Genomic DNA, 59,546 nt, shown 5'->3' on the forward strand with positions numbered 1-59,546 from the left:
GGATGTTAGACACCTTACACTCCCCCACCTTCCACTTGAGAATGCCCCACAGATGCTCAATAGGGTTTAGGTCTGGGGACATGCTTGACCAGTCCATCACCTTTACCCTCAACTTCTTTAGCAAGGCAGTGGTCACCTTGGAGGTGTGTTTGGGGTCGTTATGTTGGCATACTGCCCTGCAGCCCAGTCTCCGAAGGGAGGGGATCATGCTCTGCTTCAATATGCCACAGTACATGTTGGAATTCATGGTTCCCTCAATGAACTGTAGCTCCCCAATGCCGGCAGCACTCATGCAAGCCCAGACCATGACACTCCCACCACCATGCTTGACTGTAGGCAAGACACATTTGTTTTTGTACTCCTCACCTGGTTGCCACCACACACACTTGACTCCATCTGAACCAAATAAATTTATCTTGGTCTCATCGGACCACAGGACATGGTTCCAGCAATTCTAAGTCCTTAGTCTGCTTGTCTTCAGCAAACTGTTTGCAGGCTTTCTTGTGCATGATCTTTAGAAGAGGCTTCCTTCTGGGACGACAGCCATGCAGACCAATGTGATGAACTGTGCGGCGCATGGTCTGAGTACTGACAGGCTGACCCCCATCCTTTCAACTTCTGCAGCAATGCTGGCAGCACTCATACGTCTATTTCCCAAACACAACCTCTGGATATGGCGCTGAGCACGTGCACTCCACCTCTTTGGTCGACCATGGCAAGGCCTGTTCTTAGAGGAATCTGTCCTCTGAAACCGCTGCATGGTCTTGCCCGCTATGCTGCAGCTCAGTTTCAGGGTACTGCTAATCTTCTTACAGCCTAGGTCATCTTTATGTAGAGCAACATTTCTTCTTTTTTTAGATCCTCAGAGAGTTCTTTGCCATGAGGTGCCATGTTGAACGTCTAGTGACCAGTATGAGAGAGTGTAAGAGAGATAACACCAAATTTAACACACCTGCTCCCCATTCACACCTGAGACCTAGTAACACTAATGAGTCACATGACACCGGGGAAGGGAAATGGCTAATTGGGCCTAATTTAGACATTTCCACTTAGGGGTGTACTCACTTTTGCTACCAAGGTTTAGACATTAATGGCTGTGTGTTGAGTTATTTTTAAGGGAACAGCAAATTTACACTGTTAAACAGGCTGTACACTCACTACTTTACATTGTAGCGGTGTCACTTCTTCATTGTTGTTACATGAAAACATATAAAATATTTACAAAAATGTGAGGGGTGTACTCACTTTTGTGAGATACTGTATTTATATATTTATATATATCTCAATAACAGATGGAATAAGTATCGTGTGATAATACCTTTTTTATTGGACTAACAGAATTTTGGAATGACAAGCTTTCGGGAGCTCTTCTCCCTTCTCCCGAAAGCTTGTCATTCCAAAATTCTGTTAGTCCAATAAAAAAGGTATTATCACAAGATACTTATTCCATCTGTTATTTGATATTGACACCACTGGACTAATACGGCTACAACCTCTACTCTGATATATATATATATATATATATATATATATGTATATATATATATCCCTGGCTGTCGCTTCAGAGTTCCCCATAGGGAAAGCCAGCTGGAAGATAAACGGATAGGGTATTTTAGTCTCCGAAACATACCATCAGTCAGGATGCAAGAAACTAGACATTATCGTGACTGGGCATGGTTTATATAGCCATTTTACCAGGGGAAGGGGAGTAGACATAGAACAGGAAACAGGTGAACATAATTAACACAAACCACAATTGCAAGGGATTACGCAGACAACAGGCACCAGTCTAATCTCCTCACACAGACATCAACAACGAATACACAACAGAGGTGAAGGAAATAGAGAATAGGGAAGTAACACTTAAAAGTAGACTAGACAGTGAGTCATTCTTAATATACACAGAAATGGAAACAAGGGTGAAAAAATACAAATATTACAATTTAACCCCTGAAAGTCAATGTACAACTGCAGTCCCAAACATCTTCCTAAACTGGGGGTCCAGCATCCTTTACTATATATATATATATATATATATATATATATATATATATATATATATAGAAAGAGAGAGACAGTGACTGCATTGCATCTGTCTCTACCTGGATGTCTGCACGTTCCTTAACCTCTCCAAAACTGAACTCCTCATCTTCCCTCCGTCCAATGCTAAGATTCCCCCATCAATTTCCCTCATTGTTAATGGTGCCATGCCATCATCTCCCCATCTACTCACCCATGTTGTCTTGGTGTCACCCTTGACTCTGACCTTTCGTTCACCCCCACATTCAGTCTGTCTATAAAAACTCCATCTTAAAAACATTGCCCGCATCCATCCCTTCCTAACACAGCATGCCACTAAGGCTAGGTTTCCACTTGTTTTTTTTTTGCTAAAAACGCCCATAAAAACGCCAATTCAGCCACACGGCGTTTTTTTAGTGAAAAAAAACGCTGAAGCCAGATGTTAGCTGTTCTTCAATAGGAAATCGCAGAATGACATATCCAGTTGGCGTTTTTCTGTTTGGCGTTTTTTCAGTCCTCTTTGGCGTTTTTCTGCTTTTTTGGGCTCTGTGGCAGTTTTTCAAAATCGCATGTTGACACTCTGGCGTTTTTTGCAAGGAAATCTTGGTGTTTTTCTCCAATAGAAGTCAATGGGAGAGAAAAAACGCTATGAAATAGCCATGTGGGTTTTTTGCCTTGGTGTTTTTTATGGCGTTTTTTTCCACAGTTACAATGCAGAGGATGGACCCAGTATCTGTGTGTCCTACGAGAAATAGGCTGGAAACAAACAGTTTCACACAAAACAAAGTTCATATTGAATTTTACACCATTTGGAACAAACATGCCATTACAAACAAACATACCCAACTGGATCCTGCGTGCCAAAAGCAGCAGCAAACAATTTGCACCATCATTTGGGGCCAATCTTCCTAGAGGAGCAGACATTCGGAATAAAGCATGCCTTACAAACCACAGAAAAGAGACAAAAGGGTCTGCCGGGGCGTTTAAGTAGAACTCTGCCAATAAATGACATCAGGAGGGGGCAGATACTTGCCATTTATCCTAATCCCTTTTAGCTGGGTGAAACTTCTAACTTGTAAAGGCTGGAAAAACTGCCTAAGGTCAAAAAAGCAATTTCCACAGAAAGGCTAAAACGCCAGAAAAAATTCCAGAAAAAACGCCAAAACACAGGTAAATGCAGTGGCAGTTTTCTTGGCGTTTTTGCTGGCGTTTTTCATCGAGAAAATAATGCAGGACAAAAACCCAAGTGGAAACCTAGCCTAAGGCTCTTGTCCATGCCCTCATCTCCCGTCTTGATTACTGTAACCCTGTCTTAGCTTGTCTCCCTCTTAACCGTCTCACCTCTCTAGAACCCACCATGAATGCTGCTGCCAGACTCATCTTCCTCTCCCATCGCTTTACTAACGTCTCTCCCCTCTGTCGGTCTCTTCACTGGCTTCCTGTGTGCTTCAGGATTCATTTAAAATTCCTCACTCTTACTTTCAAAGCCCTTCAAAGCAGTTCCCCTCCCTACATCTCCTCACTCATCTCTAAACACACTCCTAACCGGTCTCTCCGCTCATCCAATGATCTCCTTCTATCCTCTCCTCTGATTTCTAGCTCTCATGCACGCTTACAAGATTTCCCCAGGGCTGCCCCTATCCTCTGGATTGCCCTCCTCCGGGCCTATCCGTCTCTCCCCCTGCCTTCGGTCCTTCAAAAAATCCCTCAAGACCCACTTCTTTAAGGACGCTTATAATATCTCACTTTAACACGCCCCATATTCCCTTAGCTCACCTCTCCTAGTCCCTCCTAATACAATACACTAGTGTTGCTGGTCCATCCCTTACAATGGCAATTTTACCTTTTACCTATTGTGTAACACACCCTAAATCCCTCTAGATTGTAAAATGGTTTGAGCAGGGCCCTCCTCACCTGTTGTCTCTGTAAGTCAATTTGTTACGTTACATACTACTTGTTATGTCCTGTCTACCCATTGTACAGCGCTACGGAATTTGATGGCGCTATATAAAACAATAAATAATAATAATGATTTGTGTTTCGTTCTTAAAACAAGCTCTAAGGCTTTATAACCGATTAGTATGACTGTAAACATAAACTTACTGAAAAAGTCTAACTACACGTCATGTACACAGTGAGCGTCACCAGGGGAACCCTATCCCGACGACTGTATATGTCAGAGACTGAGAGAAGCGCCCTATGCACTACACACAAATACAGGCCGCAACAACACTTGAGTTCTCACGGTCTGGTTACCGGGGCAACAAGGATTTCAGCAGTCTCAAGTGCCAGAGGAAGTGACGAAAGGGATTGGCTGTTGTTGGGACACGTGACCAATCGGCCCGCCGCTCAGACAGTGTTTTGACAGTGGAGAGGCAGCGAGGAGGGCGTCGGGGTTATTAGGGTGAAGGGTTCCGTCCTCCGGGACGAGATGAGACCGTGAGGCAGCCGCGCAGCGCTCATTGTGTACTGGGGGAGGAAGGACGGGTGAATGTGTTTATTTCGCTGACACGTTAATGAGTGCAGCCTGCTCGGTGTAATACCTCCCGTGTCCTGGCAGGAGAGAGGGACTCTGGATGATTCGTGAGGCAGTGTTGGCGTGTGAAGCAGGGAGAGGAGGAGGGCAGGAGGGGGCCATGGGAGCTCGATGACTCCACGTCTACGGGAGGGGAGATGGTCCTTGGGCTCAGTTGGAATTGGATCGAGTTGGGGGCGAGCGAATGGCAAAAGCTGGACTACTTCTAACAGCTGCTGGGGGTATGAGAAGCTGGGTGGCAGTTCTGTAAGATCTGGGCCAAAGGGATGGCGGTGGCTTTAGGTTCATACAGCCAGGGGTAGTGTGCGGGGACAAGATGGTCACTAGTTGTTTCAGCTGCTGTCAGAGAAGATCCTAGCTTGTTACCATGGAGGGCCAGTCAGGGCCCCAGTGACCCCTTTCTTATTGATCTTCACTAGTGCGACTACTGCCCATCGCTTATTGATTAACCGAGATGACAATGTGTCAGCTGTGACCGAGGAGTGGGAGGGCTGGGGAATCAGCTGTGTGCATGTCAGGATCCGCCTTGTAGGCACTGGCCAAACTTGGCTCCCTGGTGACCTTATTGGGGAGCAGTCTGTGTGGGTGGCTCACCCCCTGATCGTAGCCTCTGGGCTCCTCTTGTTCCTTGTGTGTTTGTGCCCGTGTGTGTGATTATGGTGAGAGCTGGGCTGCTTCTCTTCCCCAGCCAGTTTAAAAATAGACTTTGTGTCAGAAGAGGACAGATTGGCAACTTGTGTAGGGATTGTTCATTTCCCAAAACAGCCAGGTGTCTGGACGTGCTGTAGACCGGCCTTTACCACCGATGTGCGAGGAGACCACTTGTTTTTTTCCCTTCCTCGCGAGGGGGGTTTACTAGCATAGTCATTTCACAAGGACTGAGGAGAAGACATCCTGAGTGCACCAGATCTGCTCATGAGATCCTCCTGTGTACCAGACGGCAGGATGAAACCAGACAGAGGTAAACAACATCCTTGTTTCTACTGTTAACACATAATGTGCCAGTCCATACGGAATTTAACACTTCATGCCCCTTTTCAGAGCCCAGGGTCTGCCCTCCAGGTCTTTTTTGTCCCCACGGGAGAGTTATTGCCCCCCCCCATAATGTCTGGTTTGTAGTTGGTATTTAAACAGTTCACGTGGAACAACCTCTGGGTTGTTACAACACATATTCAGTTAGACTAATCTTGCTGGCATCTGTACGAAGCTGTCAGCCCCACACATAAAAATAAATAACAGTAGAAGTGTTCAGAAGGCATCATCTGCTTATTTATTGCCTGGTTTATATGATATCCACCCTACCAACATCTCTCTGCTAAGGGATTTTTCCTTCCTAGCTGGGATTCAGAGCAGTATATGCCTGCTTTCATCCACATCATGACTTCTCCATTCTTCTTTGTTTGGACTGGTATAAGTTAGCCTTTTAAATTACTGAGATAAGAGGTGAGCAAAGCTACAAAATGCACAGCCTTCCATCCTCTTCACAGGAAGTCTAGCAATTTCTATATAATGTGTTTTTGTTTTAATGAGCAAGGGAAAAATGTAGGGCTGTTTAATGATGTAAAGAGATTAACTCAATTCACTTGAGCAGGCTTATAAAATCCTCTGGAGCGGGGGCAGATGGCTGTACATTATCATAAATAGGAAGCGGGTGCATTGCAATGTGAATTGCTTGCTTGTTCATGGTATACATTGTACTTAATTGAATAGTAAAGTTGGATCATAACGACAACACCTTATTCATATTATTTATTATTATTATTTGTTATATTTCTTTTAACCTTCCCAATGTGAGATACATTGTATTATCTTCCGGTGAGAAGGCCTTTTTTGTTTAAGCTTTGCTTGTTACAGTCTCTTTGTAGTGTCCATTGTTTGCCTAGTAACCATAGCTTAAATAGTTAAACATATTATTTGCCCTTGGTGGACCCAAGCAGGCTAATAAAAGTACAATTCATTGTTTATTATGTGCTAAATAATTAAGATTTTGTCCAAGAACATAACGCCATCATACTTATTCATCTACATTAATGTGTCAAGCTATTAGTAATGTGACATTCACTATGTGGCAATAAAGTCCTGAAGTCATTGTTACGCTGCTTTCTACCACAAAAGCCTTTTAATGGTCTGCTACCCCAGTGTCAGCAAAATATTGCATTTTTTCAGGTTGCATGAACCAAGAGATCAGTGAATTTATTTGTGGTCTCGGTTCACACACGGTTAAGCAGCTATTTAAATGGTTAGCTGTGTGTACAGGGCAGTCCTGTTCCTGCTGTCTGACTGTGTTGCATCAGGTTGTGCGTAACACTTAAACACTCCTTCCTGTGGTTTAAGGTTACCTCCTGAAGCAGCTAAGAGTTAACTTATGTGAATAGCTGAGCTGGCAGGTTGTGTAGTGTTCTGAGGAGCAGCTGATCTACACAAAAGCAAGCTTGTCTTGAGTGGCAATGCAGAATCTAGATCACTTTACTGGACTTAAACACTGTGTATCAACAGACGGCTCATAATCCATACATAACCAAGTTGCTTGTATTTACACTGAAAAGGGTAAAGTGTCAATCGATTAATAATCTGGTTGTGCTTTGTCATAAAATTGACCACAATAATGGCCTGGTTAACCCATTATATGTTAGCTGATTCTTCAGCTGGTGTTACAAGATCCTAATGTGCTAATTTTGTCTAAATCAAAAAATTTAAAAACAAACAATGAGAGGACTTTTTTCCCCATATGGTGGACTCCCCATAGTCCAAGTTACAGGATGATTTATTTAGAACTAAACAGATTACCGTATTTGCTCGATTATAAGACGACCCTGATTATAAGACGACCCCCCAAAATCTGAATATTAACTTAGGAAAAAAAGAAAAAGCCTGAATATAAGACGACCCTAAAGGAAAAAAGTTTTACCAGTAAATGTTAATTCATGTAAACTATTTTTTTTAATAAAAGCTATGATTGAGAAAAATATTTTTTTTGTTTTTATTTCCTTGTATTTTCCAACCTGCCCCCAGTTACGCACATCTGCCCCCAGGCTTGCCACACCAATATGGCACTGTGGCCCATGATATGCCTTTTAACCCTCTATATGCCACTGTGCCCCATGGTATGCCTTTTGACCCCCTATGTGCCACTCTGCCTCCAGAAATGCCTTATACCCCTATATCCCATTCTGGCATTTAGGGGGTTAAAATGCATATTATGGGGCAGAGTGGCATATAGGGAGGTATAAGGCATTCCAGGAGGCAGAGTGACATTAAGGGAGTTAAAAGGCATTATATAGAGCACTCTGCCTCCAGAAATGCCTTATACCCCTATATGCCACTCTGGCATTTAGGGGGTTAAAAGGCATATTATGGGGCAGAGTGGCATATAGGGAGGTATAAGGCATTTCAGGAGGCAGAGTGCACAATTAAATGCCCCCTTAACGCCACTCTGCCTCCTGAAATGCCTTATACCTCCCTATATGCCACTCTGCCCCATAATATGCCTTTTAACCCCCTAAGTGCCAGAGTGGCATATAGGGGTGTAAGGCATTCCAGAAATGCCCTACACACACACACACACACACACACACTTACTTACTTACTTACCGGTTCTTCCAATTTCCTGCTGTATTGCCGGGGCAGCGGGTTGACGTCTCATTCCGCGGCAGCCAGGAGGAGGTGGAGTTGGCAGCGGGGGTTTGTATGCGTCCGTCGCAAATACCTTCCCCGGCTGTCAGCGATCAGGAACTCTGGAACTCTGATCTCTGACAGTCGGGGAAGGTATTTGCGACGGACGCATACAAACCCCCGCTGCCAACTTCACCTCCGGAAGCACCGGTAAGTGCGTGCGTGCGTGCGGGGGGGGGGCGACGATAGGAGGATCCAGGTCCCCTGCAGCGGTGCGGGGGATCTGGATCTTAGTCTCCTAATCAGACCTCTATTTGAGGTCTGATTAGAAGACGACCCGATTATAAGACGAGGGGTATTTTTCAGAGCATTTGCTCTGAAAAAAACCTCGTCTTATAATCGAGCAAATACGGTACTTTTATTTTGAGACTCTGTTTAGTTTGTTTTTGAAAAGACTGACATTGTTATAGGTGCAGGGTGTGCAACCGAAAAACAGCTTTCTACAAATAATTGGAATGCTTCTGATTTTTAAAATCATATCAGACATTGACACGCATAGACCGCTTATAGAACGTGCATCAGCAGTACTATTTTGAGCTCCTGTGTATTTCCATAAAATGCTTATGATCAGTGCAGTTAATATTAAATGGTGCATTGTGTCAGTCTTCTCTATCAAAGTGGCTACTATTTATCCAGTTGAAAGGTGTCCTGGAATTTATTGGTGTGTTAAAAACTAAAAAAAAAAACATACAGGTGACTGGAATAGTAGACCAACATCCCATTATCTGTGTTTCCTTGGCCGGCCACGTTGGTTACACTCTCCAAAATCTGGTCTTGGTTCTGGTTTAACAGTATATGGCTACACGATGTATACTTTGCTTTGGACGCAGCCTTTTTGCGGTAAGTCGATGGATCAGCTTAGTGTTTAGTCTGGACGTTTTTAGAAAAGTTTTATAAATAGTGAGGCTATAAATAATCACTGTAATATGACCAGAACATGTTAACGTCTTGACCTAATAATTATGGTCTATTACAAGCACTGGTTGGAGATTATTTTGTTTTATTCCTGGGTCCTATAATTATAGATATTTAACTCTACAGTCAATGCCGAAAAATTGAAGTGTCACTTGTTTTCAGACACTGTTCGTTTTGAGGTTTTTAGTTGCGGTTTTCATGTCTTTTTTTTTTTTAAAGGGCAGCCATTTTGTATTTCTAGTGAAAATCCAGCTTTTTAAGGTAACTTTAGCGATCATTGAGATTGTATATCTGTCTGCTTGGATAAAAAAGCAATGTAAAAATAAAGAGAACTGCTTTTTATAGCTAGTAATAATAATGTTGAATTTATCAGAGCTGTGGTCCCCAAAAACAGAAATTAGGACCTACTAGGGTGCCTAAAACTGGAGGAGAGCTGGATGTAACGCAGGCCATTCTAGGAGTTGGGGTTTCTTTTTTAATTCCCAATCTAAATTCAATTAAACTAAAATTGGATTTTAGCACCCTCATCTTTCCCATGCGTATACCATTGTGTTACTTTTCTGAGCTCCTTCTTGCTGTACGCTGTTATATCTTGTGTTATGTCCCTTGTTTTTGTAATTCCTGGAACTCGTGCATCTCAACTCGCCTTAGTATTTACTGAATATACACCTATGAAAAACCCAAGAGTTGGCAATCTTTGTTCGTACAAATTAGCAGCAGGGTTTGGCAACTTCAAAAATAACTAAAATACTGCAAATTTTGTAAAAAGAATTCTACCTCTGTATTTTACACAAATGGATTTTTAATTAGGAGTATGTGTCAATCTTTCAATTCAAGTAGTTTGTCCACAATGGCTGTAGGGTAAAATGACTCACAGACGCAAAGAGTGAGGAGGGCCCTGATCAAACAAGCTTACACTCTAGAATATAGTGAGCTAAAAATAATTTTAAAGAAGATTGCCTTATAGTGACACACCAATATTATTTTATGGCCCACATTGTAACTCTTTCCCTATATTTTAGCCTAACCACATGTAACTCGGGTTCCTTTTTTAAACATTTTGTCTGTCTAGACTGCAGCCTAGCATTTTCTGTTTCTTTTGTGATCTCCACGCTAACTGCTCCTTATAGGCTGCTCTGTGTATACAAAGGCATATATCCTGAGCCAGCCCCCTTTCAGATTCCCAGCACACAGATCCTTTTTGTTGTTGTATGGTTTTCTGGAAAATGCTTCCCCTTTCACCCCTTATTGAGTGCTAGAAAACATTGCTCCTACAATTGAACTGCAGTTCCCCTATATGCTTTTGTTCCCGGTATCTATGTAATAGTCTGTGCTGGGATCCTTTCTCAATCTCTTCATCACCCTTTTTTATTTAAAATGTTACTACAGACTGTGCAGCCTTGGGATCCTGGCTGTTGCTGGACCACAGCTTCCATAATACTTGGCCATCCTCAAGTATTTGTAGCACTGCTGCTTACATAAAAGGAATAGAGTGTCATTAAAGAGCAAGATTAAATAACATAACCAACAAGATATTAGTTCTTGAGGAAGGCCAAAGGTGGATGGCTGTACTGTTAAATACATATGCCCTCTTTGAATTCTATGGTTTTAGCTATTAAGACATAACAAAAATCATCTATTCCTTAGCAGGTCTAAACAGGTAAATACAAGTATCCTAATTCCTATGAAAGTAAGGATGTACTTAGTTTTACACATATGGCTTCTCCATTTTTGCTTTATTTTTGTTGCATAAATCGTGGTGTAATATGTCATGGGTTTTTCATCTCATTGTTTTTACTTAATTTAGGCCTGCTAAGGAACAGATATGTCTCGATATGTAAAACATATAATTTCGAAGAAAATTTACTTTTTTTTTTTCTTTTTCATGCCAAAGTCAAATTGCAGTATTCTACATCTTTGTATTATAGTAGATACATTATAGTATTTGTCAAGAATATATATTCTATTTATATTGCTCGCTGCATAAATGCTTTGTTATGCTATGTCTGCGGACCATGTAGTAGAGTGAGGCTACTCCCATGTTTAGACAATTTTCATCTTTGTTTATTTGCATCACATTGAATTTTTAACATAGATCTGCTAAAAATAGCACAGTCCTTCTGTTTCAATTGTGGAGGCTTTAAGTACAAAGTGCGTACATAACTAGTTGCAGTACTCAAAGGAGTACAAATCCAGAATTTACCTGGCCTCTATTTACATTGAAATCTTTAGCCTTGGTTGCGTAACAGGTATAGGTAGGATTTTGTGCATGGATTTGCAACTCATTTCCAATTATACCAGGAGGTCATCTGGTACTACATGACGTCAATGGCAATTATGTACAGCAGCAGATAGGTCATAGGTATTGACTAATTCCGTTTTGAATTCTGTGGAAATCTGTGCCTGACCCTTTTTTTTGCATTGGTCTCCAAGACCGTAGCTTTGCCTAATTAGTAGTTCTTACGTTTATTTTTTACATTGTTCAGCCCAAAAACCCAAGCTCTTGGAACATGTGCATACATTTTGGGGATCTACAACACCCACAGATGTCTGTCAGCCGTAAGAAGCTCACAGCAGCGTATTTTGGAATTTTACAAATATTCTACGGCGTTCTGTTTGGAATTGTGTGTAAACAACTACAGCACTGCCTTAAAATAACTGCTAAAAATACATTATATGAATCCGAAGAGTGAAATTCTGGAGGGCCTTTTAGGATCCAACATATTTTGGTTAGCACAGAAGGGGTGCTTAATAGAAATCAAAAAATATGGTGCCAGAAATAGCATCCTGGAAGATTGGATTTTCGTGACACTCTTTGTCTATCCAGGTCAGTATGTTGTGACACTGCATTGACAAAAGGATAAAACATAATCACATCATGTCTGTAATAAGTAGGTCCCCCAGATCTGGAAGCAGCCTTAGATGGCTCCTGCTCTTTAAGCAATATTACCAGCGTGCATGCAGCAGATTCAAAATCATATCACACCATTAGAATTGTTAACAAATGTATTGATTGCTTATATTCGTTTCCTCAGCCCCCTTTGTGAGATCACCAGTGCTCAACATTCACACAATAATCACTGTGTAAGTGTGGCTCTAAGTCTTGAAATATATGGGGCTCTGTGGATACTGACACACAAAATAAGGAGGAAATAAAATCCTATTGTAACTGTTACAAAGGTGAGCAAATAGAGCAGGGAACTGGCTGGTCCCATACTAAGAACAGAATAGCCGTCGCTGTGCATGTATAGCCGGCAGTACGCAGAAACATGACGGTCTGGGGATATCGCAAAATGTAACAAATATTTGTTACAGCCTCAAATATTTACAGTACAACATTTCCTTTGGCAGAGTATGGAATTGCGGATTTTTAAGTGAAAGGTGAGAAATAATAATACATTTCACAAGAAATCTTTGATCCAGAGTCCAGACTCCCCGAGAACATACAATTGTTTTCTTTTCAAAAATAGCGATTGTTGCAAATGTTTTCAAGACTTGTTCTTTAGTAAATGCCTTTAGAAAATGTGGAAAACCCTCAATGAACCACTGACCATCTGTGGCAGGTTATTTTAGTCCTGTATAGCAGGATAAAATTCTAATTTTACTCCACGTACCTTTTAAGCACAGTGTAGCTGTTTGTCATAGGACTTTTGGCACTCAGACCTGACCAGTATAATTAACTTTCTTAGAATGGTGATGCCTGGAACGTGTTGGAGCTGAATCCTTGTTATTGTCAGTTCTTGGGGGTTCTAGGATTCAGTACTTTATCTTTTTAAGAAATCAAATCTCTATATTTATATCATTAACTGTCTCTTTTAACATTTTAAATCATAATGAAAAGGATTAAGGATCCTAAGAAAAGCACAGCTGGATTGAACATTACATTTTAATTCATTTTCTCAAAGAGCACTGATTAAGTAAACGTCTCTCTAGCCAGTTACCGCTTGTACAAACAAAGTTACATAGGATATTCTCTGCCTTGATATCCTGAAACGGACCAAAATACAGCTGAGCTTAGGGGGAGGAGAAATAAAAACAAGCTTGGCTGCCAAAGGAGCAGGAAACCGTACAAGACCCTTTTCTAGGTGGGGAGGGTTTAAGGACATGTCTCATCCAATCAGATCACCAGTGCTGTTGCTATGTGCATTTTCACTCTGCCTCCTTTGTGAAATCTTAATGTTTTAGAGCAAGACTCGCTGAATAAGCTCTCCAGGCAGCATCTGGATCCTTCAGATAGTGTTTTTGCGTAGCCAATCATAACAGCAGGCTTGTTCTTCTGCACTAGTGTTTACTATGGAAACATGGGCCTGCGTAACAAAGGTGTGTTCTTCTAAACTTTCTTGGGTCTTCTGTGAAAGCTGATCTACTTCTTTTAGATGAGTATGTTTGCACTCTTTTCATCGTAAGGGGCTTCATCAGTGTGTGTATCGAGAAACAGCCTTGATGTCCTTTGCATTATTATAAACATCAGTTTGATTAATAAAAGCGGCTACTAATAAGTAGTGGCGTATAACTCGCAGTATGGTCAGCAGTCATCCCAAAAGAAAAGTCTTGTGAGTCTGGCCAGCAAAACACAATGGGAGTTTTAGGGCTGGAAAGTTTGCTACCCTGTCTGTGTCATTATAATCCTTACAGTGTAATTTGCATTAAGACAAGTCTGGACATATCTAAGAGACAGGTAATTGGTGCAGATTTAACCAAAACTTTTTAATTTTTTTTAATCTATATAGATAAATCTATTGCTGGCTCCAGTATTCATGCTGGATGGGAATTTAAAAACTTGCTTAACATAAAAGGTCATTAATGACGTGGTTTGGGGTTGAGTAGGAGAACATTGTCTAGTGGGAGTCTTTTTATGTACTGCCAAAATTCTACCTTTACAAGGTTCTATAATCTGTTTGTGGAAGCAAATTCATACATAAAACATTACGATGTGCACAAACTCAACTGAAATGAATACATAAAACATCTTCTTAATGTGTGTGCTCTAATATATATATATATATATATATATATATGTGTGTGTGTGTGTAGGTAGTTACACTAACATAATGTATTAAGATATTTATTTTGACTTATTGAATGTAACATTGTAAGTTATTGTGCACGTGATGAACACTTCCTGATGTGACTCAATAACTCACACCAATGAATGCGTATGATGAGGCAGATATATATGGGGTTATATGAGATTCACTTTGTACAATGCTCCCTCATCCCCCTCTCAACTTCTGAGATACGTGACTTTACTATTTGTAGATTCTAGAATCACCAGTTAGTTAACATGCCAGAATGTTTTATTTCCTGTGCCGGAGGAAAGAGGTCAGTTGTTTAATTACTATTATGAACAACTTGACTTTAGGGTGACGCGTAATTAATTAAACCATTTATCTTGCTACACATCTCATTGCCTCTTTAATAGACCCCTTTCCTTACTTTGTTTAATATCAAATTTTATATTGGGACTCTCTTGTTTAACTGCCTCTATATAGCAGTAGCCATATATACCGTATTGCTTGGAAAGCTATCTTTTTTCAGGATTCTGCTGCAGTGATTGTTGCTTCTCAGGAGTCTGGGTACCATTTGTCCCAAAAGTTATTGCAGTCGCTTAATGAAAAATTATTTTCTTAAAAGGCACAAATATATTAAGATGTTTTTTATATTCTACGACAAGCCTTTTTTGGGGTCAGCACCTGTAAAAACTAAATGAGATTTCTAAATGTGTCCCTCTTCCTAAAGCACTTGTGATTCACTATAAGTAGCTGTCCATTTTTTTTACTGTTTCCATTAATATGAAATGGATGGTTTTATGTAGTGTGTGAATGGGGGGGCATACCATATTACCATACTTTATCTCCATTTTTCATTTCCTCTTGGCATGTCGGATGATTATATATGACTTATGTATGTGCCTGTCATTAAAGTGAAATGCACCCCCCCCATTGTCACCAGCTTCAGTCTCATTGGACCTTTGACTTATGTCCCACCCAATGTGACTGACAAATCCCATAGTGACAAGCCTTTAACAAGTATAGAGCTATGTTCCCAGCAGACAAGTGATATGGCTGTCCTTGTCTCCCGAGAGCTTTAACAATATTCTTCTGCTGACAGTGGGTTTATCACTTGAGTGGCTACACAGCGCTAGATGTGAGGTACAAAGTTTGCCAGAGGCACTATCTAACACTGATGTGGAGCAGGCGCTGATAATGATATGATAAATGTAAAGCTGAATGCAAAGTGCGAGTATAAACAAGAGAAAACTGTAACATTTAATATGACTCAGCATCTGGCGTTGGTGTAGCGTATAAGCCACGACTGGGGAAGCTCCACAGTAACAGTAATGTGAAGGGGAGCTCTGGTGATATGACAGCTCCAAGATGGCCTGACAGCATCCAACACATATGTATAGAAGCAACTCAGACTTTAAGCGCTCCGAACATATTAGAAAAGTCAGAGCAACTTGCTTTAGCTCCTAGATAACCAAGATGAAAGCCTTGTTTCTTCTGGGATATATCGCCTGGGAACCTTAAGAGGCGATGAAAAATAAAAATGTTTTTCTTCTCAATTAACCAAAATTAGCACCACACACATTACCATATAACAAGGAGAGTCTGGGATCTCCAGTAGCAAGAGAGAGGTTGGTTGGCTGAAGGTAAGATTGCAGTAATGTTTTTCTTGCATTTCAGGTGATGGTCATGACTGCACCTTCTTCGTGTTATATATAGATATAGATATATCTATCTATCTATCTATCTATCTATCTATCTATCTATCTATCTATCTATCTCTTCTCCCGGTGGCTGAAATATTGACGTAGCCATGATGTACATTTAACCTCAATACATAAGCGTTTTGTGGCTTGCCTCTTCCTAATTCTTAAAATTATCTGTATACATTTTGTATGTCGGGAGAAGTTTCTACCCGGTTAGACTTGTTAGGTGAGATTCTGATAGATGTCTTCAGATATTCTAAAACAAAATTTACATTTGACTTCAATTTCAGTGATTTAAATAAAATATTTAATAAAGTGTTTTCCTTTTTCATCCTTTAGTACTGGAGCAAATTATTATTTTTTTTTTTTATTTATTTTTTTTTTAACACTTGAATGGAATCTGTAGAAAGTGTTTATATAACATGTATGTCAGTAGAGCAGAAGAAAGCAGCTAAGGGAAGGTCAACATGATTCAGCAAACTAGTTACAACTGGAAAGTAAATACGCTTCTGTGCTTGGTACTTACCCGGATTAGAGATACTGTTGGTGAAATGAAATAAATAGTTTTAATGGATTCATTTTGGACACAGTTTGTCCCCTGTGCTCGGGTTTTTGAGCGCAGTTAATACTATTTTAATTAAAAATATAGTAAAACATGATATTTTTTTCCTTTAGATTATTTTAAAAAACACCCACGCGACAAATCACCTGCTTAAATCTATCTTGTAATCATAATACCTAGGGTATTTATGTGTGTAATTCCTTAATACGTTTGTATTTTATATAACACATGTAGCTTATAGAAGTTCTGATAAAATCCAAAGCTGGTTGCTGGCTATTGGTGTTTTTCATCCAGTCCCTGGATTTCTTGAATTTCAGAACATGTACAGATAATGATATATTGATTGCAGACCTCAGCATGCTATAAAATCAAGCGATAATCTATTCATGATCTATTCATAGGTGCTGGAGAAGAACAAGATTCATACATTTCATACTGTTGTAGTTGCTACTATCACTGAAGACCCTTATCCAATTATTTCCTATGTACGCACAAGCAAGCCTTTTAATGTGGTACCCATCGCCAAAGATCAAAGAATTTCACCCATACATTGCGCTAGCCTGTTCCCTAGCAGATGTATGGATGTTCACAGCATGAGAACTCGCATCTTTTTGGAATTATAACTAGTAGAAATGGGGATAGCACATTGTATGTAATGTGTGTACGTACACATGCTCTATAAATAAAATGTAATGCAATCTGGTAGTTGGAAAGTCAATCGTTGTGATAGTTATCCAATCCATAAGAGACAGAGCTGTAACCCATGTCATCTGTGCTTTACACACTAATTTAGTCTTCTTAAAACGATGTAAACTACCTCCTCCAAGTAACTTGATATAAAAGCTTGTCATTGATTAAAAAAAAAAAAAAAAAAAAAAAACCCTTCCTTGCTAAATTTATGGGCTGTTTAATTGCAGAATGTAATGATGTTTGGTAGTAAAGTACCCCTGTCTCTATCATAAATATGCTGATCAGAACACAACCCTGCACATCAGAGTAACAAAAAATCGTTAGCACATAAAGCGGAAGAAAATGCAGCCTGGGCACTTCGTCCATATTATGTGACCCAATGATTCCCTTTAATGTTTGATGGAGAGAAGCAGGGTCCTAATGTTGTGCAATCTTTGTGAATCTAAATACAAAAATGCCTGATCTGCTCCATTTTGTTTTGTTTGTTGTTAATTATCTGATTCATTTGCTCTCTGGATATCCACACTTTGCTTGTGTAAGTGACCTTATTTTACCCATTTGATTTGGTCACTTCTTCACATGGTCAAAGCGGTTTGGTTTTGGCAGCTTTAGGAGTTAAAATGAGAGGTTAATTCAGGACAGGAAAGTATTTGGCAGATCGGTTTTGTTTTGTTTTTCCTCCACATGGCACTTATTGTAAGCCTGCTGAGCTAACGTAGGTCCTTAGTATTAAACCAGGTATTCCAAACAAAATACTATTGTAAAATAGCTATATGCAGCATTAAATGAATGCATATAGGACTGAATTCATTAACAGTATAGCACAATCCCTAGTTATTAACTCTTATTACCTGTTATAAAAGGAAGTTGCTCCGATCAGAAGCCAAAGGTCTCCGTGGATCTGCAATGACATGTGGTGGGGACTCAGGTCCTTGACCTAGAAGGGTAAAATTGGCACTAGATAATTTACCACAATGTTTTTTTTTTAAAATGTGACATGAACCACAGTTTAGTAAACTGACCCATAAATGTTGAAGTGCTGTCTCTATTGTCTCTATTTCTAACTGTGTGCCAGGTGGTGGATAGCAGTAGTCATCCAGCATATATTTAATTTTTGGTGAAATTATTTTAGCCTTATTTTCAGATGTGATTCGGGCCAAGCAATAGCTCGAAACTTTTATGTTTATTGAGCTTTTTCAAGGGAGATGTTTAGAGCAGGCGTACTGGGTTTTTTCTCTTTTCTTTCCATAGTGTACTGTTTTCCCTTCAAGATTTTTTTTTCTGCCAAGAGTGTTTCATTCTGTAAGTACCTTGGGGAATAAAATGATTGGATGAATGGATTAATTACTTCACTACCGATGCATCCCTAGTATCTACAATTATCGGACTTCAAGACCTTACTGCTGTCTAATCTTCACTGGAGAATTAGCGCAGCCTTTGAGGTTAATACCTCTTTGCCCTCTTTTTAACTAATTTCCGTTCCGAGTTGAACCAGTATCCGTGTCAGTCTCTTGTTTTTATTGACGGGGAAGAGCTGGCTTTTAATAGAGTCGGTGCTACAGTCACCAGTTCTTACATCCTCTTTATGGCGGATTGATTCAGCTGAGTGTTTCTTTAGGTCTCTCTATTATATGCAGGCTTCATTTGCCCGTTGCTCATCACATGTCGCTTGCTTTTCAAGTGCGCCAAGTAATTTAAAGTTGTGCATTTTGGGGGAGTTTTATACATTAAGCAAATCTCCTTCTGACAAAAACAATGGTACTGTCCAGTCGAACTGTTATAGATTTGTTAGCTTTTTCTCCGCACAACTTCATTTGGTTAGCCTGGCTAATTTGAGTTAAATTAACAATAGGTGTACAGCTTGTATAATTCTTGTAGCCATGACAAAGGAGTATACTGTCATAACCAGGTATTTATAGAGATAATGGACTTTATTATAAGTTTATTGTTGACCGTGTTAATTATTAGCTGAATAAAATTAAAATGCAAGCTTTCCAGGTAATTGGGTGTCTCCATTGAGGTGTGTTATACACATTGTAGTCATAATTTGGCATTATATGGAAATGTATATTCCATATTCATTAACAGTTGTTGGTATTTAGGGTACTGTTACGCCATGAGAACAATATCACTGTGTTTGCTTCTTGCTGTTCTTTTCCCAGGGCCCCTGTTCAGGTTTGCCCACAAATTGTGCACCATGATGTCACATAATTCACCATGACCTCTAGGTGTTTTGCCCATGGCGATGAGGACTTTTCTTCTTGTAGCATCATATCATGTGGCTCTCTAGGAAACCTTGGACGTTTTAATGTAATTACTTTTTTCTATTGGAGGTATTTGCTCTGCAGTTCAGCTTCGGGGGAATGAAAAACTGTTCATGGAGAAATCCTGCATCTGTGTGTGAATAGTGTGTGTGCCTGGAAGTGTTGTTACTTTGTACTTCTGTTATGATCTTCATTGTCATGTATGAGTCATAACACTTAGCTGCAGGACAGAGAGTGTTTATCACGTGCTAAGTCCGGACACTCATAAACCATTTTGTATAAAAAGAAGCTTGTGGTGCTTGTTACTGAAATCTAATTGAGTATACAAATTCTGATTGTTACATATTTATTTCCAACTATAGGTGCAGAAACTCTTCTCCTTCTCAACTAATCCCATATGTATTCCTTTATGTTTTGTACCAGATATGTATTCATTACAACCGTAGGGCAATAATAAATGGATGTAAAAATATGATGGTAAATGCCCTTTAAGATCACCAGTCTCCTGCCTCTGTTGTTGACTGGCCATTCCCTGGGTTGTCTTTGTAACAGACTTACAGTAAAAGTTTTTACTACTGCCTTAGGACAGGCTGCTTTTACCTGGAGATGCCACTTACAGGCAATGGCTTTCCCTCCACTCTGACCCCAATTTACATTCCTACAAACACTGCTGGAAATTACCAGAAGCCCCTGTTTGCATGTTACTCTACCCCCCCATACTGATTTTCATTGTGTCCCTATGGAATTACTTGAGGGTTACAATTAAGAAGACTGGTCTCTAAGGGGTTGGCACACAGATGTACATCTACTAAAAATCTCCTCTTCGTTTACCATGTCGGTATGTGTTGATTCAATCCTCCCCTTGTGAATATATACAGAAGGCTTAAAGATCTACATTTACTGGCAGTATGAAGAAAGTGAGGTCTGTTTCCCTAATGAATACCAGAGTGTGTATCTTGACTCTTGACCTTGTCACTTAACATGTGAAAAGGTCACAAAACTCTTTAACATTTGTCAAGTGAGCCTAGAATACGACTTTATGCTATTAAAAAAGAAATATTTATCCAAATTGTAACCTATTATCTATTTGGAAAATAAGTATAAACATATACTGTATATTTAATGTATGTACTTTCTGCATATGCTACACTGCTTAATACAAAAAGCAAAACATCTTTCCCGTGGGACATATGATTACGCACATATTTCTTTGGAGGGTCTGTTCTTCCTAAGAAGAGGAGCACTAAATTTAATGATGTAGTATATTTTTTATGGTCCCGTTACCATAAGGGGAATACTTTCCCAGGAATGTTCATTGCTTAACGGTATACATTTTATAAATTTGCTAATGTATCGTGACGGCTCCCAATTAGCCTCTGAAGAAATAAACAAGGGCCTTTAAAAATTAATGTTTGAATTTTTACAGCAGGAATATTGGGCAGACTACGTGGACTGGATGGTTCCTATATGCCATCAAAGTATTTAAAATTAGAAACTTAATTTTATGGCTGCTGTTATTATTGTCTACTGCAAGGCCTCATCCTTCAAACTGTCTTGAATTCAATGGCCAAGGACAATATCCATCCAAGGGCAAAAATATATTTTTTATTTCTTCCATCAAATTCATCCAGGGTTAATGTATAAAATGTGATTATGTTGTGGGCTTTGAAAAAGGGGTCTTATCTCCATAGTAACCAATGGAAATGTTCAATTAGCATGTGCATTCCACCAGTTTTTATGAGGATAACACTACTTTGGATTAGAATACATAAGCAATTCGACTGTTTACCCACTATGTGATTGTGTTCCCTTATCTTCTAATGAAACATCTTCACCATAATTCATTGAACATTTTGGAGCTACTTGCTTTTGAGAATAGAATCTTCCACAGAAGTGCTGTCATCAAAGGCATGAAAGCATTGCACAGCTGCAGCAAAAGTACCTCTGTGTAATGTGCGAGGAGCCGCGCCAGCTGCCGCTGCTTCTGCTGCTCACTGTCTATTACGTCTTTGTGCTGGTTCAGACCAGATCTCGTACTGTAACAAAGACCTCTCTGTTATGAATTCTTGCTGCATCAACACTGAGACCATTTTTCCTCACACACTTATGCTAACACAAAGGAAACATTTCTTTTGTTTCCAAAAGCAAGACTGTCAAATGTATTTGTAACGGGGCTATATTTATAAATGACCATTTATTTCCCTCCCGTCCCATTTTCCTTTAGGGTTTCTGCATCCTGGTAAATATCTTAGTAATGTGTGTTCTGATGGTTGATTTGTAATCCGTTTTTCCCACCTTTTGAACAATACATCGCCTGTGTATTTCCCGTAACAACATGAACTGGCAGAGTCTAAACAGCCTTTTACAAATGACCAAAAACAAAGGCAGATGTGTTATGATCCTCCTTATGGTGTCTAAAATCACACTCAAACTAGCAGCATTCTTGTAGTTTTTATTTCACGGTGCTCATTTACTGTTTGTGTGTGGTAATTGCATACTCAGAAGGGTGCAATACCATTTATTGTACAGTTGGTAGAGAAAATGAAACATACTCAACCTATTTTTCTGTCTGGAAAATTAAGATCAGTTCTGGTGTCAAGCTTAAAAAGTGGTGCAATAACCATAGTAGAGCGGAAGATGATGGCGCTGTATAAAATAATAATAAATAATCTGTTTGATGACTGCATCACCCACCACCCCCTTATGTGTCTCATATTCATGTGTTTTTTGTAGATTCCATGGATGAGTTCTTTGAATACGAAGCAGAGGATTTTCTAGTGTATCTTGCTTTACTGATTACCGAGGGTCGGACGCCAGAACAATCTGTGAAAGGAAGAACAGAAGGCCTCCATTGTCCACCAGCACAGTCTAGTCATCCTGGGCCTAATAAGCATGAATGCAGTGATAAACTGGCACAGGTAAGTCCGTGTTGCCTTTTCGGGTGCTAATTTATTATTTTTAACCCTCTAACAGCCTAATAGTACCTTCTCGCTTGTCATTTTGCTACTTACCAGTGGTGTGGAGGCTTTCTAATGACAACATAGTGTATCTCACAGCAGTAGAAAAGTTTACTGGCTCTGTGCTGATAGACTTAATGTAATATTGCGTGATGTAAGTGACTTTGAATGCCTGAACAGAAATTCCCTTCCTCCTGTGTCAAGGCTGACACGTGGAAATGTTATCAACTATCCGGTAAAGCTAGTTCTGTCAAAATCTGAAAAATAGCATTATAACCCTATCCAGTCAAAGGGTATGCATTACCTTGATCTTGGTAAGTTGCCACCCAGTATTTGGATAAGAAAGCTTTTCTGTGTCTGGGGATTGTCCCACAGAAATAAGTCTTACAGATGGCTTTGATGACATACCATGTTAGCATTTGACAAGTCCACATACAGTTTTCTACCATAGAGCACGGTAATCTACCATGGATATTCTGAGCTTATCCATTGAGTAAGCTATGTATCATTGTGCAACGTCTACTTTCCCCTTGGACTTCAACCTGAACAGATGTACCAGATGGTTTGTCCAGTTACGTGGAGTAGTAAAAATACTTTATTCTCACTTCCTTACCATAATTTTGTAGATAAACCCATTTTGTTACTCATATTGTGTTATGTTCTTGACACTATATAGCCAAAGGGCACCTCTTGTTCGGTTGTAATCATCATATGCATGTCCTCCACCGTATGACACCACACATGTATGCCGCTAGCACTGCCATGCTGTGCTTGGCACAATGGAACACACTTACAGCTCTGGGCGCACGCACCTAAAGCTATTATCTTACCCTTATCTTTCAATCCATCAGGAGTACTGCTCCCTGGCTTATCTTTCTTATACATCACTCTACTAACACCTCTCCTCTCTACCAGTCTCTTCACAGGCACACTTCAGGGTCCAATTTAAACTCCTTAATCTCGCCTACAAGGCTCTTCATAGCAATTCCCCTATCTTCATCTCCTCTCTTCTTAAAATACACACCTACCCGGTACTTTTCTGATGATCTTCATCTGTCCTCTGTTCTTAACATCTACTTGTCATGCTCATATATAAGACTTCTCAGACTGTCCCCTTGTCTCCTTTACTTCAAAATAATCTGATTTAAGACTCGCTTCAGGCAGGACAGGTTAACTTCTCTTCTCCTACCTACCTCTACTTCACTTTTCTTAGCCATGCCGTCTGGTGTCTCCTACAATATCCTCTTACTCCTTAGTCGGTGTGTACATGTGTCTAGTAATATTATTGTTTACACTGAGACACAGTTGTGCGGTGATCAACCTCAAGCATTTGGACTTTTACCTCATGTGCAATATACCGGCACCTCATTCCAGATTGTAAAATGTCCTTTAAGTACAAATTATGTAATGTGCTGCTTGTTACATTCTGTTTACCTATTGTACAGTGCTGTGGAATATGATAGCGCTATATAAATGGATAATAACGCGTTAGGCCCTTTTTTTGTTCTTCATTCCATGGCACAAACTAGATAATTCAATCACAGAGCAATACATTCAGTTGACCAGTATACAAAGTACTTAAAACGTTTAAAATAACTTTCGCAACTTGTCACTCAAGGTCTTCTTTTTTTAACTTGTGAACTTTAAACACACAGTATGTTTTTTACTTTTTTGTGTTGTAATTCATTTCAAGAACTGTCAATGCATATATAGGATTTTTTTTCCTTTCAGTGCCGCCAAGCTAGAAAAACTAGATCTGATGTCGCCCTTCTATGGAGAAATAATATTCCAATTATGATTGAGGTGATGCTGCTTCCAGACTGTTGCTATAGTGATGAAGGATCCAGCACGGAGGCAAGCGATTTAAACGATCCTGCAATGAAACAAGACGCCCTCTTGCTGGAAAGGTGGATTCTGGAGCCTGTTCCCAGACAGTAGGTTAAAGTCTCCTTAAGGGTTTACTTAGATAGCACACACATCACATTAGCATGTAGATTTAAACACTGGATCACATGGCTTTAATGTAACATGCTGCAGCCTCTTATTGGGTACTTTGTTGTCTATAAATCTGTGTTGGTTCTCTACAGACATGGAAGAAAATGTATGTATTACTTCATTCTGCACAGTACATTTTGATTACATTTAGCTGTTCTTATCATAGAGTTAATAGTTAACCATGCCCTGGTAGTGTTTTCTTACTGAAGCAATTTTTTTAAATGAATTTGTTACTTTTCCCAAATCCTACATTTTACCATTTCATGCATTGGATAAACCTGTCTATTGACGTTTACCATAAGCAAACGTATTAAAACCCAGCGTCCCTATAAAGTTCTTAATTGGTTCAGGCAGCCATTGGAGTTGCAAGTGAGAAAAAGGGAAAGCAATTCAGGTCAGGAATTTGTAATATATATTAGCTGTGCCTGTTTCTACCCCATATATCGACTTTCCAGAGGTAAACCAAATACTAAACTGTCCTAGTGATTACAACATAAAACACCCGGGGCAATGAAACTCGGTGAGTAGTGTAAGAACATGGTGGGCTTTACTGGGTGAATTACACCTAGTGGTATGGTTTGAGTGGTATGGTTTTGGTCAAGTCTCTAATTTAGGGTACTTGTGAAAAGACATGTACTCTGATATCTTTTCTTAAGTGATCTCAAAGACCAGTTTCAGCTGTTATGGACCCTGACAAGCCTGGGGATCACTTAGAAACATTAGACACTGCCTTTACTGTCCCCTGTAAAGCAGAATGGGACAAGGTGTAAGTGTTAGAATGTCGTTGACTTGGGGTGTATGTAAAAATAGGTCTGCATTGACACAATGCATTTTGGTGCAACAGGAAAACCATATTCGTGTTTTTTATTTTTTATTTCAACATTTAATTCTTTCCAATATGTTCTAGGACTGGAGATAGATTCATCGAGGAGAAGACCCTATTGCTGGCAATCCGTTCGTTTGTCTTCTTTTCTCAGTTAAGCGCTTGGTTGAGTGTGTCCCATGGGGCTGTCCCGCGCAACATCCTGTACAGGTAAGCCTAAGGACACGGACTTTTTCATGTGGTTTTCGTTGTACAATTAAACCACTGCATGCAGCGATACTGCTTCACCTCTATAGGTCTTTAGCTAAAAATTCATTTTGGTTATAGGGATTGTGAACAATCTGTAAATCTAGGTCAGACTACCAGTTAGCCCTTTTTCATCTTGAATATGGCTTGGAATGCTACAGGGCGTTTTGTTTTAATTGCAAAATTCACTGATTTTTCTTTTTGTTAATTTTAATGTTTTTAGTATACCATTTAACTATGTTGTAGTGAAATCCTTTGTAAACCTGTAGGGTTAGCAGAGTGCACAAATTTTCAAGGAAAAAATGCATTCAAAGCCATAAAATGAGGTCAAACTGTGTTTTACTATAGAAGAGGCAGATATAGTTGATATGGTTAGTTAACAGGTAACTAAAATGACATATACTGATTTTCTCGTTTGTCCCCATGACATTTAGTTAGCTCTGTTTTTAGTATCTTCACTGAGCATGTGTAGATCATTGTTAATAAAATGGTCTTCTTTAGATGTTAAGACCCAGGCATTCTATTGGTATGTGCAGTGCATCTGTATAATTTAGCCATTTTGCATGGTACATTATTCTAATATAAGAGTCAGTTGTCCTGTGTACTGAGATCCCTTCTTCAGAAGTTAAAATATTGTCTAACCTTTGTATCCAGAAATCTTATTTTAAATCTTCTCTATTATTAAAGGTATGGGCTTTACTTTTTGTGGTTTCTTGATTCATCCCTTCTCTCCTTTTATAAGATGATGTTAGCTGTGGAGTTGGACATTTGGTTTGTAAACCACCCTATGCTTTGCTGTGTGACATGACATATTTTTTTTCTCCTCTTCTTTATTTTCTACCTTTCTTCGCAGCTTTCTTTTAAAAGGGCCAAGACACACAATCCTGTGTAGGATGCCACACTGCACGGGGCACATGCTTTACCAGCGGTTAAGCACAATTGTGCTGTTAAAATCCAGCCAAGTCTAGCACAGTTTTTCCTCAGCTTTTATCCTTTGGGGCTACTGACAGGTCAGATGTGTTAGGACTTCACAGCATAAGCTAACATGGTTCAGTTCCTGTTCTCAGGCCACAATTCTCAAATCTGGGCTGCTAGTGGTATTTAAGGACTAGACTTGAGAAACACTGATCTAGAATACGTGATAATTTCTGCTAGAGCTTATGAAGGAAATGGGTAATCATGGTGTCCAATCTAGCCTTTACTGTTACCCCAGGAACGTATCAGGGTTTCCACCAGTCACCACTTAATTAATAGAACTGGTGATTGTTTATTTTCAGACCAGACAGGTGACGTAAAAGATTTATGCAAATTAGTCAGAGACCCGCTAGATCTAGAACAGCCTAAAAAACTGCTCATACAATGTTTATGCCCTGTCCTAATTCCCAGATGATTTTGTGTCCATCTGTGCTGTTGTAAAGGAAAACGTGAAGGTCAGATTTATCTGGCACTGGTGAACCATCATCCCAGTATTTGAGTTTAAGCTGCTCCTGGGCTTTGATAGTCAGATGTGGTTGGTCTTTTTTATTATAGAAATATATTCATACATACAAATTCCATCATAAAATGTCTAAATAAATTAGTACAAAAAATATAAATTCACTTTCCAAAACTTATATAAATAGACATAGACTGAACCAATCCCACAACCAAAAGAATTAGTCTTTTTAGTACATATATTCAAGGGATATAGCATATATTCAAGGGGTATGGTAAAACTAGAGGTGACGGACCAAGGCAAACCAATCCAAGCATGAACGTGGAGCCAAAATGTGAATGTGTTCTCTTTAATGAGGATTTCAACTATAACATGTTAATGGGAAGAGCATGGACTGAGGATTTGTCATTCAAGTCAGTGAAGAATACATAGACATCTGCTCTAGGATGTGTAATACTGAAAATCTGGTTGATATTCCTTGATAAGGTAGCTAATTTCCCACGTTTTGTGGGTTGTATCAAAAGGCTGCCCCCCCCAAAAAAAACATTATACATTGTATATATGCATTGATTTTGTAGTGACTAATAAAAAAAAAATGAACCAGCTGTCTGCAATGCAGGTATCATGGCACCCCATCTTCCACAGAGTTTGCACTCACATGTGTTTGATATTCTCTCTGGGTTCGGTTTTGCTGTTACTGAGCCTGTGATTGGTCCCTGAGAGCGATCCATTTAACCAGGCAAGAGCTTACTGAGTAACCACTTTCTTGCACTTGTGTTTTTCAAACAGCCTGTTAATGTTATTACTAAATTCATACATAATCTTATCAACTGGTAGGCAGGACCGCATGTTGGCAGGACATAGTGGCCTTCACGTTCCTAAGCAGTCTAAAGTAGCACACTTTATCTTTAAATTGCACGCATCTTCTTTGTTCAGGAAATGTTCTCCACCCCTATACAACTAGAAGACCAGCAAACATGTATCTTTGTAAGCACACACTTTTACATGGTTTGTTTTAAAATAGTACCGTAGATTAAAACACAACATTTGGTTTCCTTTAGAAGTACAAATTATAGTTCAAATCAAATCTATGTAATGGTATTTACAGTTTAAAACAAGCAATTGTAATGCATTAGGAAACCCACCTTATGTGTATACCGTGGGGGTTAGAAGCGTGTTAGAAGGATTTGAATGATTAAGTTACGGCTCCCCTCTGTGTGAGCTGATTCACTCTGCCAGCCTTTGTAAGGGTAAAATGTGGAGGATTTCAGTGCAGAAAACTAATTGTTATGCTAGTTTTGACACAAATTTCAGCGTCCCTGCGGTGGAGTGGTTTCTGTTGTAAAAAAAAAAAACTTATTCTGCTGCGGTTTAAAGAAGCAAAAAAAAAACACAAACTCTGATTTACTGTGAAATAGAATCCCTTTCTATCAGAATTGTTTCTTTTAGAGTTTGTTGCTATATCTGATAAATTGGCAAAAAACTAAAAGGTGACCTGCACACTGCAATATGATTCAGGCACTCCATGGTAATTGATCTAGGTTTTCAAAGCAACCATTTGAGGGACTCTTAGAACGTTTGTGCTTCTGTCATTGAGGAAGGAGCCAGTGCTCTGTTTTATTTTATTTATTTTTTTTAATGGTCCTGTCTATGTTGAAGAAATGGATGGTGGTGTCTGTGTTCACCCAGATAAACTATATTGTGGAGTGCCTGGATTCTTACACGTTCATTTGCACCTGTGTAATCTGTGGCTTTCTGTTTGTTTTTAGAGTGAGTGCTGCAGATGGAGAGCTACAATGGACTTTCTCCCATCCACCAACGGAACACGTGTTCCCTGTCCCCAACGTATCTCACAGCATTGCCTTGAAAGTCAGTGTCCAGTCTCTGCCAAGACAATCTAGTTATCCAGTATTGAACTGTAGCATTCACAGCGATCTTGGCTTTTTAAAGAAACGAATGCCTCCTCACGAGCATAGTGTTAACCAGCTTCTGGATTCACGGGACACCAGCCAATGCAATGTCCCAAGTTCTCAAAGTACATGTAGCAAACAGACGTGGACTATTGGACCGGAGGGTTTAATGCATTCGAGGACCAGTTTAATCATGGATCTCACTGTTCCTGTCAGAAACGTGAAGTTAATTACTAGTGAAAGTAATGAATCTAAGCTTCAGTGTTTGAGTGTGATCAGTGAGTCCAAGGCAGCTCCCAAAGAGTCGGCCATCAGAAATTTCAAGTCCTTTTCTTTGGTGGATGTGCCTAGTAGCCCACATGATATTCAGCCCATAGAACCAAATCCCCTGATTGGCTGTTTAATTCAAGAACGTCAAGAGGTTATAGCAAGAATCGCACAGCATCTGCTGCAGTGCGACCAAACCACCTCACAAATGACTAACCATTCTTACAAAGTCCTCGAATCCAGTCCCATAAGTTCCAAGCTGTTCAGAAACCAGTTCGAAGATGAAAACACCCAGAAAAAACACAAGGAAACACCTCCCACATGTACCTCTAGTTTAGATTTTCAGCCAGCCACAGACAATCAGGAAAGAAAACAAAAAACAGCACCAGATACCCCCATCAGTAACTCGCGCCCCAACCCAGACTCCAAAATATCATCAAATCCACAAGCCAGAAGGAAGCTTATTCTCGTTCAAGCCAGTGAGCCTAGCTGCAACACATTTCAACACTGTTTAAATAAAACCTCCCAATGCACTTTGTCAAGTAAAGAGAATATATTCAATTTGCCAGCAAGAGGGGACATTGACCAGAATGAACAGACAGAAAGCGTTATTGGTAAAGGAGACACGTATCACAACTCTAGCAACACAGATGTCAAACCTTGTACCAACAAAGTAAATGTCCCAGATGAGAACAGCAATACTGATTTTCAGAGTCAACATCAAGATTACCCCAAGAACTGTACAAAGAACACTTTTCAAACACAAGAACACAGAAGCTCTGAGGATCCCACAAGGAAAGCACAAGTGACTGATTATAGCGGTCAGCTCCTTAGCATTGAGAATTATATCAGCAAGGACAGGGACAGTCTCAAATGTAAAGAAACACAGGACAAAGTGAAACCGGCACATGATGAGAATGAAGACCCAGCAAAATGTGACTGCTTTACTCAAGGACACAGAAAATGCAGTGGAAACTGTTTGCCAAAGGGAGAGCAGTTGAAGAGTGCTGATCAAGCAGTAAGCATTTTCACTAAAACGTTGTATTCTTGCACACAAATCATTTGGATTTGAAATGTCGATTGCATTAGTTGTCAGAGGGTCTTCCGTAGCACCAGCTGTATCCCAGCTATGTAGGGCATGTATAGGGTTCACCTATTGCACTTAACGTATTACAGATAAAAAGCTATTCTGTGGGACAGTGAGACAGTTTAACGGCATTACAGTTGAATTTCAAAGGTAAAGCACACAAATGTCTTCTCAGCATATCATTCAAAAAATGGTGGGTTAACCAACCTGTGTACATCTTACAGAGGACCACTCTTATAATTACTTTTATGGAAACTTTATAGGTTCCTGATAAAATGTGACGATAAACAGTGAGAAATCAGCATTTGCAGCGTGAGTTAAAGATGAGCAGTAAACATGTTTCTTGTTGGAGTGAAGGAAGGGGATCAGAGCCCCAAAATCACAAAAATGCTGCCATGGCTGCCCATGTTTAGAAATGTTGGTTATAGCTAAAAGATTTATTTCAAGCAATATCTATCTAGATAGGAATGTCAATGGATAAAATATTAGTATCGTATGTTCCAGATTTGTGTGTTCTTGTTGTATTGTGGTAAATGTAACAAGAAGATCTTTGTTACTTTGTAGAAAACCGTACCACCAAGACATGCTAACAATTGGAAAAAGCAAACTTTCAGATCTTTGGATGGAATCTCCACCAAGGCCTTCCACCCCCGCACTGGCTTACCTTTACTCTCAAGTCCTGTAAGTGAACTCAAATGGCTTCTCTGCTCCACTGAGGTTGGAAATTCATGGATGTAATCTAAGTGCCCTGTACTCGCCTCACTGTTCATCTTGAGTCAAAGTGGATCTGTCACAAAATATACAATCTTAAAATTAGCAAACTGTACATACTAGGGGTACAACCAACCCAGTTTGGGGTTTCTGAAATTAATTTTAAAATATTTCACCTTAGAATATTTAATGCTGCACATATGATCAGATTGTAAACCTACACTGTCCGTCCTTGGGGGTCTATATCTTTCCCAGGGTATTCTCGTCTCTTGGATATTTTAATATGCTGGGAATTGATCTTGGCAACCTAAACGGTTGTACTGGTCCCTATTCTCCAGAGCAGGTGGCATCTTCTGTAGGATGTGTTAAAACACCACAACATGCAGTGAGTATAACAAGTAATGCCACATTTACAAGTGTTTTTATAATGATGCTAATTATAAATGTCCATGCCTATCACTTATTTATAACAGGTTTATATCTTATAGGTTGTAAAATTGTATAAAATACAGTTGCAAGGAATCGATCTCGATATGTGCGGTATAACACACGCAAAGTTTATTCACAAATGACCACATCATATTTTAAAGTTTGTTTCCTTTAACATTGGTCATAAAATAATCTCAAATATTCCATGTAAATGAAAACCGTGTTCTACCACTGCTGTGCGTGTTAAAAGGACAAAGTTATAATTGTAAGATCAAAACCAACCATGAATAATTAGATACCGTATACAGCACACACTGCACTGTGCATGTTAATTGAGATAGTCTCTCCAATGCCTGTATAGTATGAGAAGTATTAACATAACCTTTTACTCATTGCTAGGAGGCGTGTTATGCTTGTGGATATTTTAATTTGGAGAATTAGTTACTAAACATGTCACCATATAGATTTGGGACATTATATACTAAATGGTACTTGCACAAGACTGGAGTGTGTGTCCGTAAATTGGTTTTGTCACATTCCACAGGGGTCCACAGCTTAACCTAAACCATAGCTTTATATCCAATAACTTTAATCACAGATATTATATATCAGATATGTCAGGAACTTCAACAAGTTACCATGAACTAAAACTGCTAATTATTATTATTTATGGTTTTATATAGCGCCATCAAATTCCGTAGCGCTGTACAATGGGTAGACAGGACATAACAAGTAGTATGTAACATAACAAATTGACTTACAGGGACAACAGGTGAGGAGGGCCCTGCTCAAACGAGCTTACAATCTAGAGCAGTGGTTCTCAACCTTCCTAATGGGTCCTGCCCTTTAATACAGTTCCTCATGTGATGGTGACCCCCAACCATAAAATTATGTAATTATATATTGTGAAATATGTGTTTTCCAATGGTCTTAACCGACCCCTGTGGCAGGGTTGTTTGACCCCCACAGGTTGAAAACCGCTGATCTAGAGGGATTTAGGGTGTATTACGCAATAGGTAAAAGTGCTGTTGTTAGGGATGGAGCAGCCACACTAGTATAAGTATTGCAGGAGAGGGACTAGGAAAGATAAACTAAAGGAATATGGCACACAGGTCAACAAATAATCAGTATTATAATTGCTTACACATTTTAACTTGCTCTGTGTAATGTTTGTACGAGAAACCACTATTTTTTATATGTAGTAAATGGCAATTGAAATGTGAGGAACCTGGAAGGAAGCTAAAGCTCCACTTGTTTGTCAAACCTTTCTTCTCATAAAATTACTTTGAAACACAGAACAAAAATATGTATCAGAATGTATTTTTTTATAATCTTATCCAGGTTCCACAGAGGAAAACACAATCAGGGTATTTTGATGTGGAGACTTCATTACTGCAAATTAAAGGTCTATCCACACTAAGGTATTTATTTCCACAGATTTCAGTATGGATATATATTTTATTAATATTGCACTCGTGGCTGTATGGGTGCTCATTTTACATATGCTAAAAAAATACAATTGATATAGTAGGGACAAAACCATGGTTACCTGAAAACTAGTATTATTTGGTCATGCCAGTTACAAAAACTACCTTGCGTTCTATACAGTTTTGATCACTCTTGATCAAGCATTGTTGTAAACCTCCAATGCATATTTAAAATGTCATGCTACAAGAATTCCGTTACTTTGTATTGGCTTTCCAGAGTAGAGCTGGAGTGGCGCAGTCATGTTCATTTTTTAAAGGAATAAATAATAGTGTATAGCGTAAGATACCTCGGAATCCAAGGATCACAAGATAAAAAGTTAAATTAAACATTGGTTATTATATGTTCTCTTCCTTAAATACTTTTACGAAGAACATAGCAATTTCAAAATACAACCAGGGCATCTATATCGAAAATTAGACAGAGTGCTCGACTTTATGGGACCAACTTTGGCGGTAAAGAAGGGGTATATATTTACATTTTAGGAAGTTGGACAATCAAGCGAAACCTTTAAAAGACAGAAAATGAAATGTACCTGGGGCACTGAAAAACTGATATATATACAGTGAAAGTCCTCTACTACCTTACCCAATAGGATGTTAAAATTATTAAAATGGTTATTAACCCCTTAATGACAAAGCCCGTACATGTACGGGCTCAAAATGCATTGTTTTCAATGGGTTTAGGGACCGCCCATTGTCCTTAAGGGGTTAACAGGGTGCCTTCTTTATTTTTAGGCTGAAACAAAGCCATTATATTTCCTTTTTGTCCACTAGCAGTGTACAGTTTCTCTTAACTTTAGCTCAAACATGCTTTGAATGTCTTTCAAGATTAAGATAAACTAAATCACATCCTGAGCATATAGCTACATGTGTAAATGTGATTAACCCTTTCACAGTGTAAGCTACTCATTGCTACAGTTAGTGTTAATGTGCATAGACTATATATGTGTAGGCATGACCTGTGAAATAAATCTAAGGATTCTTTCCTTGTCTTGTTCGGTGTGTTGGCGAGTGGTTCAAGCACCACCAATTACCAGTTTTGTCAACCAGCTGGGACTTGGCAAATTATTTCTTATTACATAATGTGGTTTGTATTTTTTTCATCTTTATTAATATGAGGTATGAGTAAATGCATTTCATGCATGTTTCCAGGCGGCACATTTTGGTAAAACCAGAAGATGGTCAAGAACCTACAGCCAAACATCTCAGTTGCAGTGCTCCTCCTGCTCCTTGTCTAAGTCTCCTAGGGAATTTTGAGGTATCTAATTTCTTCTCATTCATTCTAACATAACTTCAGAACACCTATGATTGCAACAGGTCTTGTCTCGTGTGCGCCTAAATAGGAAAAAGAAAGTAAGTAATCTGGTGTCAGAGCCAACCATGAGCAGTTTAACAGCTGTGACTAGCTTGAATTCTGTCTTTACTGCCAAATACATGTAAACTAACTTAGAATGAGCATACACGTAATAGTTCCAAATTGGGTCATATTCAAGCTTAGAAAATGTTGTTTTCAGAAAATATTAAAGGCAAAAAGTGCCAAAACACAGAGGCTATATCAGCTTAAAGTTCATTAATAATTTCCACTTCTCTCTGTGATATATTCAGAAAAGGTCTTCGGACACACAAAATTAATAAAGGGACTTGGCATAAACCATAAATTTTTTAAGTTTTATTGTTATAGCCCACTTTACTGAGCACTTTACAAGCACGTTAACTTAAAAAAAGAACATAGCTTGAAAAAAAGCATATCTGAATTAATGCTAGAGATATTAATAAATAGTTTGTCTCATTTGAATTGTTTCTCCTCTTGTAGGAATCTGTATTGAATTATCGTTTGGAACCCCTGGGTGTCGTTGAGGGTTTTACAGCTGAAGTTGGGGCAAGTGGAGTATTTTGTCCAACCCACATGACCCTTCCTGTCAAAGTGTCATTCTTCAGTGTTTCTGATGATAATGCTCCTTCTCCGTACATGGTAAGAGTTGGTATTGGTACACTCCACCATTGCTTTATAGTTTGGGGAATTTAGGGTGAAGAAGGCATCAACTTTGGCTAAAGACTCAATTTTCTTTGTCAAATCTCCTGTCATATTTTATTCGGCTAATATTTTGAATGTAGAATTTCGCGGTTAGGTAAAGGAGTGAAGTTCCCTATGATGTCTAAAGCATTTATGTGGGGTATGGCTTTTAGAAAATATTTTTTTATATATATGTTAAGAATAATATCTTCAGTAAATGCATTTTTTTTTTAAACTATCTTTCAGGGTAACATTACACTGGAGTCCCTTGGCAAAAGGGGTTATCGTATACCTCCTTCTGGAACCATACAAGTGGTAGGTATATATAGCTTTTGTTCAAGCTAATCTTGTTGGCATTATGGGACTATAGACACCATTTTAATCAATATATTGTGGGCCAGATCAAAACACAGCAAAACTGTAAGACCTCACCTACATCATTTATTTCCCACTGACTTCAAAATGCCAGGGCTGATCTTAATGGTTTGTGTAATTATGAATCTCATAGATACTACTTATAATATGCTCGAATATACATGGATATGCAGTCACCTAAGAGTCACAACCTTGTACATTCGTGTAGAGACATCCTCACATAAATAAGCAGCAAGGGGGGGACCTTGCTACCATGTTTTTGTCTGTGTAAACGTGTGTATGGAATATATAATTACCACAATTTTCCCTTTTATTTTAGACCTTATTTAATCCAAACAAGACTGTAGTGAAGATGTTTGTGGTGAAATACGACTTGCAGGAGATGCCGGCCAACCACCAAACATTCTTACGACAAAGAACATTTTCTGTTCCTGTGAGGAGAGAGAGAAAGGAAGCGGGCATTGACAACAACATCCTTAAGATGGAAGACAGGACATTACGCTACCTCATTCACCTGAGGTATTTAACTTTTGTGTTTTCCTCAAAGCTTTTAGCATAACTACATAAACAAAACATAAAAAACTACAAGCAGTTGTAGAGATATTTCATTCAAAATGTATGGACCATTTTATATCAGGGGAGCTGAGGGAAATCTTTGTGTTCTTTCCCTTCTCCTCCCTCTGTCCCTACAAAGGCTGTCTGAACAATCCACAACAATCAGCAACTTAGTAGCAGGGAATGAATTTAATAGGAAGGAATGTTTCATATTCCATATTCCAGGAACACAAAGATTGCTTCTGTTATGGCAACTGCTTGTTTTATGGGTAAACACATTATGTAGCTGTATTTCATGTGTAGGACTTTTTATTTGAAATGTGGGAATACCGACAGGTCAGTCTTCACAGTATCAATGTGTATAGTGCAGTATAGAGGATTTTCATACAATATGTCTTCCTGGGTGATTAGCAGAAATACATTTGGGTCTGCTACTATTAGTCTGCCCTGCCACATGGTCAAGGTCAAAAATGCCACCATAAAGGCACCAGACACATCTACCCCTTTAAACAAAAAAGTGCCCCTCTTTCCCATTGAAAATTGGAGGAAGGAAAAATGTCAGTTGCTATAATCCCTTTTTCCCATTTTTGGGAAGCATTCCATATTTTATGCAGTACCTCTGGTATAGACAACAATGGATTCCCACTAATAGTGCTTACATATTATTAAATAATTTGTCTGAAATAAACCATATATTTGATTTAAATTGACTGCATCATATAATGATTTTATTACACAATAATGTTTTCCTGCAACTTTAACAACCAATGAAAAAAATTTCCCAACTGAGAAGTTGTTCTAGCAGTTTGTTTGCTTGCCCTCTTAGGTTCCAGAGTTCCAAGTCCGGAAAGATCTACCTCCACACAGACGTCAGACTTCTGTTCTCGCGAAAATCCATGGAAGTTGACAGCGGTGCAGCCTATGAGCTGAAATCTTACACAGAAACTCCCACCAATCCTAGGTTTTCAGCCAGATGCTAAGGGAGCTGCAGGAGAGAGAATCCTTGGCTTGCAAAATAAAATGTGCTTGATTTCTAAATGGCAAAGAAAGACAAGTTGCGACTGTACTGATTGAAACAAATGCCTACAAAAAATGGACCAGCTCCAGGGATTTTCTTAAATGTACTTTGTGTATTTCATGTAGACTGGAAATGAATAGAAAGTCCTAATGCATTTTTTTTCTACTATGTAATACCACTTAATTGAGTGTGTGCCGCATTAGCAACTCTTCCTGTTAGTTTAGTGTTTACACTTTATTTTATTTTGTCTATTTAATATTTAATGTTTCATTTACTACACAAGTGATTGTCTAAGTGTTCTAATGTAGCACAAAGCCTATGTAAAATCATATAATGTATTTTTGACAGTAATATTGAAATCTAAAAATATATACAAATCTTTAATTCTGTGTGAATTTTTTTTTCCCGTACACACAATTCACTGTATTCTTTTAAAATGGCATTATTGGTGTCCATCACTGGATCCCTATAGTATGTGGACCATTTGGACCCACATGCTGAAAAGTAGGCCTAATAGAGCAACCAGCAACCATTTTTGAACCCTTCCAACAACATCTGCTGGGAAACGCTAAATGGCAATTACTGTAGATATTGTTGATCATTCACCCACTAGTAACCCCTGGGTAAAGTTGCTTGTTAATCAGCATGTACTTGGGGGGGGGTGACAACAATAGTAGTGCAATATTGTAAAAGCACAATATTCAAAAAAAATAAATGAGTTGCACTCACAAACATAGGATGAAAAGAAGATCAGATCTGGACAATTTGGATTTTCCTTTTTTGCGAGCAAGATCAACTGGACTCTTATACCAAAAGGCGATTGTGCATAACTTTGCCAAAATTTGTTTTAGTAACCCTTCTCTAAACTCTATCCAAAATTTCAATATCCTTCTGAAGATGGGGTCACCAGAACGGTACATAATACTCTGGGTGAAGTCTGACCAGAGATCTGTAAAGTGTTAGAACCACCCCTCTCCTGCTACTAATGTCTCTAGCGATACAACCCAGCATCTTGTCTGCTTTATCCGACACTTTATTACCTGCTTACCTTTAAGTCCTAGAAATAATTACTCCTAAGTCCCTTTCTTCTGTTGTCAATGACAGAGCATTGCCCCTTGGTGTTTTTACATCCCAAGTGCATTTTGTTTACATTATGCACATTAAACTGCAGCTGCTACACTCTCAATCTTTATCCTAATTTTGTTAAATCACTTGCTTTTTGGGTTGTTCCACCAGGATGATTACCCTGTTGCAGACCTTTGTATCATGTAAACAAAAACACATACTTTATCATTAAGATCTTCTATAAAATTGCTAATAAAAATATTAAAAAGTATGGGTCCCAATGCTGATCCCTGAGGTACCCGATGAGTCCTTCCTCTGAATATACACCACCTTCTGTCTCATTGCCTCATCCATTCAACTTCCAATCTTCTGGAACTACTCTTGTCAATAGTGACTGGTTAAATAAGTCTGCTAATGGTTTTATCACATTTTGTGGTAAACTCCTTTAATTACTTTGGGTGTACCCCATTGGGTCCCATAGATTGTCTGTTTTCTTCGGAGAGCTTAAGTCTTCCATCTGTAAGCACACTTGCTTTATGTTCTCTGTTTCTCTTTGTCTGGCTTTTTCCCCACTACACCTCAAGGCAACTCAAGTGAGACAAGTGTGGCAGCTCCATCCTGTATTATCCAGGATTATGCCCTGGTCTACTTGGACATCGGCAAATTTGTGAGAGAACACCAACTGGAAGGGGTCAAACCAGAGCTCTGGACACCTCATGTGATCCATAAACTAATCGGAGCCGGTGACACCTAGGAGAGCATTTTAGGAATTCCTGGTGTCACAGCAAACGTATGTACAAACGTGGCTTCAACCCAGCTGACCATCTCCCGTAAAGACATTGCATGGATGGGCATTCAGAAAGACGTTTATACATGCCAGGGGTCCGTGCAAGATATAGAAACTGTCCATAATGCATTGTGGAGGCGTAGACATGACTTCACTTACTCTGGCAAAGCCCTTTTGCACAAGCTTTGTTGGGAGCTGTGAAGCTCAAACTCAAGGACTTGAGATAAAGTACCTGTTCTATCACTTTATCGCTGTGTAGAGCCCAGCGAATGTCTGGCTTAGGTCAGATGTTCTGTAGCTTAAGCACAAAGTCACGAAGAAGATTGGGTTTAGAGACCTTACCACTGAGGGGAAAGTTCTGGTTCTTCCCATGCAGAAATATGGAGCCCAGACATGGCCCCTGTTGGTCACATGCAGGTAAGCCATCACAGATAATTTTCACCTGAGGCTCCAAAATGGCCAGAATGCACAATCCCCCATGGGAACCCTTCCAATGGTGGCAAAGGAGTGCATGATAGACCATTTTTGATAAGAGCCTCTTTTGTGCATATGACTCTGGAAGACTGCAAATGTTTCTGTGGATAACTCCATGTTGCACTTTTAAGCTGGTGGAGTTTGAAATGGTAACAAATAGGACAGCTCTATCCCTTAAAGCAGCATGCCGGTTTTAGCTGTATGCTATCAAGTTTGTGGGGGACCGCTAACTTTAGGGAATTAAATTGGGCTTGTGGCACCCTATGCTGATCTATAAGCTAATCAGATCCAACAGATTTCAGGGCTCCCTGGTATCACAACAGAGAGAGTTTGGATGAATGCGGTATCGTGCAGGCTGACCAATAGACCCAAGGACATGACATGGATGACCAATAACAGTTCTGCATGCCAAGGAACTGTGCAGTTATATACAGTGCCAACGTTGCATCACGAACGAGTAGACTTCATTACATTTTCTCTGGCAGTGTTATGTGTTGAGATCCCTGTAAAGTGAACTCGAAAACTACAGCGTGTGTAGAGTATGTTTCCAGGAACTCACAAAGAGGGTGTCATGGAATAAGCTTGGGACCTAATGTGTTGAGTTAAGGAAGCTTTGTAGTTTTCCAGGAACCGCCTAATCCTATGAAGCAAACAGTCTTGCTCAAAGACTACTCCAGCATTGACAATCCTGGGGAAGGGGATTAATTTTCAGTCCTAATTTTCCTGTTCCCCTCATATGATATTTGCCCCATCCATGTACATGTATCCCCCTCCGCATTAGGGTGACCACATGTCCCGGATTGCCCGGGACAGTCCCGCAATGGGACTTTAAGTCCCGGGTTCTGGGCAGCCTCAATCCGGGAAAATGCCTTGTCCCGGAATGAGGAGTTTGAGTAAAGGAGGTCTCAGACTTCTCTCCTGATTGCTTGAGAGTTCAGAAGCCTCCCTGAAAGAGTCCCTCCACACCAACTCAGTAAGCTGCCGCCAGCACCAGGGATGTGTGTGTGTGACTGTGTTTGTCATAGTGTTTGTTTGTGTGACTGTGTTTGTCAGTTTGTCACAGTGTTTGTGTGACTGCGTTTGTATGTTTATCTGTTTGTGTGACTGTGTGTATAATGTCTGGTAATAGAGGAGTTAATTCTCTGAATCTACTCAAGACTAGAGGGGTTAACATTATATATCCACTTATGTCTATAATGATTGCATGTATATTATTAAATCTGAAATCAACATGGTTTCCAAGACTTCTTAATAATGAATATATACCGTACTGGCTCGGATATAGGCCGCCCCCGTATATAGGCCACACCCTAAAAGTTGGGTGCTTTTTTAACCCCTTAACGACAATCCACGTACATGTACGGGGTTGCCGTGCAACGGGTTAACGACAATGCCCGTACATGTACGGGCTGCCGTTAAACAGCTGCATCGCCGCGATCGCGGCGTTTTCGCCGCGATCGGCGGCTTTGCAGCATCCACGGAAGCCTCCCAAGTGAGGCTGACCGTGGATCCGGGGAGGGCAGCCCTCGGCAGCCCTCCCCGGAAGAAAAATGGCCGCCGCCGCACCGATCATGAAAGATCGCGGCGGCGCCCGGCTAAAACAGCTTAGGAAGCGATCTGAATCGCTTCCTAAGCATAAATGGTGTTACTGACATGCCTCGATATCGAGGCATATCAGCAACACTAGCCCCCGACCCCCGATCACCTTGTGATTGCTCCGAAGAGCAACCACAAGTGCCATCCTGTGAATGACGTTGCCGTCATTCACAGGATGGCATTAACAATAGATCTGAGGTCAGAGGGTCTATCCAGACCCTCTTGTGAACTCTCGAGCTCCTCCTGCAGGTTGAATGCAGGTACTGCAACCAACCATGCAAGGTCAATGGAGCCCAGCTCACTAATGAGTGATTAGTAAAAAAAAAAAAAAAAAAAAAAAAAAAAAAATTTAAACATTTTTTTTTTAAAAAATGTTTAAAAAAATAAAAATAATATGGTAACATATAAAAATCCCCACTGTCACCAAAAAAAAAAAAAAAAAATTAATAAGCAAGTCCTAAAATTCTTTATCTTTACAAAAATTCCAGCATGGAAAGAGTTAAAATATTGGCATTACAAATGCCCATAGGGTGTCTCGTATTAAAAAATGCATGAGTGGATGGGATAAATTGAATTGGCCGGGTTCAAAGATGTCCCAAATATGGGACATGGAGGCAGTAGGATCAGATGTCTAAATGGCCAAAAAATACACACCTCACAAAGGCGGCCTTTTACCTCCCAAATAACCCAACAAACCCATGCATGTGGGGTATCACTGCACTCAGGAGATGTTACTGAACACATATTGGGGTGTTGTTTGACACGGACATATACCAGGAGCGATAATTTTATACCTGAAGTACAACGTGTGTGGAAAAAAATACAAAAAAATTTACTACCATAAAGTTTCACAAAGGCTGGTGGTAAAATTAGTGCATGGAAAGGGTTAAATTACCAGCATGTGAAATACCTTGGGGTGTCTAGTTTTTAAAAATATATGACTTGATGGGGTAAATTGCATTGGCCGGCTTCAAAGATACCCGAAATGGCACATGGAGGGAAGAATTACCAGATTTGGAAAAAAAGGTTTTGAAATAGCAAAACGCTACCTGTACTTATTGCCCCATAACGTGCAGAAAAAAGCAAAAAAACATAAAAACATTGGGTATTTCTAAACTCAGGACAAATAGTAGAATCTATTTAGCAGGTTTTTTCATTCGTTTTTGCAGATGAGTAAAAGTTTTTTGTTTAAAAAGTGAGAAAAAGTAATTTTTTAACAAAAAATCCCCATATTTTATCATTTTTTTATAGTAAATTAGATGATATGATAAAATTATTTGTTTGTCCTGAAAAAAACAATATATAATATGTGTGGGAGCATGAAATGAGAAAGAAGAAAATCACAGCTAAACAGGAACACCGAAAAATGTTAAAATAGCCATTGTCCCACAATATACTACGAGTAATAACCCCTATTGTCCTTAAGGGGTTAAAGAAAAGGTTTTTTAATAGACATGCTGCCACTCTGTCCTCCCCCCCCCCGAGATATGCTGCCACTCTGTCCCCCCCCGAGATATGCTGCCACTCTGTCCCCCGCGAGATATGCTGCCACTGTCCTCCTCCTCCCGCCCGAGATATGCTGCCACTCTGCCCCCCCCCCCGACTTACCAGAGCAGACTCCCGGGTGTCTTGCTGGGCCGGCGGGGGTCATCTACGCAATACGCGTTGTATACGTCGGCCACGCAAGACACCTGGGAGTCTGCTCCGGTAAGTCTTGGGGGCAGAGGTAAAACACATCGTGCGGACGTTCACCGGCTGTGGCGATGCGCGTAAACAACATCCGCTGCCGGCACGTCTGCACGATGTGCTTTAACAATCTCCCTTGCCGGGACTCCCCCCGTGGGAATTCCTGGCAAAAGAGATTGTTAAAGCACATCGTGCAGACGTACCGGCAGCGGAGGCTGTTTACGCGCATCGCTGCTGCCGGTGAATCTCTGCACGATGCACTTAGACAACCTCCCGTGCCGGCACTCCCCCCGTGGGAAGTGCTGGCAGGGGAGGATGTCTGAGCGTATCAGAGAGTAGGACACAGGTCCCCTGCACCGCTGCGGGGGATCTGTATCCTAACCCTACCGGCGCCCGGAACTGCATGTCCCGGGCGTCGGGCGCTAGACCCCGAATATAAGCCGCACCCCCACTTTAAAAACTTAAAGTGGGGGAAAAAGTGCGGCCTATATTCGAGCCAATACGGTAATAGTATATGTATATATATATATATATATATATATATATATATATATATAAAATGTATTTTATCTGTATGTGACGGTGTGCATATGTGAATCAGTGTATAAATATATATATATATACACCGTATTTGCTTGATTATAAGACAAGGTTCTTTTCCTGAAAAATACCCATCTTATATTCGAGGTCTTATAATCAGATCTAAAATAGAGGTCTGACTAAAAGACTAAGATCCAGATCCCCGCAGCGCTGCAGGGTACCTGGATCCTTCTCTCCAGCAGCCGGTGGAGGTCTGCTGCTGGCACTTCTGCCGGGGATTCTATGACGTCACATGACCTTCCAGTGCTCAGGGAGGCAGAGTGGCATATAGAGGTGTAAAAGTCATATAAGGGGGTATAAGGCATTTCTGGGGGGCAGCTGTGCATACCTGGGGGCAGGTTGGCAAATAAAAGGAAATAAAAACAAAAAATGCATTTTTCCCAATCACAGTTTTTATTAAATATGAAAAAATAGTTCACATGTGAATTAATATTTACTAGTAAAACTTTTTTCTTATTGGGTAGTCTTATATTCAGGCTTTTTTCCCCTAAATTAATATTCACATTTTGGGAGGTCGTCTTATAATCGAGGTCCTGCTATAATTGAGCAAATACTATATATATATATATATATATATATATATATATATATATATACATATATAATATATATATATATACACATACACCATATACGGTATATATATGTGTGTGTAATCGCATCTGCTTCATAGTGTGTCCCTGAATGAAAAAATGCGGTCCACCTTCTCCCCATATCACCTTGAACTGCCTGCAAAAGCGGTATAGGAGAGCAGCTACCTAGGACAGAGGGCCCAAAAATGGGACTAAAACCCCAAAATATGACTGTTTGGAGATATGCAACTTTAACGTGTGTGTAGCTAACCTCTTCACATTGTTGGAGTGCAAAAAAGAAGCTGGTGGCAAGTATCATGTGCCAAGGAACTTTAAGGGGACCACTCAGCTGTCATACGCATTAAAGTGCATATGATGGCTCTAGTGTCCTTTTGACTTCTAACCATGATTTCAATAATGCCGTACAGCTGCTGGGACAATAAACATGTAGCATAGAACTGGTATTTTTGTACTCCAACTGCACAGAGTATGGAGGCGGCCCTCGGTGACCAAAGCCTCCGAGCAGGGTCCCCATTCCCAAATCCAAAGCTTCGAGAACAACCGACCGCATCAACGTATGCAATACACCGAGTACAGAGTGCGCGCCGCTGGATGACGTCACCGCAGGGACGGCGACCTACGCTTCAAGAGGATTCCCTGTCTACATCAAACGTCGTGAATCACGTGACAGTGACGTACCCAGCGCAGCGGCCATCTTTGTGTAGGCGGAGCCTGGAGAGAGCGAGCAGGGGCGAACTAGAAGCCGCCGCATCTTCTTACAATGTCTGCGGATAACCAGGATACCAAGTTCCCGGAGGATAATTCCACTGACGAGCAGAGAGTGAGTATAGAGGGCACTAGGAAGTCTACGTTGAGGGAATTATGGCCTTTGGGTGCTGGGTTCCTGACTATGGTGCCGGAGGATGAGTCACAGTTTTATGAGGGATAAAGGCGGTTTGGCTATCCCTCCCTGGACTCTGCTATCTGAAATGCCCGCTGGTGCGTCGTGTCCCTCTGCATGTCCAAACCCCCTTCCCTCTCGTGGCTTTCCCGGCCGTTGGCCTTGTGTGTTCTTGCTGCTGCTGCTCTTTTCGTGGATTCACTTGCGTGGTCTGGCCTCTTCCTGCCTTTATCTCCCCCTCACAGGGTCCCTTGTATCTGACAGGATGTAAGACGTTCTGGCGATGAAATAGTTAGTGAGAGGCATTGTCCTTGGGGATCGCCCTAGCATTAGCTCACACTATGGCTCAGGGAATGATGACTGCAGCCCAGGCCACATGGCCGGACTGGCCTAAGTGTGCTAGCGGCTGCATTTTGCGAATGCCCTATTTAGTGTCGCTCTCTTGCGTGTTGATCACTATGGATCAGCAGTAACACTTCGGTAATCTTGCTGCTGGCCTATTTAATTCTACTCCCGGTAGGCAGAGGATCCTCCTCTTGGTGTGGTCCTCTTCCCATCTCATGGATGGCTCAGGGATCCTTGTGTGACTTCCTGGCAGCCCAAAGCAGGCTGAATCTCTGTCCCAGCCCCACCTAAACTGCAGGCCCTGCAGCAAAATGGATTTTATTTCTCTACTTTTCCATTGCATGTGACAGGCCTTTTCTTTGTGTCACAGCGTTTCAGTTTACATGTCACTTATGTATTATTTTGTGGATTGTTCGTGTGCTTCCTTGTGAGGCTGAGTGGAGATATGACTGCAGGTAAAGTGTATGATGAGCTGTAACGCCCCGCCGTGAGTACCATCCTCATCTGTATCCGAGAGCACGGTGGCGGGCAGCAAGTGATTGGTGGTTTGTTTGAGGAAAGCTGATGATGAGTTTGAAGGCTGAAGAAGAGTTAACTGAGCCTATGGTCCATGTTGTGGATATTGGCACAGAGAGTATTTCTGGTAGGATTTTGTGTTTCTGGCTTTATGTAGGTGTGATGAGATTGATAGTGGTGTGATGGGCCGCAGGTACCCAGGGAGAAAAGGGTGGAGGGGATACATTTTAATGATAGGCATGTACACTAGTATTGAGTATTTCTGACAAAGCTCCTCTGGTTTACCACAGTTCTTTTCAAGGACCGTTTAGTTTTGAAATTAAGTAGATTTTGAAACCCCTGGACCCACATGGAAGAACAGAGCTGGTTAAGACAAAAACAGATTTGTTATTGTAATTATTACTGCTTGTAACATGGCAATGCAGACATGTTCCACATTGCATCTTAACGTTCATGTGGCGAGTGCATACTTAAAACTTTTGAAGCACTACTTGATGCATCGCTGCTGAGGGTAGAATGCACAGATGTTGGGAATGTTCTCAGTACCCAAGACCTAAACGGTTCAGGTTTCAGTTAGATTGCGTGGTCATGCTTGGTGCTCTGAGCGGTTAAAGAGACAGACCAGTCACCCCTTTTTAATCTATAAACCAAAAGTACACATCCCACACATGCATTGCATGGTATGAGCAGATGCAAACCAAGAGGTCTAGTAACAAAATAATGCAAAAAAATGATTCTACACTTCATTTTATATACAACTTGGACTAGACTCTTGACTTTGGCTATACAAACAAGTGCATGTTTGCAGTCATTGTCCTCGTTTGTCCATTGTTGCTGGGATGATCTGGAATAGATGCCAGCCGGTTGTGTGGTATTGGGTTTCCCGGTGTTCTTTGTGATTAGATTGTGCTATGAAGGTTATAGCAGGAGTTCTTCTTGTATCTTTTGTCTGTATATGTTAATTGGAGGCTTAAGGTCCATTTAGTGATATTTATGCATGATTCTTGTGAATTTAGTAAACTATCAACAATATGTGTGTACTTATATAACCAGGGAACCGGACCTGGACAAATCCTAGGATTGAAGGTCTTGTACTGTTATATGCATAATGGAATGTGATCTTTGTGGCTGAAATACTTTTAATGACTTTGGATAGCATTTACTAGAAATGTGTTCCTTGGTGACAACAGAAGATTGTGCTGCAAGGTCTGAAACGTGGCCGGGTCACTTTTTGAAGCCAGTGTGCTGGTGCAATCAGCAGACTTATTTAAACAGTCATATTGTGCAAAACGCTTCGTGTTCTTACACGTCCTTGTCAGGAAGGCGATGTTTGGCTGTCGACCGTATTTATAGTATTACCGGTATTAAAGGTGACTTCCTAAGCTCAGTTTCCTTGTTCTTGGACACATCTATTGATATACTTCCACGCTGTGGCCACTCATGTCCTGTTATTAGAGGGGCAGACTGTCCCATGCAGCCTCGCCAACAAGGAATGAATATTAAAGTACTTTAATATGGAGAAAAGCCGCTTGGCTTTGGGTAAGCTGCCGCGCGGCACCACAGATCATGTCCGCTATTCATGCCGCTTTTGGCTGCTTGAAGGAGTCAATCTGGCAAGAAAGCGCTTTTTTGGAATAAGCCCTCTTTCTGCGCATGTCTCATTACAACTTGTGGAACTCTAGCACTACATGTCTCTTCCAGACATAAGAACTGTGTTGGGGGATGGGCAGTGCAAATGCATAGTGTGCTCTCTGCTTGGCTCCTCCATGTATGTGCAAGGGACAAAACCAACCAAATTTAAGGAGACTATAATAATACGATGGCTCCAGCCACTTAAAGTAGATTCAGCTGACATAGCAGAAGCGTTCTAGGGCCTGATAAATAGAAATAAGGCCGCTTCAGAGTATGTTATGTATGTCTATTCAGTTCAGCTCTTCCTGTTCTCTAAAATCTATAAGCTTTTTTCAGCCCCTGAGGTATTGAATATTTAGTGTGCTTTTCACGATTAGTCTGCACAGTAAATATTATTGACTTTTCAAAAACTATTTGGGATGTGAAATAAACAACTCCTGGCTGGTGAACAAAAGCAGTTTGTTAAAAAAAAAAGTCCCGGCGTTTAGTGGTACAAGTGAAAGCCTATCTCTGCACGACATACAGCAACACGGGGAATCTGATGGGACTTTGTTTCAGAAGTACTTTCTGCTCACTTCGCTTGTATAATCCATGTCTCCTCCTCCTAAAGTTAACATATTTTTATAACTACATTTAGCATCAAAGACCTCTTTCTTACAACTGTGAAAATATCCAAACACTTCCCAGAAACAATTCTTAGAGGCAATGCCATGGCCTTGGCACACCCACCAGTGAATAATGTGTTATAATTTTATTGTTTAATAGCGCGCCAGCATTTCACAGCAGTGCTCAATGGGTAGACGGGAATGTCTCCGTATGTTTGTGACAGTGTGTAGCAACCAACAGTGGCAGGAAAGCATTTGTATCGAAATCAATGGGTACACTGGGGGGGGGTTGAAAAAGAATCACATACTTAGGTTATTGTTTTGTCTGTATGGGACAGCACCTTATTAAAGTAGTGCTTTTCGAAAAAGGAGCATTTCAGAAGATGATTCTCCCGCAGCCAGCAGAAAATTGGCTGTGTTTAGAACTTGGCCAGGTTTCATATGTTCTCAATCTCCACAGTTATAGAGGGTTTGTCACTGAAGTCCACCGATCGTGTATTGATACTCCCCTGATTTTCCAAGTGGTAAAAACTGAAAATGGGAAATTTTAGGAGAGGGGAAGAAGAGATTTCATTGTATGATGTGATTGAGTTACTGCAACTTTAAACTGCCTTCCATATTAATGTGGAAAACAGCTTTAACTGCTGGTTACGCATGTGATGCACATTAGTATTGCGCATCCTTTTGTGTGGGCAGCCCGGGATCTGAGTCACAATGATTCTACAGAACAACTCAATGTTTTATCTGAGAAACCGATGTACACGCTGTAGAGCAGGGCTGTGTGACTGGCACGGTAGATGCAACCCAGCAGCTACTGCAAACTATTCTGCTGTCATTTTATTAGCCGTCCAGCTGACGCTTTCAAACAATGCGTGGCCTTTGGAGTTCTAACCTCCAGTCGCGTTTGTCGGGGATTATGGTGACGGCTCTCAAAATATCTTGCCCCAGTGGCCGTGATTACATGGTCTGCTGGCACCAACGCTAGAGTAAATAGTAGCTGCCACTTGCCTGTTACTCTTTGGGAATTGATCTTCTTTAAATTAAAGTGGTTAAAGCAGGGATTGAGAAATATCAGAAACCAGCTGACTTGTCTCCTAGATTTATTTTTATATATTTGTTTGCCATTTTCTATTGATACCTCTTTCTAAATAAATAAATAAATAAATAATAGAACACAATGAAGTTGGCTCCAATGTTCCCCACCTTGTCCAGGCCTGGTTTAAACGCACTCCACTATAACTTAATATACTCTATCAAAACTGCTCACAGCCAAGCAGCTAATAGTTTTGGAAATATATATTGTTTAAATGGGCTTTATAGCCATCGTGTGCACTTTAGTCCATACAATAGTGTGTCTCACATTTGCATGTTTTCCTGCCTCCTACAGTAGTGTGCATACGCAGATATGCAAAGCCAGCCAGGACTCACAGGAGATTTTCAGGGGGCCAACAAGACCCCTTGGCCAACTCTTTTCATAGCACATAACTTATTCTTCCCTGGCGCTGGCCTGTTGATTTCAGTGGAAGTGCAGTTTACCCCCACTGAAATGTCAGAGCATGCAAGAGGAGGGCAGCAACAGGGCATCCGCACCAGATAAGAGTTTAATATACGTTTTTCAGAAAAGTAAATATAAAAGTACTACCCTCGTTGTGTGTGTGTGTGTGTGTGTCGCCTTTAAGATGACTTTTCTGTTACCCGCAAGTCAGCATGATTAGGGCTTTGGGTTTGGCTTGTACTTTATCCCAGACTGCTAGGCAGACATGCATAGTCGCAATAGTAGAGGGGGATCCAATAAGTGTTTCAACTTTATGCCCTGGGAGCTCTTACAAACCAGGAGGGGAGCGAGAAAAGGTGCTTACTCCATATACACATCTACTTTGCAGCAGCCAGGAAGAGATTTGTCTGTTGGCCCAGTATAACAAAGCAGTAATATTAGGTGCCATCTGTACAACTTTAGGAGTCATGTTACCTGGCTTCTGGGGTTTGTTGAGCCCTGTCATATAATGGGAATAGTGAAGTGAAACTCAAAACTAACTGATTAAAACTTATTTGAAAAAAACAAAAAGCTGAGAAACCTAAGGTGACGTGATGCATTTCAAAATGGCAATCGATTTAAAAATGGTATGTTACTTGTGTTACATATTTGCACATACAGTAGAAGAATTAAAACGTTTCTTCCCCCCTCCCCCATAGGAAATGGATGATAAAGTTGTCAGCCCTGAAAAAGCAGAAGAAGCCAAGTTAAAAGCAAGGTATCCACACCTAGGACCCAAGCCTGGAGGGTCTGATTTCCTGAGGAAACGTCTTCAAAAAGGAGTAAGTGTGAAGGTTTGTGTGTACTGATTTATCATTTGCCGCGTTATTGGTAATGTACACTTCATTATGTTTGCAGCAGTTTAGATGGCTTATTGGTACCTCTTGCGCCAGCATTGAATAACTGATGGCTTTCTTGCCAACCGTGATTGCTTGTGACACGATGCACTTTGTGTTCTTTAATTTTGAATTATATACTTAAAGCACCTTTAAACAATGTATAGTAGATAAGGTTGCAAATCCTATCACACAAGCCATTGCGGTCTTATGCAATTAAACCACAACACACACACCTGTTCTCCAGATCAAGCTAGTGCCAGACATTCGTGACTATGTCGTTTTGTACTTCTTTATTGTTGTAGGAAAATTATGGATACGATTTGAAAGTTATGGAAGAATCAACTCTGTTTTCAGGTGTCATGCCATTTATTTTTTGAACTCGTAGTTTATTTTGACCATTCTAGCAAGTAGAAAAGTGTGTTTTCTATAGTTGGCATTGAACTTGATTATTGCATTTTGTGGGAACTGAATATTTTCAAATTATTTTACAATGCAGTCTATCAGGTTTTTACATATTTCCTGAAGAGATTTTACAGATTATACATTTCATTTAACTAATTTAACTTGTCTTTCCTTTTTTTTGTTTGTTTAGCAAAAATACTTTGACTCTGGAGACTATAACATGGCTAAAGCAAAAATGAAGAACAAGCAGCTTCCAGCTGCTACACCAGACAAAACAGAAGTCACTGGTGATCATATCCCTACTCCACAGGACCTACCACAAAGGAAACCTTCCCTGGTAGCAAGCAAGTTGGCTGGCTGATTGAAGGGCCTGTCTGCATGAACCCTGCCTCATTCCCATTAATCTTCCTTCTCAATGATGTTTTTTTTTTTGGTTTTGTTTTTTGTTCCCTTGCGTCTTTCCTCTTTACATTGTAGTCAGTTTGATGGCCAGGCAAAGGGGTGGTATTGCAGGTAGCTATCTGGAGTGTAGGCTGAAATGTGTACTATCAGAATAGTTGTTGAAGACAATGCACTGATTAAGAGACCTGTTTTGGTATAGCAATGTAAATTAATCTACTTGAAAACAAACAAAAAATAAATGTACATAATGCCTATTTCCTACGTGTATGTCAGGTTAAAGCAATGGACACTTTTGTGGGTTTTACCATTTTAAAGTTTGCTTTCTTTCTCAATTTGATTTCCTTCATAGTGTAGTTTATAAATAGTTTTTTTCCTGCCATTTTGGCTGCTAAGACAGCAAATTATGTTTGGAAGAAAGCAAAACATGTCAGATCAAACTGGGTTCTTAAAGGTTGTTAACAGCTCTCTGCCCTTTTAACTTGAATGGCCTTAAACCTTTCTCAGCTTTAACAATAGGATTTCACTTGGGCAATATTTGCTCCCACAGCTGTAACCTTTCACGAGCCTGATCCATAATGAAAGCGACCTGTTGAAGCTGGTATGTTCCTCATTCGTAGTGTAGGACCCTCCGAAGATGTGGACGATGTGTGCATGTGCATAGACTGTTGAATTCACTTTTGTGCCATTTTGTAAATACAATAGTTTTGCACAACCTTTTTGCAAACGTGTACTAATTTTTACAGTTTACAAGATCTGTATGTAAACCTGTAGCACATTTAAGCTTCAGATTCACAAAGAATCTCTGATCATCCTCAGTTTTTGGGTTTTTTTGTTTCCTTTAAACATTAATATATTGAAGGTTTTGTAGGATAAAAAAAATCCAATTTTTTTTTCTGTGTGAGCCAGGAAACACCTTAATGCCTCCCCACGCTGATGTAGTCTCATTAAAGAATTCCCCATTATAATGCAGATATTCCCAGCCTGTCTTTTGATCCATACATTTATAGAGACGACACGGGTTGTGGAATTGCATGCCACTGTTAAGAAATTTGCATGCATTTCTTGTCCATGGCTCCAACCATTTGTGGACCTGCATGGCAGCGTTGGACACTACATGCGTTTATCTGTGGCATTAAGGGAATCTGCCAAGTCTGCAGCGCTCATTAGGCATTACATGTGTCTCTGTATACTTACATATAGTGTCACATGTTCTAGAAGTTTGTAATTGGGTTGTGACCAGAAGATACAATGTTCTGTGACAGCATATGCAGCACACGCGTTACAAAAACAAATGGTAAACTTACTAAAAGCAAATTCTTCAATTTAACTCTCCTTAACCTTCGAGGTGTATAATATTACTGTGCTTTTTGGTGTCCGACAGCAGTCGTTAATTTGTATCAACATTTAAAGGTAGTTTATGTTAACATAAACATAAGAACTACGATAATGCTGGATATACTAAACAATTATGAATATTGTTAATAAAGATGACAACTGTATGTCTTGTGTTTTAATGATAATAGTGCTATTTGTTCAGTCAGTCCGTTTCGAATATATTAAGTGAATGATATCAGGGAGAGGGTGACTAGGTTTACTATATAACCCGGGGCATATAATAGAAAATGTATTCTGCAATAAAAGCTTAGCGGTCCTGCCCAATCATTTTACATGTGTTTACTTGCTCCTGGAGAAACATGTCATGCTTTTTGTGTTCTCCACCTTTTGTCTAATAAACTGGAGTTTGATCCATTTTAATAGGGGCATTGGGCACTCTTTTACTGCCAGACTGCAGCACTTCTTGTCTGTCCTTGTGCAGTGAGTGAATTTTTTTGATGGAGCTGAAGACTACTTTTATGCAAAGCATGAGGGAGAGAGAGTTGGAATCCATTATAGCCTAGTGTATTTCTAGCATGGTAGCAGTTATTTTGGCACTTATACTCCATATATACAGTATCTCACAAGTGAGTACACCCATTGCATTTTTGTAAATATAATAAAATATCTTTTCATGTGACAACACTGAAGAAATGACACTCTGCTACAATGTAGAGTAGTGAGTGTACAGCCTGTATAACAGTGTAAATTAGCTGTCCCCTCCAAATAACTCAACACACAGCTATTAATGTCTAACCCTTGGCAACAAAAGTGAGTACACCCCTAAGTGGAAATGTACAAATTGGGCCCAATTAGCAATTTTTCCTCCCTGGTGTCATGTGACTCGTTAGTGTTACAAGGTCTCAGGTGTGAATGGGGAGCAGGTGAGTTAAATTTGGTGTTATTGCTCTCACACGCTCTCATACTGGTCACTGGAAGTCCAACATGGCACCTCATGGCAAAGAACTCTCTGAGGATGTGAAAAAAAAAAGAATTGTTGCTCTATGTAAAGATGGCCTAGGCTATAAGATGGCTGAGACCCTGGAACTGAGCTGCAGCACGGTGGGCAAGATCATACAGCGGTTTCACGGGACAGGTTCCGCTCAGAACAGACGTGGGACCAAAGAAGTTGAGTGCACATGCTCAGTGTTATATCCAGAGGTTGTCTTTGAGAAATAGACATGAGTGCTTCCAGCGTTGCTGCAGAGGTTGAAGGGGGGGGGTCAGCCTGTCAGTGCTCAGACCATATGCCACACACTGCATCAAATTGGACTGCATGGCAGAAGGAAGCCTCTTCTAAAGATGATGCACAAGAAAGTGAACATTTTGCTGTAGCCAAGCAGACTAAGGACATGGATTACTGGAACCATGTCCTGTGGTCCGATGAGACCGAGAAAAACTTATTTGGTTGGTCAAGCGTGTGGTGGCAACCAGGTGAGGAGTGAAAAAGCAGAGACTCAGGCAACGTTTCGACATACAGGCCATTCTCAAACCTCTTGCCAAATATAAGTTTAAGCAAAATGGATGTATCGATTATTATCCCACAAGAAAATTAAGTCTTCAGTTAATAACTTTTAATCGGGCCAACAAGATGAAGTCAAAAGTCCATCTGACATCCATGTACCTTATATAAGATCATACATACACCGATCAGCCGTAACATCATGCCCACTTGCCTAATATCATGTAGGCCTGCTTTTGGCACCAAAACAGCCCTGACCCGTTGAGGCATGGACTCCACCAGACCTCCGAAGGCATGCTGTGGTATCTGGCACCAAGACATTAGTAGCAGAACCTGTAAGTTGCGAGGTGAGGCCTCCATGGATACATCCTGGTGCCATGTGTTCTCCAGGTAAGCGATGCACACGCACCCGGCCATCAACGTGATGTAAAAGAAAACATCATTCATCAGACCAGGCCACATTTTTCCCGTAGCTCCATAGTCCAGTTCTAATGCTTACGTGCCCATTGTAGGCGGTTTTGGCAGTGAACAGGGGTCAGCATTGGCACCCATAGAGAACAAACTGATGCACTGTGTGTTCTGACATCTTTCTATAAGAACCAGCATTAACTTTGTTTCAGCAAATTGGGCTAAAGTAGCTCATCTGTTGGATTTTGCCTTTGCCCTCCCTGTGCATCAATGAGCCTTGACTGCCTATGACCCTGTCGCCAGTTCACCGCTTTTCCTTCCTTGGACCACCTTTGAGAGGTACTGACCACTGCAGACCTGGAACACCCCACAAGAGCTGCAGTTTTGGAGATGCTGTGACCCAGTCTTCTAGCCATCACAATTTGGCCCTTGTCAAAGTCGCTCAGATCCTTACACTTGCCTGTTGTTCCTGCTTCTAACACATCAACATTGAGGACAAAATGTTCAGTTGCTGCCTAATATAGCCCACCCACCGACAGGTGCCATGATAACAAGATTATCAGTGTTATTCCCTTCAATGATCATGTTATTGCTGATCGGCGAATATGGAGGAATAAGTCAGAAGGTAAGTTATGTGGCCATCTTTTGTCCCACTTTTATGAGTTAAATTGTGCATTTTCATTTTTTGATATTTTATTTAAAAAGGGATTAACTATAGTACTTTTATTTGAGTTGGTGTTATTACATACAAATGAATCAGAATTCCATTTACCATGCCCTCTTTAAATGCTCTATGAATTCAATGTAATCCGCCCATTATAATTAAACAGTTACAGCAGCTCTGCAGACCATAGATTGTTTTATTTTTGCAGAGGAACCTTATAAAATGAACCACAAGAAAGGGCTTGTCTATTTATCTGTGTCTGAATTTCAATTAATACACATTTATTTTTCATATGTTCACTCATGAAATGTGATTTCTGCTTCGGTAATGCATGTAAATCCTGGCAACTTGGGTACAACCTTTTTGCAATTGCTTTGTTTTCACTGTACGCTTGTTTTGTTTGCGAGGGACACTTTATTTCCACTCCTGGTAGGACAAAAAAATAGACAAGATATCCCCATTACCCCAATGTGTTTTCTCCCCCACCTAGTAGGAAAGAAGTGATATAACATTTGTTTTCAGGTGGCTAGTTGGGGTCCACAGAAGGACTGTCTCCTTCCACAGCCTAAGTGTTGCAGAGCCAATCAGGAGTGGACTGGCAATGATCAGATTATTCTTGACCAATAGAAGTGACCTGATTATTGTTATTCTCTGGGTGGCCCCTCCCCGCATCAGTGGCAGCTGTCTACATGATCACTAGTGATCATTAGTGAGGTTTAAGGTCACTGATTATTGATTGGTCTTACTGATAAATGTTGGTGACCTAAACTTGTCAAATGTAATCTGAATGCAATTCTACATTTTTTTTTGTATTTATTCATTTTATTTTTAAACATTTTAACCAGATACATTTCTATATTTGATTAGTGACAGGTCACTGATAAGTCTGATAAGGTAATTGATAAGTCTCACCAATCGTTAGCCAGTGATCTGATCTGATCAACAACTCTACCACTTTCCATATAAACTAACCCTTACCACACCCAACACTTTCACTATCCACTAACAGCTTCCCAATACTACCCCTTACACTAACAGCCAACACAGGTAAAGTGAGACCACAAAAATTGCCCCAACCCCAAGAATGGGGACAGAGACAAAATAAAATTGCCCCAACCCCAAGGGAAGATCTCTAGCAAAAGCCATGCTATGTGTGCAAGAAAAAAAAGAAAAGGACTCCAGCATGCAGTATTCATTCTGATACACATCTCCCTCACCAGAAATAAATGTTAAGGTGATATGTCTTCCTTTTTTAATAAAAATTAAATGAAAAACAAACACAGGAAAACAGTGATTTCCTTAAAAAACAAGAAAAAACACTGGTTATAGTTGAGGGTCTGCGAGGAGGTGCCACCCAATGTTGCATGACCCTAGGAGATTGAGCTTCAGGTACATGGACTGGATGCCTGGAGCTCAGTTCTTATAAAGCACTGTGGATATCCTGAAGCACTTTGTTCCTTGTATTTTCTCTACAAGATCTAGAAAAAAAGCACACACCTATACATGAATATCCCCTAAAAACTGTTTGACTAAGTTCATTGGTAAAAAATAAATCTGTTTTTGTAGGGGGGGCTTCTATGATAGAGCACCTGAAGATCATGTCACTCCTGTGGGAGTACAGTTGGTGCATATTGTTTTCCCTCCCAATTAAATGCAAACTGATCCTGTAATTCTGGTGCTATAGGAATGGAGGAAAAGGCATTCACTAAATCTAAAATGACATGCCAATGTCCAGCAGTTGTCACTATCAATGAAATCATGTCAGGCACTGCTGCTGCAAGTGTAGGGAGCACATGATTTAGTTCCATTTAGTCAATGGTCAGCTGCCAGCTTTCATTTGTTTTTTTCCACTAGCCAAAATGGTTTTGTTGTATGGGCTAGTGGCATGATGAAACACTCGTGCTTGAAGTAGTCCTTGTTTTGTCTCAGTGATTTCCTTTTATCACCAGGAATACAACACTGTTTCATGTTCACAGGGTGGGCAGGAGGCGAAATGTACACTGGGGTTCATTTTGCATTCCCTCAGATTATAAACTTGATAGCTGAAAGACACAAAGTACTGTCTAGTTTTCTCCAAAGTCCCCAATTGTCCTGGTAATGTGCAAGCACTGTATACTGCTGTCCCACTGAGGACACTAAACATGGTAAATAAACTTGCTTCGAACTCTGTGTGTGTGTGTTTTCTTTCACAGTATAGCAGCCTGATGCAGGATCTAATAGGGGATCCAACAGTACTCCATGAAAACATGCCATTTCCCTCAAGCATTGGATACTCTCTTCCGCCAAATACCAGTATGCTTTATCAATAAGCCAGGGCGTTGTCTCCTAGTTCTGTAAGTTCTCCAACTGTGTAGTTGCATATATCTTACATATATATATTTTCTTTTGCGGATTCACCGACATGGAGTGCCTCACCTGATGTCCCTGCTCCCCCTTCTATAGTAGTTATAGCCAGTGTTCCCTCTAAGCTGTGCGCTTGTGCGCGCGCACATAGCTTTTTTAGAGAGCGCACATGTCCAAAAATTGTGCGCACAACAGTTTTTCCCCAAAAAAGAAAAAAATAATACTATTTTTGAAACTATATGCGGCGCGGATATTGTGCTCACAACATTTTTGCTCTGTGAAACTTTTTGGACAAGAGAAATTTTCTGCGCACGCCAACTAAGAAAAATTAGATGGAACATTGGTTATAGTCCCATCTATGGTCGGTCCCATCACCCATGGTCTACAGGTGACTATTTGGCAGGCTCCTACCTCCTCTAACTTAAGTTCAATCTCTGCAAAAGTCCATACCATCCAAGGAGTCAATTTTCTCCCACTCTCCTGTCTTCACTAAGGTATGGACATTCACCATACTATCTTTTAATTTATAACCCTCTATCTTTTTAGGGCTTGATCTCTCACAGTACTCTGTAAGACGGCACTTCCAGCTGAAAGCCAGCTGAAGTACCAGGACAAATCCTAATAGACCGCATCTTGTAGGGGAAATCATTATTATTTATTGTTTTATATAGCGCCATCAGATTCCGTAGCACTGTACAATGGGTAGACAGGACATAACAAATTGACTTACAGAGACAACAGGTGAGGAGGGCCCTGCTCAAACGAGCTTTGGGAGTGGTCTGGGACTCTCCCCCCTGCCAACACTTCCGAAACGTCATAACCATATTTGCTATTTAGGCTATTTGGGGAGCCCACTTCTATAACCAAATGTAAGGTGACGGAAAATACTTAAGTTAGCAAACTAGTTCAGATTGTGAAATAACACACACTCTTCAAGAACAAATGCAGTCTGTTAAATTTTACAAGAGCATATATTTAGCTTTGAGTTACTTGAGCAACGCAAGGAAAGGTCATGTCAGCCTCAGCCAACGCCCATGATTGAGAATACACTGCGCACAGAAGATAGCTAGACACACCGATGCAGTCCCACATTTCAGAAGATCTTCAAACTAATAACTGGGCAATAGAGCTTTTATTGCTGTGAACAGGGCCCAAGATTCACATACACTATACTGTATATGTGTGTTAGCACGCTCAGTCTTCAAGGAGCTATGAGAAATAGCCTAATATTAACATTTGTGTGATTTTTGTACAGTACAAGGCCAAAGAACAAGAAGGAAGAGAAAGAACAGTAAAAAATATAAAATAGCACAGAGAAAGAATAGCTGCATGAGCACTAAAGAGCCACAGAAAAACAACGGCTATCTTCATCCCACTCTTACCTCGATGAGTCCTATCTCCCCTGTAGCTCTGTGCGAGCTGCCACGTCACTTCCTCTCTACTATACTGGGGTCATTGGGGAGTGTTGCACACTTGTGATGCGTGCCTCAGTGCATCCCAAGTGAAAGAGCATGGAATGGGGCCTGGCCAGACACAGTACACCATTACCATACCCCCTGATGGCGACCCTGATGTTCTGATTTGTATCCTGTAACTTCCAAAATCCATCAAAAAATACATATGGAAATACATATTTTAAGCAGTGATTGGTGGCTAATTATCTGCATGACAAATGCACCTAATAAAATATAATTTGTTGTCTGCTTTCTTGAAATATAGACTTTATACATATATACAATCGTAGGGTCCCTACAAACCTAGACAAACTGTGTCTCGGGCCCCTCTGCTTCTAGGGTATTATGTAAGGTTCCTTATTGATGTAAAAACAAGCCATCTGTATATGTACATTCATTAGAGTTTTATTGGGAGAGTCCCTTAAAGACAACATATAAGTAATAATAAGGAGTCAAAAGTGGAGAAACAGAAAAAACATATGTAGAAGGAGAAGTCCTATGGTGTCCAAGAACCTAGGCAGACTATGGCCAGTCCCATTCGCCATATGCACTTGCTTGCTAAAACCAAGTGGCTGTGTCTCCCACCAGAGCAGCATCGAGACACACACCTAGGTCAGCTTGAAGGTGTAACAGAGAGGCTGTTTAACATGTTTCCACAACTGCCATCAATGTGGGGAGAACCTGCGGAAACAGATACTATGACAGTGTATAGCCGGACTATACTTTGGTTTTACCGAATGGCTAACAGTGCTCCTATAGCAGCATCAACAAAAGTCTTACTTTGGGAAACGTCCTGCCCAAAATAAACTTGTTTATTCGAATTTGGCAACGTATGTTTCAGCCCATTTTAGAGGGTGTGTGTGTGGTGGAATCGGAAAATGTTGCCCAAGCAATGACTTTTTGGCAAAATAAACAAAGTGAGGTAAAATTTGGACGCAAACGGTCTGTGGTCTTTTGTTTAGCCTTGTAACATTACCAATTATAAAAAATGCAACCAACTTAACCGAATACCTCAAAATGCTCACAGACCCTTGGGCCATACTAAAACCTTTATATGGCATATAGCCAACCACCCTATAAGCCAGAAGGATAACTGTACCTTACCAGATCAAACCCTCTCTAAACTGGGCCGACGACTGTCACCCCAACAAGAGCCATAACATACATCAATGAACACTTTTTAATACACGTTAAGCAAATGATTAG

The 59,546-nt window shown here is 40.2% G+C and overlaps 2 protein-coding genes across 3 annotated transcripts; both read left to right on the forward strand.

The window, feature by feature from the left end:
* Nucleotides 1–4,600: 4,600 nt before the first annotated feature.
* ATOSA (atos homolog A) lies at nucleotides 4,601–37,063 on the forward strand. The gene is made up of 12 exons (XM_053465585.1): nucleotides 4,601–5,516; nucleotides 22,104–22,288; nucleotides 24,059–24,261; nucleotides 25,230–25,355; nucleotides 28,596–30,021; nucleotides 30,655–30,771; nucleotides 32,572–32,651; nucleotides 33,870–33,975; nucleotides 34,531–34,689; nucleotides 34,978–35,046; nucleotides 35,426–35,625; nucleotides 36,488–37,063. Exons 1-12 carry the CDS (start codon nucleotides 5,471–5,473, stop codon nucleotides 36,639–36,641), a joined length of 2,871 nt encoding a protein of 956 aa, XP_053321560.1. The 5' UTR covers nucleotides 4,601–5,470; the 3' UTR covers nucleotides 36,642–37,063.
* Nucleotides 37,064–44,150: 7,087 nt separating this feature from the next.
* Nucleotides 44,151–51,347, forward strand: ARPP19 (cAMP regulated phosphoprotein 19). Of its 2 annotated transcripts, none has more exons than XM_053465586.1 (3): nucleotides 44,151–44,300; nucleotides 49,652–49,786; nucleotides 50,424–51,347. In XM_053465586.1, the coding sequence occupies exons 1-3, from the start codon at nucleotides 44,241–44,243 to the stop codon at nucleotides 50,592–50,594; spliced, it is 366 nt and encodes a 121-aa protein (XP_053321561.1). In that variant the 5' UTR covers nucleotides 44,151–44,240; the 3' UTR covers nucleotides 50,595–51,347. The 2 variants fall into 2 exon arrangements, with proteins under 2 accessions (XP_053321561.1, XP_053321562.1); XM_053465587.1 differs by having other exon boundaries at nucleotides 49,652–49,774.
* The last annotated feature ends 8,199 nt before the right edge of the window (nucleotides 51,348–59,546 follow it).

This window comes from Spea bombifrons, chromosome 4 (assembly GCF_027358695.1).
Source record: "Spea bombifrons isolate aSpeBom1 chromosome 4, aSpeBom1.2.pri, whole genome shotgun sequence".
In the NCBI taxonomy this organism is placed as follows: domain Eukaryota; kingdom Metazoa; phylum Chordata; class Amphibia; order Anura; family Pelobatidae; genus Spea; species Spea bombifrons.

What these genes read in the sequence shown, in the direction of transcription:
- ATOSA (XM_053465585.1), top strand. Translation starts at nt 5,471, where the DNA reads ATGAGATCCTCCTGTGTACCAGACGGCAGGATGAAACCAGACAGAG. An exon ending in CCGCGCAACATCCTGTACAG is followed by an intron (nt 25,356 to 28,595) that starts GTAAGCCTAAGG and finishes GTTTGTTTTTAG; the next exon opens with AGTGAGTGCTGCAGATGGAG. An exon ending in TACCTTTACTCTCAAGTCCT is followed by an intron (nt 30,772 to 32,571) that starts GTAAGTGAACTC and finishes AATCTTATCCAG; the next exon opens with GTTCCACAGAGGAAAACACA.
- ARPP19 (XM_053465586.1), top strand. Translation starts at nt 44,241, where the DNA reads ATGTCTGCGGATAACCAGGATACCAAGTTCCCGGAGGATAATTCCACT. An exon ending in ATTCCACTGACGAGCAGAGA is followed by an intron (nt 44,301 to 49,651) that starts GTGAGTATAGAG and finishes CCTCCCCCATAG; the next exon opens with GAAATGGATGATAAAGTTGT. An exon ending in AAAAAGGAGTAAGTGTGAAG is followed by an intron (nt 49,787 to 50,423) that starts GTTTGTGTGTAC and finishes TTGTTTGTTTAG; the next exon opens with CAAAAATACTTTGACTCTGG.